The sequence below is a fragment of the Eulemur rufifrons genome, chromosome 16 (genome assembly GCF_041146395.1).
Source record: "Eulemur rufifrons isolate Redbay chromosome 16, OSU_ERuf_1, whole genome shotgun sequence".
NCBI lineage: Eukaryota > Metazoa > Chordata > Mammalia > Primates > Lemuridae > Eulemur > Eulemur rufifrons.
In genome coordinates, this window is record NC_090998.1 from 24,965,940 (window position 1) to 25,028,309 (window position 62,370).

At 38.9% G+C, this 62,370-nt stretch overlaps 1 protein-coding gene across 1 annotated transcript; it reads left to right on the forward strand.

The window, feature by feature from the left end:
- Positions 1-27,086: 27,086 nt before the first annotated feature.
- SMCO2 (single-pass membrane protein with coiled-coil domains 2) lies at positions 27,087-51,944 on the forward strand. The gene is made up of 9 exons (XM_069491208.1): positions 27,087-27,220; positions 29,212-29,311; positions 31,279-31,424; positions 32,769-32,918; positions 39,533-39,620; positions 42,535-42,591; positions 44,416-44,472; positions 45,524-45,732; positions 51,746-51,944. Exons 1-9 carry the CDS (start codon positions 27,087-27,089, stop codon positions 51,942-51,944), a joined length of 1,140 nt encoding a protein of 379 aa, XP_069347309.1.
- Positions 51,945-62,370: the final 10,426 nt, after the last annotated feature.

The following is a 62,370-nucleotide window of genomic DNA, read 5'->3' on the forward strand; positions in this document are numbered from 1 at the left end:
TCTCCCTCTCACTGCATGTATCTGATCAACCACATTACTCATTCAACAAATATTCTTCTATCTACAGTAATAGATGGTTAGGGTGGCAGTTTAGCAAATAAAAATACAGGACACCGAGTTGAATTTGAATTTCAGGTAAACAATGAATCATTTTTTTAGTATAAGTATATTCCATGCACGATTCGGCACATACTTATACTAAAAAAGTGTTTGCTGTTTATTTGAAATTCAAATTTAACTGAGTGTTCTGTCGTTTACCTGGCAACCCTATTTATAAGTTTTAAGTGTCCATTACCAGTATCACTGCCTTAGATTAGGATACTAAAAAATAAAACAAAAGCCGCAATTTCCAAACTGGTAACTTGCAACACAAGCTACCTAAGCTCAGTTTGTTACAGCTGCAACTCATTCAGACTCAGGTGTTCCAAGACAAGACCACAGACAAATTAACTTAACAGTAACTCCACAGAGAACCATGTGTCCCACCAAGACCACTTACCGTTCCAGAGTGCCTTAGCTCAGGCTGCCATTTCAAAGTACCGGGGACTGCGTGGCTTAAACAACAGCAATTTATCTTCTCACAGTTCTAGAGGCTAGAAGTCCAGTAAGGTTCCAGCATGGTCTGTTCCTGGTGAGGGCTCTCTTCGCGGCCTGCAGATGGTAGCAGTTGGAGGTAGGGGAGGGAGAGAAAGAGGTAGAGGCAGGAGGAGAGGGGCAGAAAGAGAGAGAGCGCTCTGGTGTCTCTTCTTATAAGGGCTCCACCCCCATGCCCTCATCTAAACCTAATTCCCTCCCAAAGGCCTGATCGCCAAATACCATCACGTGGGGGGTTAGGTCTTCAACATACGAATTTGGGAGGAAAAAATTCAATCCATAATATAGAAACTTACCTACTTTATAAATTAGACCAATTTCTGCCAAAATGTCACTAACTCCCACCCTGAAGGTGCCCCATGACTAACCAGCATTCTGACCTCCCCACTTTGAGACACTACGGGAATTCTATCAAGGTGATGTTCTCTCTTGATCACTGAGGTTAATGAAACTTGATGTGTGCTCTGCGCCCACATCATCATCTCTCTGCTTCCTGATTAGTAAAGTAGTGCCTCCCTCTCCCCTTCTCTCTCTAATCCAACGGTTCTCAAACATTAGCTGCATCCGCGCCACCTGGGGAGCTTGTTAAGCCTCAGCCTGCTGGGCCCACTCCCAGAGTTCCTGCTTCAGTGAGACTGGGATGAGGCCTGGGGATTTGCATTTCTAACAAGTTGCCAGATGATGCTGGTGCTTCAATCCAGGGCCCATGCTTACAGAACCTCTGCCTTCGAGATCGTCCCCTAATTGCCTGGGAGGGGGGGTGACCACTGGTACTTTTCAAAGCGCCCCAGGTGATGCTGACATGCAGACAGGGCTGAAACACTCTCTGATGCGTTTCCACACTGTAGTCCCTGTGCTTCTTGGAAAGCACAGATGGGATAAAAGAACTCATTAGCTTAAAACAGTTAATGGCATCTCACGGCCCTCAGTTAAGGGGAGACACAGCCCCTCAGCAAAGCTCAGGGCCCTGCCTGAGGGGCTTCCCACTCGCTTGTTCACTGTCGCTGCCAGCCCTTCCCGGGCTACCCCACCCGCCGCGCGCTACAGTCCAGGCCTGCTGGGTTAACAGCAGTGCCCTCACGTTGACCTTGATCCTTTTCTCCCCAAGTCTTTGCCCATTCTGCATCCTCACTGGGAAAATGCTCACTGGCACACCTCTTTGCCTGGCTCCCCGCTTCTTGCCCTTTAGAGCCCCTGACTACTAAAAAGTGTGACCCATGAACCAGCAGCAGCAGCCTCTTGTGGAAGCTCGTTAGAAATGCAGAATCTAGGGCCTCCCCCCAGACCTGCTGAATCGGAGTCTACATTTTAACAGTTCGTATTTAACAGTAAATACGAACAGCGATTCGTATTTACAGTGAAATTTGAGAAGTGCTGTTTTCAAGCTCTTGTAGATTTACTTTCTCTGGATTGATGCCTCCGAGCCCAAAAGACTCAGCCAGGTGCCCCTCATCTGTGTCCCCACGGTGATCGTCCCTCACACTTAACACATGCCACCTGCCCAGCACCTATTAGCCTGCGAGCTCCATGGGGCAGGGAGTGTGTTTATTCATGGTCGTGTTCTCCACCTCACACGGTACCTGGCACGCAGCAGAGGCTCAAAAATAGGTGTTGATTAAATAAATGTTTTTGGAAACAAGGAAAGAATCACCTTTCCAGTTAGAGAAATTGGGACTCTAATACCTACTAGCTGTCAGACCTTGGACAAGTCACCCTCCTCTCAGAAGGTGTTATTCATTGCTCAGGTGAGAATGGTATCAGCTACCCTACAGGGTTGTTGTCGGGATTCGTGATGTAGCAGATATAAACCCGGAACACAATGCGTGCCAGGTCACAGCTGCACGATAAATATGAATGGCCCTTCTCCTAGTTCTCCCAGCGGCAAGACTCCCCTGAGTCTACCAGAGCACTACTACTTGATGTAGAAAGCATGGCCATGCTTAAACTTAATACCATTTTTCTTGCTGTTTTCCCCCCATTGCATAAAAGTAAAAAAAAAAACAAAAAAAACTTGAGAATTGACCTGAAATCCATGTTTTCTCTGCTTTGTGTCAGAATAACACAATTCCAACTTGGGCCACCAGACCCTTGGGCTCCTTTCAGGGCCTAAGTAAGAGTTCCAGCCAGGCTATCTCTGAGATTAAATGTTTTTTTTGTTTGTTTGTTTGTTTGTTTTTTTTTGAGACAGAGTCTCACTCTGTTGCCCAGGCTAGAGTGCCATGGCATCAGCCTAGCTCACAGCAACCTCAAACTCCTGGGCTCAAGCAATCCTCCTGCCTCAGCCTCCCGAGTAGCTGGGACTACAGGCATGCGCCACCATGCCCGGCTAATTTTTTCTATATATATTTTAGTTGTCCATATAATTTCTTTTTATTTTTAGTAGAGATGGGGTCTCCCTCTTGCTCAGGCTGGTCTCAAACTCCTGACCTCGAGCGAACCACCCACCTTGGCCTCCCAGAGTGCTAGGATTACAGGAGTGAGCCACCGCACCCGGCCTAAATGTTTTTTAAATGCTCTCTGTAGTCCCAAACAAAAGTAAACGAGGAAACCTTTTATAATGTGATTCAAGGTGAGGCAGTAAATAAAATGACCTTTAAATAGAATGATCTGCCTACTGTGTACTAGCTGAGAGTTAAAATTTGCATGGAGAAAGGGCTTACATCTTTTTGACAGTTCGCTCTGAAGTCCCTCTAACAGCCTCTACCTTCATTCTCCAACCACGTGATTTTAAACCCCTCCATCTCCAGCTCCCACAGCTAGTCTACCAGTTGACCAAACAATGAGGGGTGAGGTCATCAACCCCAGAGTCAAAGGAGTAAAAGGACCCAGGGGCTTTGAAGAGGAGAAAGAGAAGGCAAAGGAGGGAAATTTTCCGTCCACTGCAGACTTGACCGCATTGCATGTTGGCTCAAAAAGTTGAGGACTAAGGCCACCCCAGGTCTCAGCCACCCTGTGGGCTTTGTATGCATCAGAAAACTGTCTTGCTTGACCTGAAGGTACATTGTCCTAAAGCATTGTGCTAGACTGGCTATGCTGAAGGCTGTTTTATTGTAAATCATGCCACCTCCACTGCCCCCACTTCCACGATCAGAAGCAGGGGATTGTGCTGGAGTCATTAGTTAAGCCATGGAGATCATAAAGAGGTTTCTTTGAACTGCTCTACCCAAACCAAATACTTCACTCTGGTCTTTGCGTAAACAACATTTGGATAAACAAACATTTCATGCTTTAGTTATCTTAATCTGTGTAAGGGACAAAGTAATCCACCTGTTGCATACTTTTGAAAAAACAGTGGATAGGAACAAGTTGACATGCTTTCTCAATTATCAAGAATTTCTGTGCAAAAAGTAAGCTATTAAAATTAATTGCATATAATACAGAAAACTGCTTTTGGAGGGTTTGGAGTAAGAGGCTGACAGAAGGGAGCGATGAGGCTCTTCTCCCCCTGTTTCCTTCTTGGAAACTTTTTCTGCATGGAGAAAATGTGGTTTAAAATCTATTGTGTCTTGTACTGAGTTAAATATAATCCCTGAGGATTTGTGCCGATTTAGTTCTCATCTGGTCCCTTGAAAGGAGGAAAAGTTAAAATATCTGATATAAATCCGTGGAGTAATCCACTGGTAACACGAATCTGTCTCTCTCTTCTCTTTGTACATTATAATTCTATTTCTCTGGCTGGGTATTTCTATTTGCCCTACAGTAGAACAACAGATTCTTAAAAAGCCAGACTTACACCCTTGAGAACCAAAAGAAGGAGATGAACCCATTTCTTGGGTTTCAATGCCTGACTCCCTGGGTCTGAAATCTCCAGGCAGGACACTTCTGGGGGATTTTTCAAAGACCCGGCAGTTGGCTCCCTGCGGTTGCCGCCTCCCTCCTCTCTTTCTCACCTTGGTCTGTCCATCCCACGGCCAGTTTTAGCTCATGACCTCTACTCCAATCACAACAGCCTCCTCTTAAGCCGGTCTTATCAAATGCTGTGAGCAATTAATTCTGTGGGCCACGTGCAGGAACTCCGTGTTCTCCAGGGCTCAGTTCCCCTCCTCTTGGGAGAGAGGTCTGTGAGGTTACTGTCCCCTGGCAGCCTCAGCCTGTCCTGTCCTGTCCTAGGTGTCATACCTGGTCACCTAAACACTGTCCTCATGGCTGTTGGTACTCTCCTCTTGATTCGATCCTTCCTGTTCCTTCCCTGGGTATGGAGCGAGCACCCTGTTTGTTCAGCACCCCTGCCTCCCACGCCACCCCCGCAGACTGGGCTGAGCCGCCTGACAAGCACCTCTTGACCTGACCTGTTTCTTCTGACGCCCAGTTTTCACCGAACCACCTGTGTACTCGTCACAGATGAACTTTATCAATGGGTTGAGGCTTCTTCTTACCTAGATAGTGCGTTAGAATCCGTCGCTAGTAAGTCTAAGACTACTACTTCCGTGCAAACGGTGTGATGAATCTGTGTGTAAGTTACCATTCATCCACACCCCAGGGTCTCTTGGGAAGTCACACTTCGGTCTGGTCACTCAGCAGGAGCAGGACCCGAACCCAGAGTCCACACAGACAGAGCAGCTCTTCAGATCTTCATCTAAATCAGGAACAGGAAATTCCTTCATTGCCTAGGAGATGTTCGAAATTACACTCATTGGTGAATGGCTTTCCCATAGTTATTTAGAAACTGCACTTCAGGAAAATTAGCCTGTCATGTAAAAAAGTATGAAAATTATAGGTGACTATGAAGGTATCATAAAACAGGCTCAATTCTGTTAGGAGGCGGTTTCTTGGCTTTTTGTATTGCGGATTTCGCACAGTGAGTGCTGCAAAGGTATGTCTGGGAATGAGGTCACCCTCTCAGGGAAAGAATTGCTGTCCTCAGTAATTCCTTGGGGGAAGTGAGAGAGAAATTTTAGAGTCTTTATGAGACATTGATATATTCCAAGGAATTCTAAGACTTTGATAAACTTTACAAATTGCCAAGCTGAGGCTCTCATTTATCTTTTCTCGTGTAAATAATAGAAACATACAAATACATGTGTCATTTATTTTACTACCAAATATAGTTTATTTACCATTTGCCATTTGTTCTCCTTCCGAAATTTCAGATGACACTTGGTTCCCATTACTCGTGGTAGTTATGTGCTATAAAGTCACTGTGGACATTGCATTAGCAAATATCTGCTGCTCCCGGGGGAAATCCAGGCCTGGGTTCCTGCGAGCCTCTGGTCATATTTGCATCAATACAACTGATCAATACAGAGCCTTGTTTTATGTGTGTTTCTGTTTGAAGACTCTGTATTTAACATTTATTGTTAATTCATTAACATTGAATTATGGGCCAACAGAATTATAACACATTCGTACCTGAATGAAGTTTATCTAATACATATATTTTCTCCACAAGACACCCCAGAGTCCTCCTGTGCTTAGGAACACCAGACAGCACTTCAGTGCTATCCTTAGAAGCCACTTTAAACAGATATGTGAGTTTGATGACTCAAATTTTTTTCCACCCTGTGCATGTCTATAAATTACCTTGAAAACACCAAGAGTATTTATTTTGAAGTTACAAATAAATTTTACCGAGTAGGTGAATTTGAAAATATGGAATCTGTGAATAATGAGAAATAATGAAGATTATATATATTCTTGGTCCTATGGTCACACCTTTCTGATATACTCTCATTCTTGGCTTTTTTTCTAGAATCCTCCTGGGCCTGTCTTCCTGAGACAGAGTCTATGATAGGAACCTTTCCTTGCCCACTCTTAGAGTCCCTTAATATCTGTCCCTCTCTTCAGGGAATATTTGTGAACTAGTGGGAACTGAATGCAATAAATTCAGTCACATTTAAGAGGCCATAGCTGATAGGATACTTGCTCCAGGGATATTTGCAATTTCATAGGGATATATTATTTAACCATATAGAGGAATGAAACTTTAATAGAAGGATCACAGAGTGGTAGGGTGGGTACCTGAGGAAATGCGGTAAGGAAGGCTCATTTCTGATATCACATAATGTAAGGGGCCACTTGCTCTGAGAATTGAAGCTTTCTTCCTAGGCCCTGTGGTTGTAAAATATGTCCTGTAAAGTCTGGTTCTGGAGTTCCATTTGATGCCAACAATCTCAGAGCATTAGAGCCCACCCCTCCTCCTGGGGTCTTCCTGAGCATTTCAAGCTGCCATCTCAATGTCCAAGCAGAGACATGCCTATAGATTGGCCCCAAGTTTTTAACCAGGTGATCGTGGAGTTGAGCATCCATCCTGTCATACCAGATCCCTGGCCCCAGGGATGCCTCCTCCAGGAACGGGCTGGATGGGAAAACATGTTCCATGACAGTGCTCCAGATGTGGTCAAGATTCCTTTGCGTGGTTTGGGTATGCTGCCTATTGTTCAAAGGTTCATCATCATGAAAAGACTATTCTAACCAGAGCCTGCCGAGATAAAAGCCGCTGGCCCATCCTGTGCTGGGGAATATGAGTGTTATTTCAGTGGCTGTGTACACAGCTCTGAAAATCTATACCTTGGATGAAAGCCCAGCTAGAAAATGGAACATTCCCCTATATATATTCTTTGAAAAACAGTCACATATGCTCAGACATGAAAGAACACAAAGGCAGACCCTGGCAGCTCCCCATGCTGCAGAATTTCAAAAATGCTGCGGCCTCACCAAAACGAACTGCCTGAACAAAAGGAAGTAGAAAGAGTGAGAGGAGACTGAATGTTGGCTGATTCTTAGCCTCTCCTCCCTTCCACCCCCAGCCTCCCCCTACAGATGTTTTCGATGAGCTTCTGTTAGTCCTCTTGGCTTACCCCAGGCAGCTGCATTCAAGCAAGTATGGCAAATGTTGCACGAATCAAGACAAAAAAGGTGGCTTTTTTCTTGTTAATTAACTTTAGTTTTAGTTTATTTTAAAAACAACATTTTTCTTTTCCTAATTATGTTTGTCAAACTCATTGTAAAAAAAGTTGAAAAAGACAGATAAGCAACAAAACAAAGAACAAAAATCAGATATGATCCCATCATCCAGATATCCCCACTGTTGACATTTTTGTTTCTTCTAGCCTGTTTCTATGAATCAATATGAATAAACATGTTTTCAGTAGGATTATATTGGAAATATTGTTTTGTATACTTCTCCCCCACTCACTTGGTAATATATTCTAATCTTATCTTCAGACCACCATTTTTAATAGCTGCATGGTCTTCCATTATCGTAATTCTCTTAACCATTCATAATTCCTATTGTTGAACTTTTACATTATTTCCAAGGATTATGTTGAAAATACATGGAAAGCATTTAACAGCCAGAAGGACAGGGACCAGCCAATCAGAATGACCAGCCTGTCAGACCAGAGCTGGGTTCTGGAGGCCCCAGACCGTTCCAGTTATCAATCTTAGTTTGGTGTTTGAATGATAGAAACTAACTCCAAGGGGAGGACCCCGGAGGCAGGTGTGTGGTGGTACTTGGGGTGGGGGAGAGGGCTTCAAGCAGCATCTATTTATCAATCACAACAAAAGATTTTCAATATTTTAACAATCTATGGTCATATTGGTGCAAGCCTTATGAATATGCAAATATTTATCACTATTACAAATAGAATAGGTATGGACATCTTTATAGAAAGGTATCTTCACAAAGATCCCTGGTTACTCCTAGAGGCACATTTGCTGGGTCAAAAAATACGATAGATTTGTAGGGCTTTTAGTATATAATTCCAAGTCATTTTTAAAAAGTGAAAACAATTTATAATTTTACCAAGCTTATTAACTTTTTAACCAACTTTACCATTAAAATCTGTGTGCCATGGAGTAGGATTTTTGCATCTCAGTTCCCCTTAATCCAGCAAATCTGTTTATAGGTAGCTATCAAAAAAAAAAAAAACTCTTGTATGTGCAAAAAGAGGCACAAACAAGAGCATTCATTGGGTACAATGCACACTCTCTGGGTGATGGACATACTTATAACTTCTACTCAAACCATACAAAAGCAAATTATGTAACCAAAACATCTGTACCCCTGTAATATTCTGAAAATTTTTTTAAATTAACAAAAATAACACTAACTAAAAGCATTTATCAAAGTTTCAGAACTCAAATAATGACTATGATTATCAATTATAATCCAAACTGTAAACTAGAAGATGCTAATTATGAAAACCCAGTGTAGGCAAAATCCTACAAAGAATAGTATAAGAAAATTTATGATATTATGCATGTAATGTGTGTCCTGAGAAAACCGTTTGTATCTTTGACTCTCCTAACTCATATAATACAGTTTTAGTGACAAAATTAAATTATAATAAAATATATATGTGTGCATATATATATCACATCTTCCACCAAAATTTACCTGATAAAACATAAGTGATAAAAAGAGCATTCATTGTAGCATTGTTTGTAATAACAATAACAACCCCCTAAAATTGAAAACAAATTAAATATTCACAAATAGGAGGAATCAATAGCTTATATACTTTATGGTAATTCACATTATGAAATATTATGTAATGACTAACAATAATGAGGAAGGTAGATAAGACTCACATGGAATGTTCTAAGACAAATTAAGAAAGAAAAGCAAAGAATATGCAGCATGATCACAGAAATGTATATAAAAATGTATATAAAGATGTTGAATATATAAAGATGTATATGTATAAATACATGAATAAATGTCTGGAAGAACACACATCAAGATATTGATACTTCTGGGGTAAGAAGCGGGACTATAAGGCAAGTAAAAGGCTTTTTTTTTTTTTTAGGCTGTGTATTTTTATGTTGTTTGAATTCTTATAATGAAAAACTTTTCTTATTGTGTGATTATATTTTTTTAGAGACAGGGTATCTCTATCTTGCCCAGACTAGACTCAAAATACTCCTGGGCTCAAGCGATCCTCCCATCTCAGCCTCCCAAGTAGCTGGGACTACAGGCACATGGCTAATGTGTGATTTTTTTTTTTTTTTTTTTTTTTTTTTTTTTGTTGAGACAGAGTCTCACTTTGTTGCCCAGGCTAGAGTGAGTGCCGTGGCGTCAGCTTAGCTCACAGCAACCTCAGACTCCTCGGCTTAAGCGATCCTACTGCCTCAGCCTCCCAAGTAGCTGGGACTACAGGCATCGCCACCATGCCCGGCTAATTTTTTCTATATATATTTTTAGTTGTCCATATAATGTCTTTCTATTTTTAGTAGAGACGGGGTCTCGCTCAGGCTGGTATCGAACTCCTGACCTTGAGCAATCCACCCGCCTCGGCCTCCCAGAGTGCTAGGATTACAGGCGTGAGCCACCGCGCCCGGCCCTAATGTGTGATTTTTAATAACATTCTTTAAGGTATAAAATTAAAAGATTGAAATCAGTTGTTTTCCTTTTGCCTTTTGTTTTTTTCTTTTTTCCTAGTAGAAGAATCCTTTTTTCCCAAAGTTTGAAGTGAAATTCCCACATACATAAAACCTAAAATCAGTGCTGGTCTAGAAGGCAGTAGTTGGCCACCCTAATCAGTTTCTCTGCCCTCTTAGAGTGGCAATCCTAACAACCCTGTCCTCAAACCCTGGTTCTCCAGGCAATACAAAGTACAAACGAGCTTCGAAGGCCTGAGACGTATGCCCACCCAGGAGCCCCACCCTTGACTTAATGGTTCTGCTGTCACTGTCTTGATATTCTTAATAAGTTTTAAACAAGGGACCCCATATTTTCACTTTGCGTTGGGCCCTGCAAATTCTGTAGCTGGTCATGGCACTAGACTGGACTTTCTCTGAGTTCCCAGAGTCTTTTGTGAGCTTTCACAGCATCAGAACCACTCACTTGCCAACCAGAGGATGGAATCTTGGATATCTCAGCCTCCCAAGAAGCATTCTGAGCAGCAATGAAGGTCTTGAAATCATAGCTTTAAATGACTGAGGGTTTCAGGCAATATATGGGCTCAAGTCTTTGCAGTCAAAAGCATGTCAATGCTAGGCACATCTGTAACACCTTCATTGTACAGCGTTTCTTTCCAAATGTCTTCCTGATTTCTGTAGAAAGTCCCTAAGAGTGTATAGCTTAAGTCAAAATCTGCATATGACATAATAATTGAAAACTTTGTAACCAGTACTTCCGGTTAAAAATGAAATGTAATATCTTCTTGTTTTCTCTTCTTAGGGGCAGCAGGATGGTTGATGTTTTAGCTAGAGGAAGAATGCGAGAAAACCTGTATTCTACCTCACTGGGTTTTTTCTGCTTGTGGTTTCCATAATGATTCCATTTTTCTCATCCGCTGTCAATTGTACTGTGAAATGTCTGAGAAAAGATTTTGTCTTCAGAAAAGACTATTTGCATCTGCTTGTGCTTCAGTTAATATGCAACTTACTTAAATTATATATTTAAAAACCTAGTTTTTTATATATAGAAAAAATTAGCTGGGCATGGTGGCGCATGCCTGTAGTCCCAGCTACTCGGGAGGCTGAGGCAGGAGGATCGCTTGAGCTCAGGAGTTTGAGGTTGCTGTGAGCTAGGCTGACGCCACGGCACTCACTCTAGCCTGGGCAACAGAGTGAGACTCTGTCTCAAAAAAAATAAATAAATAAAAAAAAAATAAAAACCTAGTTTTTATCTAAATTCAACTTAAGCACATGCATATTCTATTTATAAATTGAATAATTTTTATTAAAAATAAATTAACTGTTATTTTCACACATTGTGTGATTAATGAATGTTCAGTTAATGGCTAAATGAAACAGATTAAATTCCTCAAACAATTAACCCCATTTACCAACTCGTTAATTAAATTTCCTGAAAGAGTTTAAATTAAGTTCATAAATTTTACATATTTTCCTCTCAAACACTTAAAGTGCCTGAAGGACTGAGTGACAAGCATAAGTAAAAGTTTCCCAAGCACCTATGCACCTCTTATAAATGTATTAAGTCAACTTCTAAATATGGTAAATGAAGGTTTTTTGAAAAGTTTAAATAATGTTACCAATAATTGAATTTAATATTATCTACGTTTAATTTTTATGAGTGGATTAATAACCCCTAATTAACAGTGGCTTGAAGATAGAGTTTTATTCTTATATATAAAAATTCCTGAGTTGGGCAGGGACCATGATCCTTTCAGCTGTCTGATCCACTAACCCACTGGGAGTCTCACTGATCGTATGGGACTTGTTATTGCCCCAAATAGCTGCTCAAGCCATCACACACACATCCCCATCGACAAGGAGGAGAAGGGGAACAAAGGACATACCTACTCCTCACTTTAAATGCACACAAAACTTCCACCTACATCATATTGCACAGAATTTAGTCACCTGTAGATGAAAAAGAGGGAGGAAAATGTCGTTTCTATTCTGTGCGGGTCAAAAAACTTAAGGTTCTATTATGACAGAAAAAGGGGAGGATAGATATTGGGAAATAAGTAGCATAAGCCTATCACAAATTCTCTTCTGGCTTTAAAGATCACAAATCTAAAATTATTTTTTTTAGGTGAGTAGTTTTTATGTTCTGAGTATTGAATTGGAACTAGTGCTGTCCAATGGAAGAAGAGCATAACATCAAGGTAGAATTTTGCAATGGTCAGTTTTTGTGACCCTGTACCATCTATGTAATTTCTGACTTCCAACATTAGGGTATTACAATATAGATCAAATGCCTATATTTTAAGAATGTTATTGGTAGCTTTTTTTTTTTTCAGAATATTATGGGGATACAAACATTTTGATTACATAAATTGCTTTTGTACCATTTGAGTCAAAGTTATAAGTGTGCCCATCCCGCAGATAGTGTGCATTGTACCCGTTACGTGTGAATTTACCCTTCCCCTCCTCCCCCCTCCCACCTGCTTGATTTCTGATGAATGGTATTTCCATATGTGCACATAAGTGTTGATCATTAGTTCCAATTTAATGGTGAGTGCGATTTTAACTAATTTTAAAATCCTAGTTAAATCATATTTAATATATATTACCACTTCCCAGCTATGTGACTTTTTGTGAGATACTCCTTATCTGTAAAATGAAGATAGTAATACTAATCTTGTGAGACTGTTTTGAGGATTAAATGAGTTAATACATGCAAGGTGTTTAGGACAGTGATTGGCTCTAATAAATAGAGTTGACCTTTGAACAACTCGGGAGTTAAGGGCACCAACACCTGCCTCCGAGCTGCACAGTCAAAAATCCATGTATAACTTTTGACTCCCCAAAACTTAACTACTAATAGCCTACTGTTGACCGGGAAGCCTTACTGATAACATAAATGGTAGATTCACACATAATTTGTATGTTATAAGTATTATATACTGTATTCTTACAATAAAGTAAGCTAGAGAAAATAAAATGTTAAGAAAAATTATAAGGAAGAGAAAATGTATTTCCTATTCATTAAGTGGAAGTGGATCATCATAAAGATCTTCATTCTTGTTGTCTTCACATTAAGTGGGCTGAGGAAGAGGAGGAAGAGGAGGGGTTGGTCTTGCTGTCTCAGGGGTGGCAGAGGTGGAGGAGGTGGAGGGGGAGGCGGGAGAGGTAGGCACACTTGGGGTAACTTTGACTGAAAAAATTCCCCAGATAAGTGGACCCTCAAACTTCAAACCCATGTTATTCAAGGGTCAAATAGTCTACAAAGGCTTTAGCTCTGTTATGCAAATGGAAAGGAAATCAGACTCACAGGTCTTGTCTTGGAAAACCCATATCAGTGCCCAGAAACCACTGCCTCCTTTTGTCACAGCCCAGAATTGTGTCTTCCCATCAATTTCAGGCAAGGTTTTAGACAGGAAGACGTGGCTTCTGTGCAAGGGCGTGACACGACCCAAGTCAGTCCTGGCACAGAATCCTCACTAACTCCCCATTGCTGGAGGGGGGAGGGAGAGGGTCGTCTGCCTTCCTACCTTTTTTCCTTTCTTTCCTTGCTTCCAAAATCTGTATGAAAAATCACAAAAATTTCTAGTACCCCCAAATAGCCACTTTTAACTTTTAGGTGAACATCCTATAAATTATCTCACCATGTAAAGAAAAAAACACAAGTGTCCCTCGGTATCCTCGAGGAACTGGTTCTAGGAAGCACTGCCCCATGTTCGAGTTCCTGATATAAAATGATGTGGTGGTATGTGCATAGAATCTATGCACGTCCTCCTGTATACTTTAAACTGTCTCTAGATTAGTTATAATACCTAATACAATGTAAATGCTATGTAAATAGTTGTTGTATTGGGTTTTTTTTTTTTTGGTACCCAACAGAAATTTACTTCTCATCATTCTGAAGACTGGAAAGTCCACAATCAACGTGTCAGCGGATTTGGTGTCCGGTGAGGTAGTCGGTGAGGTTCACAGATGCCTTCGCTCTGTGTCCTCATATGGTGGAAGGGGCAATACACTGTCCTGTTTTTAATTTCTATTATTTTTATCGTTGTATTGTTATTTTTATTTTTTAAAAATATTTTTGTCCCATGGTTGGCTGAATCCACAGATTCAAAAGCCACCGATGCAGACGGTTGGCTGTATAGTTCTGGATGTGAATGTATATTTATATAAATGTATCTTCCACCATTGCCTTCTTCTCTGTTTAATTGGTTAAAACAGAATTAAATTATAATGAATTTTATACAATGAAATTTATCAGAAAAACCATTTTCTCATCAAATAAATTCAAGTTTCTTACCTTGGCATTTAAAACAGTTCCCATTCCCTGGAAAACTTTTTTCCCTATTCTTCATTCATCAAACAATATTTGAATCAGGTCCCACTTACTGCGTGAAAGTCTTAAAAAGCGTGAGAAAAGCCACCCTACTCCCATGTAGGCATTTTTCCTGTAACCCTTTCTCTACAATCCTGTAGCACTTATACCTGCCGCTCCTTTGCACTCAACATATGCTAACTGCTGTCGTTATTTATCTTTCTCCAGGCTCAAGGCAGAGACTGTATTGGGCATCCTTTCATCCCTGCCTTACTTAGCACAGTGCTCTAGATTCAATAAGCAACTGATGAATATTTGATAACGGAGATGAGGTCGCTGTTACCACCACGTAAGGAGACTTCATGCTGACGTTTTGTGCCTAAATATCTGTGCAGCTGTAGACACCACGTCCCCTAACCTTTCTCATTCAATGCACTAACAATTTCTATATTTCCAACTCTGACATCACTCTTCCTTAGCGTCTAATGCGAGAGTTTGAGCTTCTAAGATCTTTCCTTAATATTGTAGGACACGACACTTTCCTTCCCTCCCCGTACTCCTTCATACTCCTTTTCTTTCTTTTTCTTTGAACTCCATTTCCTTAAAAACAATGACTTTCTCATTTTACTAAAGGGCTAGAAGCCAGGGACTTCCCAGATGTAGAATGAATAATGTTCTCCATCTGTTAGTGGTCAAAATCTTCGCCACCTGAGGTTTTACGTATTTTACTCCTCCAGATCCGTCACTTCTCTTTTTAGTGCCTGCTGTATTCCAGGTACTCTATGCACAATGAACCCACTTCATAGCCACAAGGAGCCTGCAAGGTAGACATGCTCTGCCTGTTGTTGATGAGAAAAGGAAAACTCAGAGACATTAACAGTGTGCAGATATCTCTGTATCTTGGCACCGTTTAAAAAGAGGCGAATTCAAACCAGATCAGCCTACCTAACGACTGGTTTCTCAACCATAATTGAGAGTAAATTAAAATATTACAAATGCCTCCAAGGAAAGGTGCTCATTAAAAGGTTCAGATTCCTGGGAGAACAGAAATAAATACATATTTACTCCTTTCTAAATGTAATCCCTGAACTCTCCGGGCCCTCAGTGAGGCCTTTTGCTAACGTATTCAAGGCTTGGGAAAGTTTTTTCGGGGATCCAATGTCCTTCTTGATAGTGTCACATCTCAGGACTCGCTGGGCTGGGGGTGGCCTGGTGACGGGCAGGTAGGACGAGCTGGTACCACAAGCAGGCCCTCCTGCTGGGGTGGGGCAGGTGCTGGGGTTAGGCCCCGCGGCCGGCCTGGGAGGAAGTCTGTTTCCGCAGCACCGAGAAATGACAACACTGCACGAGAAGAGAAGAGGTGGTTCGGGAAGAGCTGTCAAGGTCACGAAATCCAAGATGCGACAACAGCGATGCCCTGTGACTGTGGTTGCTGCTGCCACATGTGCTTCCTGTGTGCCTGGAGCTTCACTTACATTATCTATAAATCTTTAAAAACAGCTTTTTAAAAGTACAATCCATGAAACACAGTGCCTTGAGCACAGAATAGTCTCTGGGGTCAAATAAATAAATGTGAGAAATGAAATACACTATTCCCACCCCACCAAAGAGATCAGATTATTACAGGCTCTAAAAATACAAAAATAAGTAAAAACAAAACAAAACAAACTTTGCAATCAAGAAGCCATACCCCAAGCAGTTAAAATATGAATGCATAGTGAGCAGTAGAGATGGCAACTAGAGTCTGAAATTTTGAGAAATTCTTCTTAAAAGGAAGAGAGAGATGAGACGGCAGCTCAAACACACTGAGTGAAGGACTTTTTTTTTCCTAAAAGAGAGGAAACAGGAGCAGGTTTGCATATAGAAGCAAAGCAACGATGCAGAGGCAGAGCTTGAAGATGTGAGAAATACATTTATACATCTGTGGGCCTCAAAGACATTAGGAGCCCCCAGTGGGATATTAGAAGAGGCACTCAAAAAAAGTTTTTGAAACTGCAAAGAGAATTAATAATTAATGGAGTACAATCCCCAAGAACCAACAAGGGTATGGATGAAGGGAGCCTAGAGAAAGAAAGTGGACTAGCGCTTTCTGAGATGGAAGGGGAGTGGGCAGCGGTGAGGGAAACACGGGTGTTTGAGTGGAGAAGAGGCTGCACAAACAGTTGCCGGGCAGCGGAGAAGACTCACATCAGCTGGCCTCGATCAGGGCAGTAACGCGGAGGCGAGGTCCCTGCTCACAGAGGAAGCCACCAGCATCCGGGAGCTGGGCGGGGTGGGAAGGACAGAGCAAGACAGACACCAGCTGTTGGGGCCCATGTGTTTTGGAGTCAATAAGAGATGCAGAAAAGTTCTGCTGAGTGAGAACTCAATGTGAACAGTGGTTGTATGCAGTGGTGCTTAAGGGCATGGTCCCTGGAGCCAGACTAATTGGCCTGGGTTTGAATCCAAGATCCCTTCCTTTTCAAAAGGTGGTAAGAATTCAATTAGACACATTCATTAGAGTGCCTGGAACATTAGTGAGCACTCAGTAAGTATTAGCTATTACTGTTATACTGTGGTGGAGCTAGTCATAAGAATTTTGTGATTTTTCTTAAAGAAACATGAGGTCACCTGGGACAACCAAGGTAGGAGCATAGTCACAATGTGAGGCTGAAGATGGGCCCAGCAGGCACTGGGAGGGCAAGTGATGGAGTCCGGGGTCCTAACTAGATAGGGGGCACAGTAAAGCCCATATGGAGAAAGGTAACACATCTGAACTTGAGCTTTCGGGTGAGGAAATTCTCAGGGTGTTGACAAGATCTTAAATGTTGCCATAAAAATCATGGCAACCATATATGCATTCACTCCATTCGTTTGACAACATTGTTTTGAGCACCTACTGTGCGTCAGCCACTCTGCGTGAAACTCTCCGTACATTATTGCCTTAATCTTCTCAACAAACCAATTAGGTAGGTATCACTAAACCAATTTTTTTCAGACAAAGAAATTAAAATTTGCCCCAAACCAAAAAGCTAATAAATGGCAAAACCAGGTTTCAAACACTGCTGTGATTCTAAAGTTCACGCCTATAAGAACTATTCTTTATTTTATCTCCATGCTGCTGAATAATTTTGGTCGGTGATGCGGAAAGTCTTAAGAGTGGAGGGGCTTAGGACTTGTAAGGTCAGAATGTTAGGCCATTCCCATGGGTACCGAGTTCTCCAGGAATGATAGGAGAGGATGAGGTACGGAGGGACATGTGAACTTGGCACTGAAGTCCTGGAAGAAGGTGAAGGTGTGCGGTCAAAGTGTGAGAAGAGGACATGTGGACTTTGAAGGAGATGAGGTGACAGGGTCATAAAGTATGAACATCCCTGGTTTGGAAGACGATCAACTGCTTGCTGGTTCCTGCTGGGTGGGGAAGGAATGGGAGAAGTCCTGTCCTGCATCGGAGAGGTCTTCCAGCCTCTGGGAGAGAGCCGGATGCCTGCTCCGGCAAGAGACGACAGGGTTAGCATGGTGGCAGAGGCTGAGGTTGGCAGAGGCTGAGGTTGGTAGAGCATCCCAGAACACCATGTCAGAGGCCAGTGGGTGGGTGGACAGAGGGCTGGGGCAGGAGAAAAGTTTAGTTTCCAAAGAGTTGGCAGGAAAAGCAAAGGTGCTGGGAGGCAGGCTGGAGGCCCAAGGTAGAAGACAGGCAGGAGAGCACTCATGAGGGGGGGTTGATGGGTTGCATGAGCCACATTCCAAGTGGAATGTCAGAGAGGGAAAGTCCAACTGCAAACTTACCTGCCTACGTATATACCACTCTTAAATGTCCTTGCTCTGCCTTTGGCGCTAGGGAAAGGAATCACCAGAATTTTCCAAGGAAACTTAACTGTTCCTTGTCTGCCCCACTGAATTCAGAGGTGTTCGTGATTACCAATTGGGAACAGCAAGGCTGTCACCAGGTATACACAGTTTCACAGCCATGCCATCTCATTATGACCTTACCGGTCTATGGTGACATCAAATCCCTGATTATTAGAACCAAAGCTTTGGTAAATTTCTGAGATCCCAAACTGTCCAGCTAGCAGGGACTAAAGAGGGTAACCTGGGAGGTCAGGCCTGGAGAGAAAATTCCCCTGAAAAGGTAAGTTAGTGATTTCATTAGCTTTTTTTTTTCCTCAGAATATTATGGGGGTACAAACATTTTGATTACATATAATATCTTTGCCTGGCCTAAGCCAGGGCTACAAGCATGCCCTTTTCCATCTAGTGCACTCCGCATCCATTAGTTGAGAGTTTACCCACCCCCACCTTCCCCCCCACCTGACCGGCACCCAGTGAATATTACTACCATGTGAGTACCTGAGTGTTGATCAGTTAGTACCAGTTTGATGGCGAGTCCACGTGGTGCTTGTTTTTCCATTCTCGTGATACCTCACTTTGAAGGGTGGGCTCAAGCTCTATCCAGGATAATATAAGAGGTGCTAGTTCACCATTGTTTTTTGTAGTTGAGTAGAACTCCATGGTGTGTATATATATATATATATATACATATATATATATCATATTTTATTAATCCACTCATGGGTTGATGGGCACTTGGGTTGTTTCCACATCTTTGCAATTGTGAATTGTGCTGCCATAAATATTCGAGTGCAGATGTCTTTATTGTAGAATGTCTTTTTTTCCTTTGGGTAGATGCCTAGTAATGGGACTGCTGGATCAAATGATATTTCTATTTTTAGCTCTTTGAGATATCTCCAAGTTACTTTCCACAGGAGTTATACTAATTTGCAGTCCCAAGAGCAGTGTACATCAGCTGTCTTTTAAAATAGTTGATCTGTTCCTTTAGACTCAAAATTATGCTTCTCCAGATTTGTAACTTTAAAGGTCTTTATGGGGTATGGGGGAAGGAGGAGGGATTCGCTGCAGTTGTACCAAACAATCCTAGAGGCCAGTGGTGTAACATATAGGAATAAAGAAATGGGGTGTATGTAGGGAGGAGAAGAGGGATTCTATTTGAAAAGGCCTATTAGCTGGGCATGGTGGCACATGCCTGTAGTGCCAGCAATTCAAAGGAGGCTGAAGCAGGAGGGTCACTTGAGCCCAGGAGTTTGAGACTGCAGTAAGCTGTGATGATGCCACTGCACTCTAGCCTGGGTGACAGAGTGAGACCCTGTTGCAAAATAAATAAATAAATGTATGAATGAATTAATGAATTAATAAATAAAAAGTCTAGAGTATGAGAACCTCCAAACTTTCATATGTGTATGAACTACCTGAAATCTTGTTAAAATGCAGAATGCTGATTCAGTGAGTCTGCTTGTTTAGCAAGCTCCCAGGGATGCTGCCACTGCTGGTCTGCAGACCATACATTGAGCAGTAAGGACCTACGCTATATAACTAGTCAAAAGTTAGCTTCAAAAGATGGATTGTTTTTGAGGTAAGAAGGCTGTTAACCAGCCCATTAAAACACATCAGGCTTTGATTTTATGTACAATACTAGAATGATTATGAAACTTGTCAGAATTTATAAGTTTAAATCCTGATTCTACCATTTTCTAGCAATAAAACTTTGGACAAATCATGGGCCATCTCTGAGTCTCAGTTTCTTCATCTAAAAAATAGAGATAATGAGATCTGGCTTGGCTGACTGACCACAGGGGGGTTGTGAGGAGCAAACGAAACGGCTCAGTGAAAGTGCTTTATTAACTGAAAGTGCTGCCTGTGCGTAAGCATTATTATTATTCTTACTGTGTTATTTGAAATTAAGAAACCTTACTAACGGCTCCCATTTCCACTGCTTTTACTTTAATAGATAGATAACATTGGCAAGTGTTTGCTATTTACCTGACACCATGTTAAGCGCAATAAGGATAATTTGGTTTATTCCTCGCCACTCTCATAACATTAGTAGTACTCAGGTTAGCTCCATTCTACAGATGAAAAAAAAAAATGAGGCCCAGAACAGTAATATTATGCCCAGCAGCTAGGTGGTGATGCTAAGATATGAACTAAGATTGACTCTCCAAAATCCAAACTCTTATTCACTGTATTCAACTCTTTAATTGTAGCAAACACCTAGCATCATAGAAAAGGTGATAATCTAGAACAGGAGTTGGCAAACTTCCTTTGTAAAAGGCGAGATAGTAAGTATTTTAGCATTTGTATGCCAAATGGTCTCTGTTGTAACCATTCAGCTCTGTCATTGCAGTGCAAAAGCAGTCATAGACAATACGTAAAAAATGGGGTGTCTATGTTCCAATAAAATGTTATTGACAGAAACAGGTGGCAGACTGGATTGGGCCTGTGGGCCCTAGTTTGCTGACCCCTGCTCTAGAAAACTCTGAGTTGTATAATATGGTAGTCACTAGGCACATGTAGCTATAAATTCATTTCCTCAGTTGCATTAGCCACATTTCAAGTGCTTAGTAGACACATGTGGCTAGTGGCTACTATATTGAACAATGTAGAAAACATTTTCATCATCACAAGAAGTTCTAGTGGAGAGTAAATCACACCATCTCCCAGAGGCTCAGTTAATGAACACATAAAGTGGGGATAATACCTTTCTAATTGTGTCATTGTAGGGACTAAATGAGAAAATATGTGTAATTCATTAGGGGCTGCACAAACATAAGCCATCATTAGGATTCTAATTGTTATTTGACATGTGATGAATGTATGGAGGCAGAACTTTTGTAAGTGCCTGAATTGAGAGAACCAGGTTTTCTTTTAGATCACTCTTGGGGAAGCTATTGAGATGTCAGAGAGTTACCAAAACAAGGCAGTCTCATTATTTGTACAGACGTCTAATTTTTGGGACTAGAAAGACACTAAACAAGGCAGATCTCAGTGTCTGTTCATCTTTCAGAGCTTGGAATTGCCTTAGTAATGCGTAACACTTCAGGAAACAACAGAACTGTCCAGACAGGAGCTGTGACATGCAGGCAGGCCACTGTGACCTTCCTGAGGGAGATCAAAGGTTTATCCTTCTTTATCACATTCAAAGTTAAAAAGGATGGCGCCATCACACATCAAAGGTTCTAGCCCTTTCCTGATGCTTCCCTTTCACAGGGGCCCCCTTTGCACCACACCCACTGTAGATCACCACACAGGTCAAAAAATGAAGCTCAATTTTGCCACAGAAAGATTGACCAGGCCCTTGGTTGCCCAAATGGTTCTAATATCTCTGTGGTTCCCAGAGCTTCCATCCTCCTGCATTCTTCCTTCCTGTTTCTAATCACCCTTCAAGGAAAATCCCTCTATCATTTCTCTTCCCATTAGTCTTCTGTCCCCTCTGTCCTCAAGGGAGTCTGTCCCTCAGGGTCCTGGGAGCCAGGCCACCCTTTCCTTCTAGGCCCATCTACTGCTATCACTCCCTTGACTATACAGACGAGAAAGTTTCCTCCTGTTTTGTGCTGGGTACAATCTTTCTGATTTCTGCCAGTATCTAGGAGTTATGTTTTTCATCTATCCTTTCCCTATTGCTTTTTATCTGAGCTTCCTAGAACCTATCTCAGACCTCTCCACCTTGTTCCTATTTCCTTTCCCCTTTATTTTTCTCACTACTTATGTACTGTACCAATTTACTTCTCTGCTCTCCAGCTAAACCTTGCCAACCATGCTGGAATGAAGGTGTCTGTTCTCACACCCAGCTGGTGATGGTGTATATTGGTTAAACATTTAGAAAAGGAATTTGGCAATATTATTCTAAATAATTAAAAATCTGTATCAAAAAGATATCCCAAAAGAGGAACACCAGCTCTCTAGCAGTGGATATCAACCAAAACGAAAATACTGAAATGACAGATAAAGAAATCCAAATATGGATTGTAAGGAAGCTCAGTGAAATCTAAGCAAATGGAAAACCAACTCAAAGAAACCAGAAAAACAATTTAGGAAATGGATGAAAAATTCACTGAAGAGATTGACATATTTAAAAAAAATCAAATAGAACTTCCAGAAATGAAAAATTCATTTAAGGAAATACAAAACACAGTGGAAAGTTTTAAGAATAGACTAGACCAGGCAGAAGAAAGAATCTCAGAACTTGAAGACAATTCTTTCAAATTAGCTCAGTCAGTCAAAAATAAAGAAGAAAGAATTAAGGGGAATGAACAAAACCTTCAAGAAATATGGGATTATGTAAAATGGCCAAATATAAGAACCATAGGCATCCCTAAGGGTGAAGAAAAAAATTCACAAGGGCTGGAAATCCTATTTGAGGAAATAATTGAGGAAAACTTCCCTGGTCTTGGTAGAGATTTAGACTTCCAGGGACAAGAAGCTCAATGAACACCTGGGAGATTCATTGCAAAGAGGCAAGCACCAAGACACGTAGTCATCAGACTGGCCAAAGTCAACATGAAGGAGGAACTCCCGTGAGCTGTGAGGCAAACCCATCAAGCGACTTACAAGGGAAAACCCATCAGGCTAACTGCAGACTTCTCAACAGAGACCTAACAAGCCAGAAGGGATTGGGGCTCCATCTTCAGTCTTCTTAAACAGAACAACTGCCAGCCTAGAATTTTGTATCCTGCAAAATTAAGTTTCATATATGAAGGAGAAATAAAGGCTTTTCCAGACATGCAAATACTAAGGGAATTTGTCAAAACCAGACCTGTCCTGCAGGAAATACTCAAAACTGCATTCTGCATGGATCAGCACAATAGACACCCGCCAGTGTAAAACCACCCAAAAGCTAAAGCTCAGAGCTCATATAAAACAATAATACAAGAGGTAAAACACAGCAATAAGTTACTACCCAACAGGATAAACAGAACAGCATTCCACGTATCAATTCTATCAATCAATGTGAATGGTCTGAATCACATCAAGAGATGTAGGCTGGCTGAATGGATGAAAAAATACAACCCAAGTGTTTGCTGTCTCCAGGAAACACATCGAATACAAAAAGACTCATACAGACTCAAGGTGAAGGGATGGAAAAAAATATCCCATGCAAACAGAAACCAAAAGAAAGCAGGTATGGCCATTCTTATATCTGATAAAGTTGACTTTAAATCAACAATAGTAAAGAAAAACAAAGATGGTCATTATATAATGGTAAAGGGAGCAATAAATCAAGAAGACATAACATTCCTAAATATTTATGTACCTAACACAGGAGCACTCAGATTCATAAAGCAAATTCTATTAGATCTAAGCAAAGAGATAAACAGCAGCATCATAATTGCCAGGGACTTCAATATCCCACTGACAGATCTCCTAAGCATAAAATAAATAAAGAAACACTGGACTTAAACAAAACCCTAGAACAAATGGCCCTAACAGACATTTACGGAACATTTTACCCGAAAACACTAAATATACATTCTTCTCATCAGCACATGGAACATTCTCCAAGATTGATCTTATCTTAGGCCACAAAAAAATAGAAATTATGCCATGTATCTTCTCAGACCACAGTGAAATAAAAACTAGAAATCAGCTCCAAGAGAAACACTCAATTCTACATAAAGTCATGAAAATTAAACAACCTGATGCTGAACATTTATTGAATAAATAATGAAATTAAGATAGATACCAAAAGATTCCTTTGAACCGAATGACAAAAGGGACACAAACTTTCAAAATCTATGGAATTCAGCAAAAGCAGTGGGGAAAAATTCATAGCCTTAAAAGCCTACATCAAAGAGACCAAAATATTACAAATTAACAATCTAATGACACATCTCAAGGAACTAGAAAAGGAAAAGCAAACCAAACACAAAGCCAGCAGAAGAAAAGAAATAACTAAGGTCAGAGCAGAACTAAACAAAATGGAAGACAAAAAAACAATACAAAGAATCAATGAAACAGAAAGTTGGTTCTTGAAATGATAAACAAAATTGATAGACCTCTTGCTAGATTAACCAGCAATAAAAGAGAAAGGACCCAAATTAGCTCAATCAGAAATGAAAAAGGAGATATTACAACTAATACCATAGAAATACAAAGTACCATCTATGAATATTATGAAAATTTCTACACACATATACTCAAAAACATAGAGGAAATGGACAAATTCTTGGAAACACACAATCTCCCAAGACTCAGTCAGGAAGAAACAGACCTCCTGAACAGACTAATAATGAGCAGTGAGATTGAAGCAGTAACAAAAAAATCTTCCAACAAAAAAGGCCCTGGACCAGATGGATTCATAGCTGAATTTTACCAGACCTATAAAGAAAAGCTGGTACCCATACTGCAGAAATTATCCCATAACATCAAGAAGGAGGGAATCCTCCCCAGTTCATTGTATGAAGCCAGTATCACTTTGATACCAAAGCCAGGAAAGGACACAACAACAACAATGAAAGCTACAAGCCAATATCCCTCGTGAATATAGATGCAAAATTCCTCAATAAAATACTAGCAAACTGAATTCAACAGCACATCAAAAAAGAAATAATAATAATAATCCACCATGGCCACCTGGGCTTCATCCCAGGGATGCAGGGATAGTTCAACAAACATAAATCAATAAATGCAATTCACCACATAAAAGCAAAAACAAAGACCATACGATCATCTCAATAGATGCAGAAAAAGCATTCAACAAAATTTAGCCCCCTTTCATGATAAAAACCCTCAACAAACTGGGCATAGAAGGAACATATCTCAAACTTATAAAAGCCATATATGACAAACCCATAGCCAATATCATCCTGAATGGGGAAACATTGAAAGCATTCCCACGAACAATTGGATCAAGACAAGGGTACCCATTGTTACCACTTCTATTCAACATAGTGCTAGAAGCCCTAGCCAGAGCAATCAGTCAAGAGAAAGAAAAAAAGGTTATCCAAATCAGTAAAGAGGAGGTCAAACTATCACTTTTTGCTTATGATATGATCTTATATCTAGAAAATCCCAAAGATTCCACCAAGAGACTCCTGGAATTGATAAATAAATTCAGCAATGTCTCAGTTTACAAAATCAATGTATACAAATCAGTAGCATTCCTATACACCAATAACAGTCAAGCTGAGAGTCAAATCAAAGACTCAGTACCTTTCACAATAGCTACAAAGAAAATAAAATACCTGGGAATATACTTAACCAAAGAGGTGAAAGATCTGTACAAAGAGAACTATGAAACACTGAGGAAAGAAATTGCAGATGACACAAACAAGTGGAAAAACATATCATGCTCATGGATCGGTACAATAACATTGTTAAAATGTTCATAATACTCAAAGTGACTTACAGATTCAGTGCAATCCCCATCAAAATACCAACATATTTCACAGACTTAGGAAAAATAATTCTATGCTTTGTTTGGAACCAGAAAAGAGTCTGAAAAGCCAAAGCAATCTTAAGCAAAAACATACATGTATATATATTTAAAAACAAGACAAATGTTCACAGTATTCATCTGAAAGGGTTTTCATGTTCATGTGATATAAGAAGATCTGACCTCATTAAGAATCCAGAATTATGCATACTGTGCATGTATAAAAAAAGAAATATTATCCAAAGCACTGCATTGAATAAACAACCCTAGATGATTTCTTCCTTATGAAAGGAGCAAGCTGGCCTCATGTGACATATAGGCCACATTATTACTTCTGAGGGTAGTATTAATGTGCTGAAGGCAAGGGATGTGATCTGTTGAATGACCTCTAGAATTCAGTATGATGATCTTAAGCACTGACAATTTTTTTGACTAATCTAATGGCTTTTCTAATATCCCATCTTTTATACTTTCAAAATGTATACATCAATTATTGATAGCATTATCAGAATGACAAAATGTCATATAATTTCATTACATAGATGCCACATAAAAAAGATACACAACTTACTTATTCAAAAATTACCACTAGAATAAGCAGGCATTAGTTTGAGCCTGAAGAATAGAAACATGAACCTAGGGACAAATGAAGGGGTAATTTCTATCTAATTCAATCTCTAGTATAAAACAATGAGAGGTCAACTGGGTATCTCAGATAGGAGGAACCTTAAATGAGCTTATGATTTTGGATTGGAATTATTTAATAAATTCTATGATTTTGTTATTGCTAATGTTTATATGGAGTCAAGCACTTAGTATTAAGTAGCCAGGAAGCTTACATAATAGTAATACCTTAAAAATTACCATTTATTTTCTAGAACATTAATGAATGAATACTTCTTTATTTGAGAACATTTTACATACAGAAGTGATTCCAAATTTTCTTATCTTAGTTGATAAAGAAATCTGCCTGCAGAACAAAAAATCTGTATACACTTTGATCCACTAATTCCACTTCTAAGGAAGTATCCTAAGAAATTAGAGATGCACTGAAAATTATTGAACAAGGATATCCATTACTGTTTATACTAGTGAACAATTAGAAATAACCTACTTGTCAATAATGGGAAAAGAGTAAAACAAATATCAAATTTAGAAACAGAAATAAAATATACAAAATATTAAGAGTGGTTAAGTCTGGACATCTCTGGGTTTGTCTCTGATTATTCCTAGAGTACCAGTGATTTTATTTTTCTTTCATCTTTTAAATTTTTACCATATGAGTGTTATTATATAATCAGAAAGAGGTTACAAAAATGAATGTTTCTATCCCCTGCCCCAGGCTGGCTCTTGTGTATTCCTCTATAGTATTCCTACTCAAGGATTTAAAACGCACATGTACAGGCTCAGATACCCTCAAGTGAGGTATGTCCTTGGGGACAGACACACAAGACTTTCCCATATATGTCTGAGTAGGAAACCAAGAGCTTGCTTTGTGGTCCTTTAAAAGGGACAGCTAGTTTGGAAGGGGAGGGGTTAAGGCCAAACTCTCCTGAAGAAGAAATCAGCCTGCTATCAGCAGAGAGGATGTAGTTGCCAATCCTGCCATAAAACCCTTCTTGTCATCATTGTCCTTGCAGTGCTGAAGAAATGGCTCTTTCACCCACAAATCTAAATGATGAGATGTCTCTGCAGATGAAGACAGACTGGAAGGAACAACAGTTGACTGAGAAAAATAATGGCTTTCTCCAAAACCTCAATGTGGCTGAAGGTGCAATGCAGAAGTAAGTCGGCCTGGAGTTTGCAGTAGTGGTTTTGGATTTTGCAGGAGTGGTTTCTGGAGAGTCCCTACTAGGGACTTCCTCGGGCCAGGGGATACAAATGATGGGATTTCGAAGTTCAGGGTGTGGGTTGACATTCTTCCCTACAATTGATCTACCTTTAGTCTCATGAATATTTACTGCGGTGGGTCTTCTGAGACCCTAAAGGGGGACACTACAGTCACAAACTAGGCAGATACCAGTTAAAAAGAAATTGTCGAGACTCATCAGTTGGGAAAATATGTTGTTTTGTGGCCTCATTATCTTTACCTGCTAAAGATATAATCCATTTTAAATACTTGCTGGAGTAGAGGGAGTACAAACAGTCATATAAATACATATATACAATTGTTAGTATGTGATAAAAGTATGTACTAATATAGACCAATACTCTTTTTGAATAGGAAAAACATTTTTAAGAATTTTCCAAGAACCCCTCATATGTCAAGAAAGCTATCATGATATCAGAGATGTTCTTAAATGTATCTATAATTTGTTGAAGACAGTAGCATATGCATTTGGAAACTTTGGGCAGTGTTTACTCATACAAGCAATATTTATTCGGTCTATAGAAATGTATATAGATTCCAGGATCCCTTCTTTTGCAGGATAGATGTGGAGTGACTGCCCCCACTACCACCTCCAACCTCAGGGTTCAAGGCCCACAGACTGGGAGCTACTGCTATAGACCTACATCGCACACTTACTGTGGTTCATCCAAAAGTATATGAGAGAGAGAGAGAGAGAGAGAGAGAGAGAGAAAGTGCGCATGTGTGTATACATATATGCACTCCAGCAAAATTACACCTGTCAAATAGGGAATGAGTGAAGGACATCAACACAATTATCACAGAAAAGGAAATACAAATGAATTTTATACACATAGGCAAAGATACTCAACCTTACACATGATATGAGACTAAAACTAAAATGAGATATCAGTTTAAATGTACCAGATCGTCAAAGATCAAAAACTTTAATAATACTTGGTTCTACAAAAGGAGTGGGAAAACAGGCACTCTCACCATTTTTACTGGGAATGTAAATTGATTCAACCTCTGGAAAGCGTACTTTGGAAAAAAATCTATCAGAATTTAGAATACACATATCTATTGAGCTAACAATTCTACTTTTAGGGTTATCTAATAGATATACTTGTGCACATACACAACAATAACATGTGGATGCATAAGGATATTCACTCCAGCATTGTTTGCAGTAACAAATGATTAGAAATGTTCTACACATCTGCTAATAAAAAACTGGTTAGAAAATTATCATGCAGCCCCACAATGGAATACCACGTAGCCATTGTAAAAACGAGGCAGCTCTGCATTTACTAATGTGAAAGGGACTCCAAGATATGTTGCTAAAAAATAAATCCAAAGTGCAGAATAGAGTGTATAACTATCCTCCCATTTATGTTTTAAAAGGTACATACTGTATACATACACATATGTACATATATAAACATATCTGCTTATTTATGCATAGAATCTCTGTGGAAAAATAAAGAAACTAGTAAACGTTGTGGAAAGGACAGTGTAGGCTAGAGATCAAGAAGGCACTGTAGACTTACTCTGCCCAGTACTTTGCCCAGAATCATGTGACATTTTAAACTCTACTTTTTAAAACAGGATGTTAATTTATTTATTTATTTTGCACACACATTTATACATACATATGCACACGGCTGTAATGACTTTGGAATTTGCAGTCTCGCTGTTAAATAATAGATGGATTCAGCAAAAACTTATTTCTCCAGCCCCCTCTATTCCTATTTCGTGCCATACACTATGTGAGGCGTCATTCACACAGAATGAACTCAGTACGTGGATAGCAGGTGCTCCCTGGGGCTGGGAAATATCTCAGCGTTCTCTCCTTAGAAACATGTAAGGCAGGCCTATGTGCTGGCCCTGTAATAACAGGCTCTGTTTGGATTGTGTGGCTTGCAGTTTGCTAAAGGAAATTACCATACTGGAAGACGTCTTGGACAGATCAGATGATGAGGACGATGTTTTCTCTGAAAACCCTCAAAATGACTTCCTTCCCAAGGTGGACACTAAAACATGGGTAAGGGAGACACTCAAATGTCACAGTGGGTGAAGAGAGAAACTTCACATTCCATATCTCAAAGTGGTGAGAAAATGTCTGAGGGTTTCCTCCTAACAGGCACAGAACTTCAGAGCTTAAAACCAGGAGGGAGGCGGAGGGTGGCATTGTTTCCACTGGATGCTGCTATTACAACATGAGGGACTTACTAGTCTTCCTATGCAAAAAAAAAAAAAAAAAAATAGTGCCTTATATGTTATTTTTTGTCTTTGGGGATTTCTAAAATAACTGTGACATTTTTTCACCTTAGAGCAAATTACCACATGTAAAATCACCCCCTGCTAGCACATTGTCTTCCAGTAGAATTCATCTGTTTACCCTTAATCCGTCTCCAGGGGAGAATCCTTCCTCTTCCAGCTCCTGGAACTCCAGGCTTCACTGGCTTGTGGCTGCCTAACTCCAGCCTCCGCCTCTGTCTTCACACAGTCTTCTTCTGTGTCTGTCTTTTCCTCTTCTGTCTCTCATTAGGATATTTGTCATTGGATTAAGAACCCATCCAAATAACCTAAGATGATCGTAACTCAAGATTCTTAACTTAATTACATTTGCAAAGACTCTTTTTTTTTCAAATAACATAACGTACACAGGGACCTAGTACTGTATTAAGACACAGACGTATCTTTTTGGAGGCCACCAATTAACCCTCTACACTCTATGGACCTTGGGCAAATCACTAAAAACGAATGGCCTAGAGATTTCATTATCTGCCTTTCTCCTACTCAGGTCTATGATGAGAATGAAAAGAAATAATGCACATGAAAGCAATTTGTAAAGAGTTATGCGAATGTTAGTTACGCCTATTGTCTTGGCCAGTAGGTTATGCAGACATTTCAAAAAGAGACCGATCCTGTTCTCCCTACTCCAACTTTTTCTCCTTCTAGTTTAAAAATAGTTCTGCTGAAACACAGGAATTTCAGATCAAACTTCTTCAAAGGACAGAAGAAATAGTTCACAATGTAGTTACTAGAGAAGAGAAATGTTTGAAGATAAATCATTGTCAATTTTTGCATGTATAGAATTGAAATACTGGAAAATGCCTTGAATGTTTTTCTAGAACAAGGCAAAGAATAAACAAACAGATAAATTTTGTTGATCAAACTCATGGAGAAAGCTTTTCTCCCAAACTCTTTGATATGAAAAAATAGAAATAAAAAGAGAATGTAATAGAATTATCCAATGATCAACCATATTCCCACATCTAGATTTAAAAATCTTTAACATTTGTCACATTGGCTTTATCTCTATGTATATAAATAGATGGAATTTTCTGAACCATTTAAAAGTAGGTCAAAGACACTTCATCCCTGTTTGCTTCAGAAAGCGTCTCTAAAAATAAAGAGACGCTTTATTCTATATAACCAAAATACTTTTACATTTAGGAAAATTAGCAATAATTACATAATATGATCTAATGTCCTCAATTCTCTAAATATTCTAATTTCTTCAATTGTCCCCCCAATGTCTTTTATAATCATAGTTTTAAACCAGCATCCAAATAAGATCTATACAATTTATTCAGTTGTTATGGCTCTTTGAACTCTATTAATATAGAACAGTCCCACCAACTTTTCTTTCCCATGACACTGATTTTTTTTTTTTTTTGAAGAGACCAGTCATCTTATTTGGGTGGAGTTTGAGAGTCCACGGTCAGGTGGATTTCTGTCACTTATCGGCAATGGAAAGAGCTCTGCATGTGGATACTGAGGTTCCACATGTCCCTGCCCGGCCTTCCCCAGTCAACAGAGCAGAAGGGCATGTGTGCTCCTCTTACAAACGCATTAGAAAGCTCCAGTCAAAGAGACGGCTATGCACTTGCCCCCAGAGAAGGGGGACTGGGTGGGGCTAGACGAACTCCCACCTCTTGTGATAACCCCTTTGTTCTGCTTTGCTTCCTTCATCATCCTTATCAGGATACATCGGAGGTGGAGTCTGAGTATGGCCAGGACCCGCAGAGCAATGAGCAGGATGAGCAGGCTGAGCAGGAAGCAGATACCATTCATGAGGACGCTCAGGAGTCCACATCTTTGCAGTTTGCAGAGAAGAACAGCCCTGAATTGTAAGCCTTGACACATGCAAGAGAGAGCATTTAATAATGTTGTGTGGAGGGAAAAATGAAATTTAAGCAGTGAACTTAGGGAAAGCCTGGAATATTTAAAATCCATATGTCTTGAACCGTAAAGCACCTATGTGCACAGGTGTGCACATGTTCCAGCCAGAAAGCAAAGTAGGGATGTTTCTAAGGATATAGACAGAGCATGGAGTTCTCTTTGCAAAGTTTTATTTGGAGCTTAGAATTAATACATATATTAACATGCAGATAATTTTCTAGATATGAAAATCATAATTATCATTAGAAGTATATTGTTGGCCGGGCACGGTGGCTCACGCCTGTAATCCTAACACTCTGGGAGGCCGAGGCAGGAGGATCGCTCGAGGTCAGGAGGTCGAGACCAGCCTGAGCAAGAGCGAGACCCTGTCTCTACTAAAAAATAGAAAGAAATGATCTGGACAACTAAAAATATATAGAAAAAAATTAGCCAGGCATGATGGCGCATGCCTGTAGTCCCAGCTACTCGGGAGGCTGAGGCAGGAGGATCGCTTGAACCCAGGAGTTTGAGGTTGCTGTGAGCTAGGCTGACGCCACGGCACACTAGCCTGGGCAACAGAGTGAGACTCTGTCTCAAAAAAAAAAAAAAAAAAAAAAGTATATTGTAAGTCCAGGCGTGGTGGCTCACACTTGTAATCCTAGCACTTTGGGAGGCCGAGGCAGGAGGATTGCTTGATCCCAGGAGTTCAAGACCAGCCTGGGCAAGAGCAAGACCCCGTCTCTACAAAAAAATAGAAAAATTAGCCAGCCATAGTGGCGTGTCCCTGTAGCCCCAGCTGATCGGGAGGCTGAGGCAGGAGGAGTGCTTGAGCTTAGGAGTTTTAGGGTTGCTGTGAGCTATAATGATGTCACTGCACTCTAGCTCTCTAGCACAAGTGACAGAGTGAGGCCCTGTCTCAAAAAAAAAAAAAAAAGTATATATATTGTCAAGCCTTTGTGGATCCTTTCCCTACTGTCTACCTCTCCTCCCCAACCATGATGTAACCACTATCCTGATATCAATATTTAACATTCATTCCATGCAGGGAAATTAAAAATATATCTTTTTTTTTTTTTTTACCAAATATATATAAAAAAATATATGCTTTGTTTTAGTCAGCCTTTTAAAGATCTGTTAAAGTAGATATCAGATAAATGCCCAATCCTTTCTCCTCGGGGCCTAAGTGCCCACTGGCCCATTTTGGTGATAAGAAATGACTAAACAGGCCAACTGGCTATTCAAAGAAGAAAGCTTCCGGCTATGTGACATGTTTCCCATTGTCTACCTTGAAACTGATCCTAACGTTTCTGCAGGTGTCAGGAGAGCATGTTCTTCAATGTAAACTACTGGAATACGAAGATGGACTTGCAACTGCAAGAACTCGGAGCTGATGACATAGGTTGGATGGACAAAATTAACAATATTATACAAAAAATAAACGTAACAGAAACCACAGTGAAGAGGTAATTGTAGAGTGTTGGGGTTGGTCAGAAAATAGTGGAAAGTTTCATAGCTTCAAAAACTCAAGAAACTCTGGGATTAGGAAGATAAAGTCTTTAGAATAAGGAGTATAAAGTCTTATGATTAGAAGTCAAATGTCACAAAATCTCAATGCTTAAAATTACTTGCATCTTTGCTCTCTCTTAAGGATTTCTCTCATACACTCCTTTTTTGAATCTGTGTTAGTAGTTATCAAAGGGAGGTCTTTGGGTCACCAATAACTTGAGGGTTATTCATTGTTGTCCAAACCAACCAGCAGGGCATGGGAAAAAAATGTGCAGTATGTTTGCTAATGTGTCTCTCAATTTAAGTGGAAAGTTTTAAGATGAAACAAAAAAGATAAAATTAATTGTTAGTTACCTAGTCACTGGTATAAAGAGAGTGGACTTCGGAATCAGAGGGACCCAGGTTTGATTCTTGACACTGACATGGCTTGGATACATTAATTAACCATTTTTAAGCCTTGGCTTTTCTCTCCTATAAAGAGAAAATAACAACAGCCACTTCATTGGTTTATTGTGGGGATTCAATAAAATTCTGTATGAAAAGACACTAACACAGGGCCTAGTACATAACAATTAATAAATGGAAGCTATTCTTAGAAATAAATACCTCTGGCCTTCTGAACCTTCCTGCCACATTCCAAACTCTTTTTTTTTGTTGTTGTTGTTTTTTTGAGACAGAGTCTCACTCTGTTGCCCAGGCTAGAGTGAGTGCCGTGGCATCAGCTTAGCTCACAGCAACCTCAAACTCCTGAGCTCAAGTGATCCTCCTGTCTCAGCCTCCCGAGTAGCTGGGACTACAGGCATGTGCCACCATGCCTGGCTAATTTTTTTCTATATATATATTTTAGTTGGCCAGATAATTTCTTTCTATTTTTAGTAGAGACAGGGTCTCGCTCTTGCTCAGGCTGGTCTCGAACTCCTGAGCTCAAACAATCCACCCGCCTCAGCCTCCCAGAGTGCTAGGATTACAGGCGTGAGCCACCGCGCCCGGCCTGCAGAACACTTTTGTCACTCCCCAAGTCCCTCATGCCCTCGAGCTGCAGCAACCACTGATCTGTTCTCTATTTCTATCATTTTGCCTTTTCCAGAATGTCACAAAAACGGAATCACAGAGTACGTAGTCATTTGAGTCCACCTTCTTTCTCTCAGTGTAATGCATTTGAGAGTCATCCATGTTCTTGCATGCATCATCAATAGTTTTTTCCTTTTTGTTGCTGGATAGTATATAAATAAACCACATTTTATCATTTCACCAACTGAAGAACATTTAGGAATTTTGGCAATTATGAATAAAGACTCCATAAACATTCATGTGTAGGTTTTTGTTTTTTATTTTCCTTGGGTAAACAACCAGGAATAGGAATGCTGGGTCGTACAGTAAATGTATGTTTATATTTATAAGAAACTGCCAAATGGTTTCAAAGTGGCTGTGCCATTTTGTTGCATGTCTTCCTACAGTGTATGAGGGTTCCAGTTGCTCTACATCCTCACCAGCACTTGGTATTATCAACTTTTTTTTTTTTCTTTTTTCACTGTAACCATTCTAATAGGTCTGGTGGATATATCTCATTGTGCTTTCTCATTTTCATGTAGCTAATAACTAATGATGTTGAGTATCTTTTCATGTGCTTATTTTCCATATGTATACCTTCTTTGGTGAAATGTCTTGTTTATATCTTTTGCACATTTAAAGAATTGGGTTGCTGATCTATTTATTATTGAGTTTTAAGGGTTCTTTATATATTCTGGATAAAAGTCCAGATACTCAGTGTGTGATTTGCAAGTATTTTCTCCCAGTTTGTGACTTGTCTTTTCATACACTTAACAGTGTCTTTGGAAGAGCAGTTCTTAATTTTATAAAGTTCTAGTTATCACCTTTTTTCTCTTATGGATCATGATTTGGTGTGTGTGTGTAAGAAATCTTTGCCTAATCCAAGGTCAAAATGATTTTCTCTTCTGTTTATAGTTTTAGATTTTATATTTTTATAGTTTTAGATTTTATATTTTGAGCTATAATTCATTTTAAGTTTTGTATATGGGATGAGGTAGAGATTGAGATTCTTTTTTGACATATGTATATTCTTTCTTTCCTAGTTTTTTTTTTTTTTTTTGCATATGTGTATCCAATGGTTACAGCAATATTTGTTGAAAGAGTTTACTTTCTGTACGGAGTTTCTTTATACCATTGTTGAAAATTAATAGACTGACTCTATTTTTCGATTCTTTATTTTTTGTTCCATTTATCTATATGTCTGTACTTTCACCAGTACCACCGTGTCTTGATTAGGGTAGCTCTATGTTACATTGTTAGGTGCTAAGAGTTGTTCAACTTTTTTCTACCTTTTAAAAATTGTTTTGGTCATTCTATTTTTTTTTTTTTTTTTTTTTTGGCTTTTTCAGATTTTAGATTTTAGAATAAGGTTGTCAGTTCTGCTGGGATTTTGACTGGAACTACAGTGAATTTATAGATAAATTTGGGAAGAATTAATACATTAACAATATTGAATCTTCCAATCCATGAACACAGTATATCTCTTTATTTATTTAGGTTGCCTTGATTCCTTTCATCAGTGTTGTATAGTTTTCAGTGTACAGATACTTCACATATTTTGTTAGATTTATGTCTAAGTATTTCATGGTTTTGGTGCTATTATAAATAGTTCTTTAAAAATTTCCATGTTCAATTGTTAATTGCTAGTATATAGAAATACAATTGATGTTTTGTATATTGATCTTGGGTCCTGTGACATTGCTAAACTCATTTATTAGGTCCAATAGTTTTTGTAGGTTATTTGGGGTTTTCTACATATATAATCACGTACTCTGCAAATAGAGACAGCTTTATATCTTCATTTCCAATCTGTAAGCCTTTCACTTCTTTTTTTTTGCTCTATTGTATTGCCTAGAACCTCCAGTAGGATGTTGAATGGGAAGGGTGACAGTGGGGAGCAAACATATTTGCCTTCTTTCCAACCTTACAGGAAAAGTGTTAAGTATGATGTTAGCTGTTTGTTATTTTAAAAATAGATGCTCTTTATTCAGATTGAGAAAATTTCTTCTATTCATATATTCCTAGTTTACTGAGTTTTTTTTTTTTTTTTTTTTTTTAGAGACAGGGTCTTGCTTTGTCACCCAGGCTGGTGTGCAGTGGTGCTGTCATAGCTCTCTCTGCAACCTCAAACTCCTGGGCTCAAGCGATCCTCCTGCCTCAGCCTGAGTAGCTGGGGCTACAGATGTGCACCACCATGCCCAGCTAATTTTGCAAAAAATTTGTGTAGAGACAGGGTTCTTGAAGTCCTGGCTTCAAGCCATGCTCCTGCCTAGGCCTCCCAAAGTGCTGGGGTTATAGGCATGAACCAATGAGCTCAGCCAGAGATATTTTTAAAATTAGGAATGACACTGAATAGCTATTGCTGCCTCTATGAATAATGATTCTTTTTTTATGTTTGTTTATAGTCTCTTGGTATGGTACGTTAAAATGACTAATTTTTGAATGCTGAGCCACCCTTGAATTTCCTGGAAAAACCCTACTTATTCACGACATATTATCCTTTTGTTATATCATTGGATTCAGTTTGCTAAATTTGAATTTTTGCATGCTTGTTCATGAGGGATTTTTATTATTTATTGATACATAATTATATATATTTATGAGGTACATGTGATATTTTGATACATGCAAACAATGTATGATAATCAGATCAGGGTATTTAGGATATCTATCACTTCAAACATTTATTGTTTCTTTGTGTTGGGAACATTTCAAATCTTCTTTTCTAGCTATTTTGAAAGACAATAACTTATTATTAACTACAGCCACCCTACTGTGCTATCAAACACTAGAACTTATTTCTTCTAACTAACTGTATGTTTGTACCCATTAGCCAATTTCTCTTCAACCCTTCCCTCCACTTTTGGTAGTTATCATTCTACTCTCTATTTCCATGAGATTGACATTTTTTTTTAGCTCCTGCATATGAGTGAGAACATGAGATATTTGTCTTTCTGTGCCTGGTTATTTCACTTAACATAGTGACCTCCAGTTCTATCCATGTTGCAGAAAATGTATTTCATTCTTTGTTCTGGATAATGTTTCATTATATAAATACACCCCCCCCCACACACACACCACATTTTCTTTATCCATTCATCTATCCATGGAAACATAGGTTGATTTCATATCTTGGTTATTGTGAATAATGCTGCCATGGACAAGGCGGTGCAGGTATTCCTTTGATATGCTGATTTTCTTTACTGTGGAGAAATACTCAGTAGTGGGATTGCTGGATTGTATAGTAGTTCTGTTTTTAGTTTTTTTGAGAAACCTCCATACTGTTTTCCATAATGGCTGTATTAATTTACATTCCCACCAACAGTGTATAATAGTTCCGTCTTCTCCACATCCTCACCAGCATCTGTCATTTTTTGTCTTTTTGGTAAAGCCATTCTAATGGCTGGGATCTGTTACCAGAGAATTATTGTGCTAATTTCTATGTTTCATATCCCTCCTAATGTACTCATGTTTCCCTCTACCTCCTTGGACAACAAAATATAGGTATAATAACTGTTAAAGTAACTTTATCTACTAATTCTATCAGATCTTTTATAAAACTGTCTCTATTGATTTTTTTTTTTTTACTTTCTGCTAGATCGTAGCTTCCTGTTTCTTTGTATGCCTAGTAATTTTTTATTAAATACCAGACATTGTGAATTGTATCTTATTTGGTTTTGAATACTTTGAGAGGGGTGTGTGTGTGTGTGTGTGTACTCTTAAATCTTGAGCTTTGTTCTGGACACAATTAAGCTACTTAGAAGTGGTTTTATCCTCTTGAGGCTTGCTTTTAATTGTTGTAAGGCAGGACCAAAGCAGTGTTTAGTATAGGACTGACTAATATGGCTCCACTACTGAAGCAATGCCTTCTGAGTATTCTATCTTGTGTAATATCTTGTGTATTATAAAATTTTCCCACTTTTGCTGGTAGGAACATTAATTATCCTCTGCACTGCATGATCTTTAAAGATTGTTCTCCCTACTCCAATCTGTTGGGATTCTCCCCACCCCCCATCTCAAATAGTTGCACATGTGTGAGTCAGTTTAAGACTCAAGTGGGACTTTCTCAAGTGGGAAGGTCTCTGGAGCTCTTTCTCTGTGCAGCTCTCTCCCCTCTGGCACTGTGCTATGCGACCATAACCTCTGTGGCCTCCCTGAACATCTAACTCCATCTTCTCAACTCATGGAAAACCCCAAGCTTCTCCTGAATCCCCCTTCTCTGACTTGAGTCTGAAAATTCTTTCCAGTAAATAAACTAAAGTAATTGTAAAGCTCATCTTATTTGTTTCCCTCTCTGAGGGATTATTGCCCTGCACTGACTGTTGTTCAATACCTGAAAACCATTGTTTCATATATTCTTTCAATTTTTTAAATTGTTTAAGGTGGGAGGCTAAATCCAATTCCTGTTACTCCATCTTGGTTGGAACCCAAAACATTAATAACATTCTAATTTTTTATAGATTTGTTTGTCTGCCTGCCACATTATGTTTAATCTCCAAAAGGACAAAGGCCTTGCCTGCATTGTTCTCTATTGTAATAATTAGCACTCAGCATAATACCTAGCACATAGTAAATGCTGAATAAATATTTTCTGAACTAATTTTATAAAGAATTTGGACCAGAGGTCTTTACGTTTGGCAAAGACCTGTAGAACAAAAACTTAGAGGATAAGACTCTTTTTAGTTTGCACAGGAACTGCCAAACTATTTTCCAGAGTAGCTAGCTATAAATTTTATATTCCTACCACCAATGTGTAACCACCAATGTGTAAGTGATCCAGTTTCTCCACACCCTCATTAGCACTTGGTGTTATCACTATTTTTCATTTTAGCCATTCTGATTAAGTATATACAGATTTCTCATTTTAGTTTTAATTTGCATTTCTCTAAAGGCTGATGGTGTTGACCATCCTTTTGTGTGTTTATTTGTCATTTATATTGCCTCTTGGTGAAATATTAATGCATGTCTTTTGCTTTTTCTAATTAGATAGTTTGTCTTTTAATGCTGAGTTTTGAGAGATGTTTATATATTCTAGATATAAGGCCTTTGCCGGAAAGGTGATATGCAAATATTTTTCCCTGTGTGTAATTTATCTTTGTATCCATTTAACAGTCTTTGGCCAAATAAAAATTTTTAATTTAGATAAGTTCCAATTATCAATTTTCCCTCGTACAGATTGTGATTGGTGTCAAGTCTAAGAACTCTTTGCCTAGTCCTAGGTCCCATAGATTTTCTGTGTGTGTTTTTTTCTAGAAATTTTAGAAACTTATAATTTAATCATTTTAATTTTCAGTTCCTGTATCCAGTTAGGCCTCAAATCTCTTTAGTATTATCTAGATTACTTAGAGCGTTTTTTTCTTTCTTGAATTTCATTTCTAACTTCCCATTCCAATACAATCACTACCCAGGTGTCCTTTTATATAGGGTTAGCATTTCATTTTTGAAAGAAGAAAAATATCTCTTCTATTGAGTGATTTTTCTTGATCCACAGGACTTACTCTATCTCATTGTCTGTTTGCAGTTTATTAAATGAGGTGATAACCCTGGAGGAACAAACCGAGATGCTGGCGGACCAGGACCTTGACCCCAATCAGGGGATATACATCGAGGTGAGCTGGAGGCTTGGAAGAGACAGTCTGGGAGGCTGGAGATTTCTGCCACCCCTTCCCACCCCTTCTACTGTTCAACAGGCTATAACAACAAGTAAGACCATCTCTGTCACAAGGAAGAGTGCTCTCTGGTGGTCAGTTCTGAGCACCTTTCTCCTGGGTAACATCACATGAGTGGTCATACAAAAAGCCTAGGCTTGACTTCTACCCTAGAAACTCGGTGAGACAAATATGGTAGGTTTCTATCTGTTGCCATCTTAAGATAAGATTGAGTACCTTAAGGGAGAACTTCTTTTTTTAATCTTTATATCTCAGCACCTACCAGTACAGAGAAAACATTCAGGAAATAAATATTTGCTGAGAACTACATCCTTGGAACATAAGAGATCTACCTGTGTTTCTTTTCATGTCTTCACGAAGAGTTCTTGTGTTGTTTTCACAATCCCCAAAGTTTTCTTGATGGTTTGTCTCCTTGTATTTCTTAGAGACTCTTTGCAGAGAAAGGCTTAATTCTCCATCTTTCTTTAAAGGCGTAGAATACTAGTGCTAAAAGGTAGAGATCAACTTGGGACACAAATTAGACTTCAGAGTCCTGGCTGATAGTTTTTCTGCTATACGGTAAGTCAGGCCTTTGAAGTGAAGTCCTTAAAAAAAGAAAAAATTCTGTGTCTAACTACCTCTTTTTGTTGAAAATTGCCAGCCTCTGCTTTAACTCATCCCAAATTTTAAATTAAGAGTTTAAGTGAATTTTGGAAGAAGTAAAGGAGAAATGTCTCCTTTATTGTAGAAAAGTATCATTTATTTAGACCCCTTGTATATTCAAAGTCATCTGCAGATCAGCACAGATTTATTGCCTGGGGAAAAAATTACTTTTAACCATGAGATAGTCCAACATGTTGAGTCACAATTTCATTTTGTGTGAGTTGAAAAGAAAAGGTTTTTTTCACTATCCTTGGGCTTTGGAAATTGCAAACTGTAAAAAAGGGAAGAAGTCAAAGTCCGCTGTATTACAGAATGGTGGATTTCAACAGGGGGTGGGGGTGGGAGTAGGGAGGGATGAATATCAAAAGACTGAGGAGAAAGAAGAGCACATGGATGGATAAATGACAGTGGGATTTTTTAAAAAGGAGAGGTTTAGGATAATATGAAAGGGGAGGGCATCACGCATAGGGAAATCCTCTATGCTGGAGATATGCAGTTTTCTATACACATTAAAAACAACCAAAAACCAGGCATGGGCTTAGAAACAACCCAAATATTCACCAGTTGCCACGTGGATAAGATGCAGTACATGTATGTGACGGAATGCTATACTACTCAGCAATAAAAAGGAACACACTTCTGATTGACCCGACCACATGAATGAATCTCAAATGCGTTATGCTAAGAGAAAGAAGCCAGACCCAGAAGGCTACATATGTATTTTATGATTCTACTTATGTAACACTCTGAAAAAGGCAAAACTATAGGAACAAGGTGGAGTGGAGAAAGGGAGGAAGGCATTAACAAAGGGCTACAAGGAAATTTGCAGGGCAATGGAAATATTTTGTATCTTATTGCGGTGGTAATTACACAACAGTACGCATTTGGCAAAATTCACAGAACAGTACACTTTAAAAAGGTGAGTTTAACTGTATGTAAATTATACCTCAGTAAATGTGGCTTCAAAAGAAATTGCACAAGTTCTGTCCTCAGCCTACAGGCTGATGGAAAAGGCTAAAGAAAATGAATGTAGTAATATACGTAAAACTTTAAATATAATTGTTCCAGAAGCAAAGTTAGTAGGAATGGCTGTAGGTTTTCTCTGGTGAAGGGAAAAGTGAAGACTGTTAGAAATAGATAAGGAACAGCAAGTAAAATATGAGAAAATTAAAGGAGAAATAAGTTAATAAACTTAAAATAATATCACATGTATTGGCTTACTTATTCCTCATGAAGAAATGGAGTGACTAAGAAAGGGATGAAAGGAGAAGGAGGGAAAATTGGTAAAATTACTGTTTTAAAAAAGCAAAACAGAAATAAATGTATCTATTTGTTTTGTTCTTTGAGACAGAGTCTCGCTCTGTTGTCCTGGCTAGAGTGCAATAGTGTGATCATAGCTCACTGCAACCTCCAACTCCTGGGCTCAAGGGATCCTCCTGCCTCAGCCTCCCGAGTAGGTGGGACTACAGGCGCACACCCGGCTAATTTTTTCTATTTTTGGTAAATATAGGGTCTTGCTCTTGCTCAGGCTGATCTCAAACTCCTGACCTCAAGCAAATCTCCCTCCTTGGCTTCCCAGAATGCTAAGATTACAGGCACGAGCCACAGCACTCGGCCCAGAAACAAATGCATTTAGAACTTTAAGCTACAGAAAGGACTTTGAGGTGGACTTTGGGTGTTTCCTGATATTGAGCCCCCAAGTTCCCAAAGCTTTCTGAAATCTCCATGTGAACATCTAGACTTTGATTTTGAGACTAAACCCATCCTAGTTATCTTTGATAAGTTTTATATAAAGATGTTTACAAATAAACTAGGACACTAAATAAAATGTGATTATCATTGCATTATTATCTCTAAATGATTAAATGATTCAGGGGATGGTGATGAATAAACTCGGCAAAAAATGAGGGTAGAGTATACATTTCCCAATTCATGTATAGGCTTTTTGAGGGTAAACACTCCTATTACTTGTATCCAACGAGCACAATGTCTGGCTCAATGGCCACCTACATAGGGTGTGGCCAGTAATATTTTGTTGATTTGATTTAATGTTGGACACTGGGGGAGGAAAAAAAAAAACCAGCTTCTATTAAATCCCAAACTGTTTTTTTTTTTAATGATAAATATGCTTTCTCCTAAAACTCAGTTGTTTTGTTTCAATTCCACTCATCATTCATTACAACTTTTGTTTTATACTCCCTTTTTTTAATAGGAGAAGATCGTGGAAATTAGAAAGCAATTAGGAGAAATGGATAACAAATTTAACCAGGTAATGACAAAATGGTTTTATCACTAAGGAAAAAAACAGTTCTTCAAAGATATCTCACATCTAGAGAATTTCAGGGCATGGAATCTGAAATTCGATGAAAGATATACTCAGAATTTTAGACCTGGAAAGGAATTTACTGTCATTTAGACTGTATCCTCATTTTCAGAAAAAAAAAAATTGTGAACTCCAAAAGACGAAGTGATAAAGTGATTTGCCCATATTTCCAGATGTAAAGAACCAGTCTCACTCTTGCTCTCACATACATTTCTATATTTTTTCTTCTAATGAAAGTAATGCATGCTTGTTTTAATAATTAAGATATTATGGAACTATTAAACAATGAAAAATAATCCCACTCCCTCAAAGACAAACACAATGAATATTTTCATATATGTATATTCTTTCAAATTTTTTCTATACATATTTTTACACATTGTTGTTACTGTTTTAATGGGATCATATTATACATATTGTTTTACAACTTGCTTTTGCACTTAGCATTTTTTCTTCAACAATTTTCTATGCTAGCAGATGTCATTTTACCTTTTTTCCCCTGCTGCTATATAATGCATGTTTAAATTTATTAAAGTTATTTTGTTAGATATTTGGGCCTTAATAATCAATGTTTGCCATTACAAACCATGTCTCAAAAAGCCATGCCTTTGCTCGCTCTTGCAAGTACTTTTTTTAAGAATCAATTTCTGGAAATGTGATTTCTAAAACTCATCTTTCGGCCGGGCGCGGTGGCTCACGCCTGTAATCCTAGCACTCTGGGAGGCCGAGGCGGGTGGATCGCTTGAGGTCAGGAGTTCGAGACCAGCCTGAGCAAGAGCGAGACCCCGTCTCTACTAAAAATAGAAACAAATTATATGGACAACTAAAAATCTATATAGAAAAAATTAGCCGGGCATGGTGGCGCATGCCTGTAGTCCCAGCTACTCGGGAGGCTGAGGCAGGAGGATCGCTTAAGCCCAGGAGTTTGAGGTTGCTGTGAGCTAGGCTGATGCCACGGCACTCACTCTAGCCCAGGCAACAGAGCGAGACTCTGTCTCAAAAAAAAATTAAAAAAAAATAAATAAATAAAGTAAAACTCATCTTTCTTAAATCCCGGGAACACTGTTCTTTCTTCTATAGCTCTGCTTTTCAAAGCATTCTGTAAGTCTATTATGGGATCATTAATTTAAAACCTTTAAAAGCGTTCTTTACTTGTGGCATATGTGCAATTGGCATTCATGTCTTAGAAGGTGATGGTTTGCTTTCAGCCTGTATCTTGTTCTTACTGAAAGAAACGGCCAAAATCATCTGTTATCTCTACCTGACAACCCATAGGGGACTTGGGAGGAAAAGATGAAGCAGAACTTTTTGTGGACAGCTCTTTTGCTCAACCATAGGGCCTGAATATTCAATCTGACATAATGAAGACTTACATTTATAACTTATGAAATTTTAAATATTTAAAAGAAATCTTATTTTCTCAGAAACGTAGTATGTTTCTCCCAGTAGTGTCCTGGTAGAAGTTTTTTTTTAAAGGAGGAAAGACAGAGTAATGAATAGAGAGAAGGATGATTTCTAATATGCTGCTATTGTGTAAATGTGTGCTCCTAAAGTCTTGAAAATAATCTTGTTAATCTTTTGGTTATTCCTCTTACAATTTGCAATTCATGATTACACTATGAATTTGCTCTAAGAGGAAAGATTTTATGGAGTAAAAGTAAATTTCAATGAAGCCACTTCATAAGTGGTGTCCAAAATAAGTAAGATTGTATTGTAGAAACTACAAAAATATAATTTTCATTTTACCTGGAACTGTGGATTTCTCTTTAGGCAGGTGTTTGTAATGAAGCTCACGAATTAAAGGAGAAATTCATTGAAAGAATAGAGGTAAGATTTCACAATGATAAACAATGATAAACTCAGGTGATCTAAATACAGGGGTAATTCTTTCCCTAGAATTTGAGGGTGCACCACATCCTGGTCTCTTTCTAGTCTTACTGCCCTTTTCTTCCCCTCCTGGCATCCTGCTTGGGGCCAACAGAGCAGCTCACGATTTTGGTATCCTCCCAGGCTCTCACACCCCTGTGCTACATCTGGTTCTCATCCTGTCCTCTGGAGCTTATCCTCCATGTCTGCGTATTCCCATTCTTCAAGGCTCAGTTCAAACGTCATCTCTTCTTCCAGACCTCTCCTAATCTCCCTAGCCCAAAAAGTGACATCATCTCTGAACTCATCCCACATGATCTTAGACATTGAGGTGAATGTGAATAGGTCAATGAAACAATGAATGAATCAATCAATCAACCTGTCACCTGCTCAGAAGTGCCTGCTCATCCCACCTATCTAGAGTAGATGTCCCCACCACAAATTACTCTGTTTTATCACCTTGTTTTCTCTTTAGCACATACCTTCATCTATAATATCTAACGTATGTATGTGTTTAGATGTTTATTACTTGCCCCCCTGCTCCTATAAATACACGTGTAATAGATTGCACATTCTTTGTCTATTTTGTTAACCACTGTATCCTAGAATAATGCCTGGTAGGCAGTAGTCTCTCAATAAATATGTTTTGCATAGATGAACAAATTGAATAGATGCATTTAGTACAAGGATATCATCCTACATGAACAATCCAGTGGCTAAAGATTAGTATGTGGGTTTTGTTTCATTTTCTACCATGGTGCTACCTTATACTGTGAATGTGTAAGTCCCCTGCTATGTACCTGCCAGTGATCTCCTTATGTCCTCATGTGACTTACATATGATGTCTAACGTGCGTCCCTGAGGTATTCCAGAGGAAAAGCACTCTGCATTGTCTATAGTAAGACTTGGAGACATCTAGAATCTTCTTCTTCTTCCTCTTCCTCTTCTTCTTCTTCTTCTTCTTCTTCTTTTTTTTAAGATAATTGATTGATCTTTTTTTTTTTTTCCCCAGGACTTTTGCAAGGACATGGCTCTGCTGAATAGAAAACTGAGGATGTACCAAATGCAAGACGGGAACACAGATTCTGAGTACAGTCCTGACGAAATGGACACTGAAGAAATGGACACTGAAGAAATGGACACTGAAGAAATGGAGCCGCAGCTTCTTCAGGCTCCACCACCTGCGTTAGGGCAGAACGCTCCTCCCCGTGTCACTGCGTGGTAAGCCAGAGAAAGGGGCCAGTGTGAGCTGGACAAAAGCTCCAAAATGTATGAACTATAGGAAGATTGCATTTTGTTCAAGGGTTGACTAAAATTTGGGGGTTTTTTTAGTAAATTATTTATGTTCTTTAAAAGTCTTTATGTTTATTGGACTCATAGTATTTTTCCTGTTGTTTTTGAGATAGATATATTGCATTAGGTATATAGATATAGGTTGCTTTCTTATCACTTTGGATAAATATATCTATTTCTTTAGAAAGATATATAGAGATAGACAAATTTATCTCTATATATCTATATCTATCTAAGCTTAAGGGATGGTATCTACAGACTATGTTGCAACCACCTCCACCAAAGGAACAAAACTGAGAAGCACATTTGAAAACCTTTGCTGGATAGGATGCCTCTGTCTCGTACTGTATTAGAGACATATTAATATAAACCAGCAAATTCTGACTCTTTGGATTTCTTTTGGGAGATGCCACACCATCATATACACCCTGAGTAGTACCCTCCTCTGTGAAAACTTTTCTGATTCTTTATCTCCAACCACCAACCCAGGTAGAATCTTCAGGTCTCTCTTTTGTCAAGCTCTTTGCCCGTTTTCTAAATTGGGTTGTTTGTCTTTTTGTTGTTAAGTTGTAAAGCTGTGTGCACACTCCACCTTGCAAATAATCTCATCATAAAGCTCATAGTATAGTATTGCAATTAAATTACTTCAGACTCATCTTCTCCTAATACTCCATGGAATACACGAAGGCAGGGATCTTGTCTTCTTCATTTTGGGACATGACATGTAAAATATGCTCATAAAGCTCAACAGATGTTAAATTAATAAGTAAATGAGGAGTGATATCAGTGAAAATGGTAAAGACCTCAGAAAACTTTCTCCTACATAAAATCAAAGAGAAACCTAGAAAAAAATTTTCAGAATCAACTTTTTCAGCTCTCAAAAATTTAAGGATTTACTGTCCAAAATATATAAAGAACTCTTACAACTCAACAACAAAAAAACCTAAACAACTCAGTTTAAAAACAGGCAAAAGACTTAGACATTTCTCCAAAGAATTAACACAAATGGTCAACAAGCACAAGAAAAGTTGATCAACATCACTGGTTGTTAAGAAAATGCAAATCAAAACCACAATGAGATACCTCTTTTCACCCACTAAGATGACTATAAGAAAAAAGACAACCAATAATAAGCATTGAAGAGGATGTGGAAAAATTGGAACCCTCAAATATTGTTGATGGAATTGTAAAATGGTACAGCCAATTTGGAAAACAGTTTTGCAGTTTCTGAAAATGTGAAACATAGAGTTATCACATGACCCATCAATTCCACTCCTCAGTATATACCCAAAAGAATTGAAGACATATGTCCACACAAAAACCTGTGCATGGATGTTCAGAGCAGCATGATTCATAGCAGCCAAAAAATAGAAACAATTCAAACGTCTATTTATTGATGATAGACAAAATGTAGTTAGCCACACAGTGAAGTATTATTCAGCCGCAAAAAAGAATGAAGTACTAATACCTAATACAACATAAATGATCTTAGAAAACACTATGCTAAGCGAAGTAAGCCAGACACAAAAGGATATGTATTGTATGGTTCCATTTATATGAAATATTCAAAATAGGAAAATCCATATAGATAGAAAGTAGGTTAGTGCTTGCCAGGCCTGGAGGTATTGGGGAATAGGGAGAGAGTGATTGCTCATGGGTATGGGGTTTCTTTTTGGGGTGATAAAAATTTCCTGGAATTAGATAGTGGTGATGTACAAACTTGTAAATAAACTAAAAGCCTCTGAATTGTACACTTTAAAGGGTAAGTTGTATGGTATGTGAATTATATCTCAAAAACAAATAAGCGAATACCTTTCAATTATCACTTTGTGTTATTTGGGAGGATTTTAATCCAGTTGAACTGGCCATCATTTTTTCAAATCATTACATCCTAATTAAGATTGCCTAAAATTTGGCCCAGTCTCTAGGTAGACTGGGTTTAATTCCATTAAACCATATTTGTACACTAACATTTTGAGGAGGTATAATAAATAGTGATTTATTCATTCACAAAGTATCAATTTTTCTGTTTTTAGCTTCAGAAGGTGGCCTCTTCTTGGTATTGTCCCCCAGTCCTTTTGTACCTACTACAAATAATGTGAAAATTTTGGAAAAGATTAAAGGTTTTATACATGGCAAGGTTTGAAAATTAAATAGTATTCAAAAGTTAAAAGAATATGTCTATTCTTTTATGTTTAAAATTTTTTTTTAATTTCAAAATATTATGGGGGAAGGGGATGCTGGGGGTGGGTTAACTCACAACTTATGGGTACGGAGCACACTGTATGGGGGAAGGGCATGCTTGTAGCTCTGCAAAGGCATTATATGTAACCAAAATGTTTGTACCCCTCTAATATTCTGAAATTAAAAATACATAAATAAATAAAAGAAAAAATATTATAGGGGTACAAACATTTTTGGTTACATGTATCAATTTTTTTATGCTTCAGTCAGGGTTATAAGTGTGTCCATCACACAGATAGTGTTCACTGTACCCTTTAGGTGGGTTTTTGTCCATCCCCTCCTCCCCCCTCCCCCCTGCTTGATTTCTTCTGAGTTTTGCTTCCCTCTGTGCACATGTGTGCTCATCAGTTAGTTCCAGCTTAATAGCGAGTACATGTGGTGTTTGTTTTTACATTCTTTATATACTTCACTTAGGATAATGGTCTCCAGTTCCATCCAAATTGTTGCAAAAGGCCTTAGTTCATCCTTCCCCATGGCTGAGTAGTATTCCATAGTATACATATACTGCATTTTGTTACTTTGCGCATGAATTGGTGGGCCCTTGTGTTGATTCCACATCTTTGGGATTATGAATTGTGTTGCAATAAACATTAGAGTACAGGTGTCTTTTTCATAAAATGATTCTTTTCCTTTGGGTAAATACCCAGTTGTGGGATTGCTGGATCAAATAGTAAGTCTACTTTTAGTTCCTTGAAGAATCTCCATACTGTTTTCCATAGAGGTTGTACTAATTTACAGTCTCATCGACAGTGTATAAGCATTCCTTTCTCTCTGCATCCATGCCAGCATCAATTCTGTCTGGACTTTTAAATAAAATCCATTCTAACTGGGGTAAGGTGATATCTCATTGTGGTATTAATTTGCATTTCCCTGATAATTAGTGATGTTGAGCATTTTTTCATATGTTTATTGGCCATTTGTCTACCTTCTTTTGAAAAGTTTCTGTTCATGTCTGTTGCCCACTTTTTAATGGGGCTGTTTGTTTTTTCCTTGCTGATTTGTTTTAGTTCTTTGTGATTCTGGTTATTAGCCCTTTATGGGATGTATAGCTTAAGAATATTCTCTCCCATTCTGTAGGTTATTTGCTCTGTTGATTATTTCATTGGCTCTGCAGAAGCCTTTTAATTTAATCAAGGCCCATTTATTTTTGTTGTTGCTGTGATTACTGTTGGAGTCTTATTCATAAATTCTTTGCCTAGGCCAATATCCAGAAGAGTTTTTCCAACATTTTCTTCTAGAATTATTATGATTTCATGTCTTACGTTTAAGTTTTTTATCCATCTTGAATTAATTTTTGTGAGTGGTGAGAGATATGGATCCTGTTTCATTCTTCTGCATGTGACTATCCAATTTTCCCAGCACCATTATGGAATAGGGCTTCTTTTTCCCAGTGTATATTGTTGTCTACTTTGTCAAAGATCAGTTGGCTATATGTGGATGGTTTTATATCTGGGTTCTCTGTTCTGTTCCATTGGCCTGTTTCTTTATTTTTGCACCAATAGCATGCTGTTTGGGTTACTATAACCTTGTAGTATAGTTTGAAGTCTGGTAATGTGATGGCTCCAAATTTGTTCTTTTTGCTTAAGATTGCTTTGCCTATTCAGGCTTTTTTCTGGTTCCAAACGAAGCATAGAATTATTTTTCTTAGATCTGTGAAATATGATGTTGGTATTTTGAGGGGGATTACATTGAATCTGTTAATCACTTTAGGTAGTATGGACATTTTAACAATGTTGATTCTGCCAGTCGATCCATGAGCATGATATGTTTTTCCATTTGTTCATGTCATCTGAGATTTCTTTCTTCAGTGTTTTGTAGTTCTCTTTGTAGAGATCTTTCACCTTCTTGGTTAAGTATATTCCTAGGTATCTTATTTCCTTTGTAGCTATTGTGAATGGTATTGAACCTTTGATTTTACTCTCAGCTTAATTGTTATTGGTGTATAGGAATGCTACTGATTTGTGTACGTTGAGTTTGTAACCTAAGACTTTGCTGAATTTATTTATCAATTCCAGAGTCTCTTGGTGGAGTCTTTGGGGTTTTCTAGATATAAGCTAATACTATCAGGAGAATATTTCTATTCTTTACAGAAGATAAGTTCAAAATGAATAAAATTATTAATGACACTAATTTTTGGTTCTGTACATGTAATATGATGAAAAAACATTTTAATTTAATAGCTTGGATGTTTTCCAAAGAAAATTATGTCTGAATCTTTTAAACTAAATATTTTACATGTTATTTGCTTAATAATAGAAAATTTAAACATTTTTGAAAAGTTAAATGATATTGATTTATAAATAAAAATCAAATGATTCAGTAGTGTTAAGCAATAAATATGAATGCAACTATACCTCGAATATTCAGTGCAGAACAGAAAAAACTGGAAGACCATACTCTAAACAAAAGGAAAAATGAAATTAAACAAAAAACTAAAACAAAATAGAAAGAAGGGATGAAAGGAAGAAAGAAAGGAAAGATTAACAATTTAGCTGGTTATGTTAGGATGATGAGATTATTGTTTATTCATTTCTCTGTTTTCCAAATAATCTGTGATTTATAAAAATTGTTTTTCACTTAAAAAACTTAATGTTAAAATGTATTTCTTTGAAAATGTTGTAGTTTGATATTTCCAAAAATGACTATTTCTTTTTTTACTTTAAGAAGAATAGTGTTTATTTATTAGATATGTTTTTGTAGTGAGTTGTTTTTCTTTTCATAAGAAAGAACAAACCTAGATTTAGTGCTCCTTGAGGGCAAGACACCTCTACTTCATGTCGGCAGTCCTCTAAGCCCCTTCCTAATAGAATATCTTAAGAACATTGGCTCTTTGATAAATGTGTAAATTAAAAGCAATTATTTGTGTAACTGCCAAGAGCTAGCCAGTGGGATAATGGCAAGAAACGTGGTTCAGGTTTATAGAATCCACTGAGTTACGTCACAAAATAGATCCACAGCTAACTTTAGCTATGCTGTAGAGTTTCTCTTCCGAAATGTATTATAAATGGTAATTATCTGGGTTAACTGGATTATCTGTGACATTTCTTTTCTTTTCTTCTTTGTGTTTTTCAAAATTTTCCAGATTTTCTACCCTAATCATATATGGCATTTATAATTAGAAAATAATAGGGCAGCGGTGGGAAGGAAAAAAAAAAAGAAAAGAATAATGCAAGCACTTAGAAGCAAGTAAATAAAACATACCATAGGTACAGCCCAGGAGGAGTCTTCAAGGATTTGAAAAAGCTTACTTTACTTTATAAAAAAAAAAAAAAAAAGTCTGGTGCCAAAACAAAAGCTAGCTGAATTCCATTTATCACATTATATTTTGTATCCAGGGAAAATCTAACTGTCTGTGCCTTTATTTGCCCCAAAACAGGCATCATATACTTCACAAGTGAGGTAAAGATTGCACTAACCTGCTAGAATGTGAGAAGGGCATTTCAAAGGAAAAAGGGCCCCACGTTCTCCAGGGGTTTCATTGTTTCATAAATGTAGAATCTTGGAATTCCTATGCCAGCCCTAGCATGGACTTAACCTGCACCTCTACTCCAAGCTTCTTGCTTCACAGACGCAAACTGAAGTCAAGACAAACTCAATTACTTAGTTTAAGTTTTCGGGCTACCTGGGTGGAAGAGCCGGGGTACTATCCATGTTATCTTGAGAATTTTCTCAACACAGATGTTTTCTTTCCTTGCAGGAAATGTGCACTGAGGATTTTTGTCATGTTTTACGTCCTCATGTTCACTGGACTTTCATGCTACATACTATTTTTTGATGCTACATTTGTCTTTGAAAGGGTGCTCCCCAGAATGCTTGGGCGCCGCACGATGTGGGAGCTACGGGAGATCATTGCACCTTTCTTGAATTTGGAAGTGGAAGACTTGTTACCCTCCTAAAGTTACAGAAGTTGCCGTTAACCCTACTGACTTTCTCCCCAATAAAATTCTGGCTGTTCCTGTATTATGGTGGTTAACTTATTTTTCAAAAAATACTATACAATGTTCTGTAAAGTAAGTTCTGTAAAGAACTGAAAATAAGTTCTGTAAAGAACATTGTAATTATGTGGCAATTGGTTGATTACAGAAAAAATGAAAACAGGTGATCTTTATCCTTATTACTCACAGTAACTTCTGGAATCATTCCACACATTGTTTAAAACATTTACTTCAAACCACTAGCCTTCTCCCCCAGCACTGAGTACATCGACATGATCAAGTATTAGGTCCCTTGGTTATTTTCCCCATTTTGACCTCAGATGTCTCAGAAAAGCACGCACAGAATTCCTCTCCACTGTACCCAATTTTACTTCAATTGGACTGGGGCTCTATTTGGATGAAGTGGGCATTTCTTGGTTTTCCTCCTTAACATTCGTTTCCCCTTTTGGTAACAGCACCCCAAATTTGTTTTGAAAGAACTCTCTTTCCCCAGTGAGCATAATTATAGATGGTCTTTCAGTCAATGTCTTGGGTCTTCCTATTGACAAGAGTTGGAAAATTGTTGCATCAGACACACTCTAAAAATGAGAATTTTAAGAAGAATCATACAAAAAATGGAAATGACTGAACTTTGATTTTGTGAACTAGTGCAAATCTTTTTCTGCTTAAATTAGCCAGAATTGGTTCAGTTGCTTACAATTGAAGGAAGCCTAACTGATAACAGTGGAGAATTTTGAATGCCAAACTGGGGCATTCTATCCCTAACTTTGTAGGTAATGGGGAAATACCAGCATTTATTTTCAACGTCAAAAATAGTTGTAATTGAAATGTGCAAAATTAACAGAACCATAAAGAATATATTGAAGTAGGGAGGCAGAGGGAGCATAAGAGATTGGTTAAAAGGGTGGGCTAAAGAGGTGGATGTGGGAATGCAAAGGGGACCATTTAGAAGCCAGGAATATAAGGTAGAGCCAGGAAACCTGGTACAGCATACAGCTCCCATGCCGGTTTGTGTATTCCTTAAAAACAAACACTATGCCTCCCTCATTTTCGTGGTCTCTGAAATAGTGATTCCCAAATACTGGCCCATTGACTGGGTGTAGAATCTACTTGGAGAGCTTTACACATTAGAGATTTCCACCCCCAGATATTTAGATTCAGTAGAGCTAATGTAGGGTCCAGGAAAACTATTTTTTAAAATATCCCTAGCTAAGTCTGATATAAATCCAAATTTGGGAACCATGTCTTGGTTACACTGTAGGAAAACGCTGGGCACATAGTAAGTACATACTCGATAAATATCTGCGAAGTAAATTTAACTACGTGTTCTTACCTTTGTTGCCTATCACTGCACCCAGTGCTATAATCAATATTTATTTATTCAATAATTTCTGCCATAGCCATTTTTGCAATACCCTTATCTTCTCAGACCCTTGAAGTAATTTCCAACTCCTTTACTATTTTTTTGTTTTTACATTCTGGAAATCACTGGGTCAGGGCAATTCTTCTATAGCAAGTTTTCTTAGATCAGTCCCTATCCTTTGCATTTGTATTGTTACCATTCCAATAGGCCTTGTCATACAAATGGATCTCTGTTGGCAAAATCCGGCCTGCTGTTTCCACTTCCACAGTACAGCACTACGCACACAGCTTTAGAAAAGAATGGACTCCAAATGTCACTTTCATCCTGATATTCCATTGCCAGAAAACTACATATATTGGTTGATAGAAATGTGCAATTTGTTTGCAAGTGGTTTCCAAGCTGTGATATTTAGCAGAATTCCAAAAAGAGGCATTTAATTATACATTTGTCTAAGCATCACCACCAGAAGTTCTGACTCTTTAGAACTGGCTTGAATCTCTGATATCCTCTATTTTATTTATTATTATTATTTGAGATGTGCTCTGTTGCCCTGGCTAGAGTGCAGTGGTGTCATCATAGCTCACTGCGACCTCCAACTCCTGGCCTCAAGAGATCCTCCTGCCTCAGCCTCCCGAGTAGATGGGACTACAGGTGCATGCCAACACGCCAGGTAATTTTTCTATTTTTAGTAGAGATGGTGCCTCAGTCTTGCTCAGGCTAGTCTTGAACTCCTGAGCTCAAGAAATCCCCCTGCCTCGGCCTCCCAGAGTGCTAGGATTACAGGCATTAGCCACTGTGCCTGGCTTGATATCCTCTATTTTAATAGATTCCCTTAATGATTGTTATGACCCAAAGTTTAAGAACTACTGATATTATGTTATTGGCAAAAGGTACCTGGGATTACAAATTAGCTCAAATCCCATACAAGTTTAGTCAAGAGGTGACAAACCTTCCTCAGGGTGAGTGTGAGGGAATTTCCAGGACATACAGGAAAAAAAAGCCAAAAGCTCTGGGAACAATGACTAATATATTTAAAAGGTCATGTGATGGTGAGAGAATATGCTGACAGATTAAAAAAAAGTCACAGTTACCGACTTGTTTACAGATAAAGGAAATATTCAGATCCAATTTGCAGATAGAACTTGGTGTATGTTTTTCATAATCTTCAGCTATGTTCCTGTTATTAGGTAAAGTATCAGCTGATTTACTTGTAAAACCAAAAAAAAAAAAAAGTATTGAGTTTAAGTAGCTCCAATAAAACTAAAAATCTTGCAATAATCATGTAACACTAGTGACAAAGTAAGGTAGAGAGCTAGAGTGTTTTAAAAGAATAAATTAATATTTTACTAACTTCCAAGATATATTTAACCAGGATGTTGACTAACATGGAATAATTTTACCCAGGGGATGAATATCCTTGAAGTGGGAATGATACTATTTTCACATCCATTTATTTTTAAATTGTCAGCATCTCAAGCTGGGAAGCTGGTGTCACGATGCTCCACTCTACTGAGAGAGGGAAACATTTGTAAAAAACTGTATTAAGATGGTATGAATGTCTGTCTACATGTGGTAATTCAGCTAACTGCTTTTGGTTGGTCCGGTTGGGACTTATTTCAGATCTTTTAATGCCACATTCAATTGAGCCAACTGCTCTCCTCTGAATCAGGGGTCCCCAACCTATGGTGAGTTGTATAATTATTTTATTATATATTACAATGTAATAATAATAAAGTGCACAATAAATGTAATGTGCTTGAATCATCCTGAAAGCATCACTCCCTCCCCGTCTGTGGAAAAATTATCTTCCATGAAAACAATCCCTGGTGCCAAAAGGTTGGGGACCGCTGCTCTAAATCATTTGCTAAAAATGTCTGAGTCACTGTCCAAATATGGTCTTGGTTTTGGACTAAGAGGAAGGAACATGAGTGTTCACAAAATTTCCATTTGTCATGTTTTTTGAGTGGAGACAGCTACGCTGTAGTGAAAAGGGCTTTGAACCTGGATTCAAAGTTAGGTTCAAGTGACGATCTGCTGTCAGCTGTGTGTTGGCTGGGACGACCTAATCTCTTCCCTGGAGGGGGATCCGAGTACTTGTTCCCCAGCTGCCTAAGTGTTGGTTGCTGAGGGTTCATAGCTGAGACCCTACTAGGACTTGCACTTGACCAAAGAGAACTGCCTCACCTCAGGTTCCTCTCCTTCCCTAAGGGCAGCCTGCATGCAATTACTAATCCAGAGTATTTTTCTGAAGGGCCATCCCAGCCCTAGAGCTCCCCATGGGGGTCAGCTGGGGCCTCTAGTGCAATTGTGTCACAGTTCAACTTCTCCATCTGCCCCATTCTGCTCCCATCCTCCCCGTCACAGGGGGCCATCCTGAGAGTGTTCCGCAATAAAGCTACATGCAAGTCTTCACCCCTGAGTCCTTTTCCTGGAGAACCTGACCTAAGACACCTGTGGAAATAAACAAAAATCAGCCAAATGAGAACAAGCAGAGGCTATTTATGCAGAGCTTGCTACAGCAAGGGAGTCCAGCACTTGTGTTTTGGCACAGACTCCAAGGCAGCCAGAGGAGTAGAAGCTTAAGAGTGGAAAAAAGGGAAGCTTCCAGATCCACCCCAGTTGGGTGCTGTTGGCACGGGGAGCTGTAGGCAGGCCAGCTAGAAGCAAGGCAGCCTAGGGGATTGGTTAGGGGTGCATATTTGGCTTTCTCTGGTTGGCCTTAATTGGAAGCAGGGTCAAAAATTAGGGAAGCTGTCACACCTTTGTTTACAAATCTACAAATTGAGGAAAATAATATATGCCGATGAGACAGTTGGATTAAAGGACCTGATGTTTAATAAATTGTAGCATATTATTATTAGTAGTATTAATACCATGGACAATATTTTTAAACATGTGAGCTTGCCTTAATTGAGGACCTTGGGTCTAACCTAATAGCAAAGAATGAATTTGAATATACTTCCTGATATACTATATTTTGAAGTAAAAATAAGTGAACCACAAATCTTGAAGTCATGCTGGACTCCTATCTTTTCTCATATTCCACTCTCTGTCAGGAAGTCTTGTTGCTTCTATCTTAAAACATATACTCCTAACTGCCTCCCTGACACCAACCACCCCTGCATACTACCATTATTGCAAAAATCTACCAATTTTCTCTCCATTCTCCCTTATTCCACCCTGGCCCACATGTAATTCAGCAGTCAGAGTGATGCCGCTATATTGCAGGTCAAATCATGTCACCCTTCTGCTCCAAAACCTTTCACTGGCTTTCCATTTCTTTTAAAGTAAAAGCCGAAGTCCTTACAATGGTTTTCAACTACCCATGTTTGGCCACTGTCTTCTCCAACTTCTAAGCTCTCTGGCCTCATCCTATTCTACTTGCCCTCTCAGTCACACGTCTCCAGTTCCACTGTCCATCTTGCTGCCCTTGGGACACATCAGGCACACTCTCATCTCAAGGGCTTTGCCCTGGCGGGTCCCTCTGCCTGCAAGTCCCTTCTCTTGGCTATCTACATGGCTCACTCCCACCATGCCTTCAGATCTGGCTCAAATGTTATCTTCTTGGCTATAATAAAAAAGAAAGATAATAACAAGTGTTGGTGAGGATGTGGTGAAATTGGAATGCTGATACATTGCTGGGGGAATGTAAAATGATATTGCTACTCTGGAAAACAGTTCCTCAAGAAGTTAAACATAGGGTCATCATATGACCCAGCAATTCCACTCCTAGGTATTTACCCAAAAGAATGGAAAACCTATGTCCACATAAAAACCTGTATATGAATGTTCCTAGCAGCATTATTCATAATAGTCAAAAAGTAGAAACAACCCAAATGTCCATCAACTGATGAATAAAACAAATGTGGTGCGTCCATACAATTGGAGTATTATTCAACCACAAAAAGGAACAAAGTAGTGATACATGCTACTACATGGATGACCTTTGGGTTTTTTTGTTTGTTTGTTTGGTTTTTTTTTTTTTTTTTTTTTTTTGAGACAGAGTCTAGCTCTGTTGCCAGGGCTAGAGTGTCGTGGAGTCAGCCTAGCTCGCAGCAACCTCAAACTCCTGGACTCAAGCGATCCTTCTGCCTCAGCCTCTTGAGTAGCTGGGTCATGCGCCACTACGCCTGGCTAATTTTTCTTTCTTTCTTTTTTTTTTTTTTTTTGAGACAGAGTCTTGCTCTGTTGCCCGGGCTAGAGTGAGTGCCGTGGCGTCAGCCTAGCTCACAGCAACCTCAAACTCCTGGGCTCAAGGGATCCTCCTGCCTCAGCCTCCCAAGTAGCTGGGACTACAGGCATGCGCCACAACGCCCAGCTAATTTTTTCTATATATATTTTTAGTTGGCCAGATAATTTCTTTCTATTTTTAGTAGAGACGAGGTCTCGCTCTTGCTCAGGCTGGTCTCCAACTCCTGACCTCGAGCGATCCACCCGCCTCGGCCTTCCAGAGTGCTAGGATTACAGGTGTGAGCCACCTCGCCTGGCCGTGACCTTTGAAACATGTTAAGTGCAAGAAGCCAGACACAAAAGGCTATATATTCAGCTGGGCACAGTGGCTCATGCCTGTAATCCTAGCACTCTGGGAGGCTAAGGTGGAAGGATCACCTGAGATCAGGAGTTCGAGACCAGCCTGAACAAGAGAGAGACCCCATCTCTACCAAAAATGGAAAAAAAATTAGCCAGATGTTAGGTGGTGTGCCCCTGAAGTCCCAGCTACTCGAGAGGCTGAGGCAGGAGGCTCACTCAAGCCCAGGAGTTGGAGGTTGCTGTGAGCTAGGATCACGCCGTTGCACTCTAACCAGGGTGACAGAGCAAGACACTGTCTCAAAAATAAAAAAAAAAATAAATAAATAAATAAAAAGGCTACTTATTGTGTGATTCCATTTATATGAGTTGTCTAGAACAGGCAAACCAATAAAGACAAGGTAGATTAATGCCTGTCAGAGCTGGGGGGCAGTGACTTCAAATGGTTATTGAGTTTTGTTTTGGATCCATGAAAGTATCAAAGTATCCTGAAATTTCATGGTATTGATGGTGACACAACCTTGTGAAGATATTAAAAACCACTGAATTGTATACTTTAAAATAGTAAATTTTAAAGTGTCATCTTCTTAATAAGGCCTGTGTCACCATCATGTTTAAAATTGCATTCCTCCTATCCCCACCCCCGTCCCTCCCAATCCTTCGTCCCTGTTCTATTTTTTGTCATGACTTCTAATGTAATATATAATTTACTTATTTACTAGGTTTATTGTTTATCTGTCTCTTTCCATTAAAATGTAAGCTCCCCAAGAGCATAGACTAAACTGGGACTATATAGACATCACATCATATGTGATATAACATCAGAAAATATATCTACTTGAAAGTGGGGATAATATTAATAGCATCACAATTAACAAGAAAAATTTCCTGAGAGCGATTGTTTTGCTCTGAAGGCTAAAAGGCTAAAGACGAAGAGGAATAAGCTATATCCAGGATGAGTAAGTCAAGGTTTAAAAGGGGTAGATATACATATAACATATGTATAAACAATATGTCTAATAACAATATACAACTAACGACAGTCATGCTGTTTTTCTAAATGATTACTATGTGTCAAGCACTGTGTTAAGCACTTCATATACATTTTATTATGTAATCCTCACAATTATTTTATAAGTCAAGTATTATCATTATCCCCGTTTCTATACACGAGGTAATTAAGACACAGAGAGGATAGTAGCTTGTTCAGGGTCCCACTGTAAATGGTGGAGTCAGGGTTTGAATCCAGGTCTATCTGGCTGCAATACCTGTGTCCTTTTCAGGTGACACAGAGCCTCCCCAAAGTGGACGGTAAGCTCTATGAGAGCGGGAACAATGTCACGTCAAGCCTTGTATATTTAACATATAGCACTTACTTAGAGGATAGCAAGTGTCCAAAAATATTTATTAACGAGTCAATGAACTAATATTTACTAAATATCAGGTGCAGCTTCCACCAGTGCTTTGGCCTTCAGCAACCACCCGCAGCACTGGCCTTCTCTGGCATCATCTCTGCCATTGGCCACTACTCCCAGAAGCCCTGTTTATTGAATCAAAAGTCACTGACATAGGCTAGGAATGGCCAGTGGCCCCACTCTCTAACCAGCCTGGGCAGGAGGCACAGGTACAGCCTGTATGTGAGACACTCCAGGGGCCACAACCTTTTCTGCTTGCTCCACTTTCTCTACCCCAGGACTGAATCCCCTTTTGGAAGGCAAAGTGAGTCTCAAGCCCACTTACTTTTTCCAGCACTTAGTGCCTCTCCACACCAGAGAGTGACGTTGGCCTCCTCTCTCACTTTCTGGGCAGGAGCTCACACTGTCTGTCCCAAAGTGGAAACTTGTGTTCCTTTTAGCTTTGGCTGGCGAGATTGCCACATGCTCATAAATCAGAGTTGGTCTCATGACTTTTTTCCTTTGGAAGGGCTTTTGCTACGTGTCTTGATAAACAAGCAAAGTAAGCAGTTGCATTATCTTGTTTAAGAGTAGAGGTTTAACAGTTGGGATGCTTTTGTCTGTAACAGAATACCTAAATTATATTAGCTTAAAGAATATGGACATTTATTATCTCGTGTGGCAAAATTTCCACAGCCAGGGTGGTTCTGGGGTTGGTAAATTGAGCAGCTCAGTGATGTCATTGCTCTGAATCATTATATTGTCCATTTTCCTTGGCTTTTCCCTCTTGGTCCCAAGGTGGCGACCACAGCTCCAAACATCTTTACATGACACAACACACAACTAAATAAAAGAATGGGAGAAAATCTTTCCCAGAGCTCCCAGCAGACATCCTCTTGGGAATCACTGATCAGACTCGATTATATCCCCAATAAACCAGTTACTGGTTCTCATCTGCCACCCTTCCCACCACCCTGGACTTGTGAGCCAAAGCCCAACAAATGCTCACGCTGCCCAGTTGTCACCAAAGCATTCTTTTCTTCTAAAGTCATCAGGTATACACAAAAAGCTAACAGTTATCTCTGGGTGGTAGGATTGCAAGTGATCTTTCTTCTTCAGAAAATTTTATGCGGTGAACATGTTTTTACTTTTTAAAAACCTTTTTATTTAAAAATAATCTCAAACCTGACAGAAAATTTGCAAGAATAGAATGAGGAATTCCCATATACCCCTTTATCTGGATTCACCACTGTTGAACATTTTGCCATATTTGCTTTATTAATTTTTCTTTGTCTATATTTTTTTCTGAATCATTTGAAAGTGGCATGTATCATTCTCTTTTCTCCATAATATTTGAATGTATACATCTAAGAACAAAGATATTCTCTTACAGATCAACAGCATGGTTATAAAATTTAGGAAATTTAACATTGATACATTACTTTAACCTGGTACTCATATTCTAATTTTGTCAATTGTACTAATACTGTCCTTTATAGAAATTCTTTCTATATAGGATCTTTTCTAGGATTGTGTATTACAAGTCTTGTGAAGTCTTTATAATCTCCTTTTATCCAGATGACTTCCTCAACCATTCTTTGTCTTTCACGCCCCTGACATTTTTTAAGAACAGACCAATTATTTTGTAGAATTTCTCTCATTTTGGGTTTGCTTGATGTTTCTTCATGATTAGATTCAGATTATGCATTTCTGGCCAGAATATTACCTAAGTAGTATCGTATCCTTTTCAGGGTATCATCTCTGGAGGTGTACAAAATCCATCTGTCCCTCAGTGGGGTGATGTTAATTTTGATTACCTGATCAAGGTGTTGTCTGGTTTCCCCACGAATGTACAATTTTTTTAGTCATAAAGGAAAATTATTTTAAAACAAGAGATTATAAAACATCACATTACAACAACTGAGAACTGAATTTAAACGGAAAACTGCATCATGCTCTCGTGTTTGTGCAAAGAATACTTACTCCACCCCATCAATGATACTGAATATGAGAGACAGAATAAGACTTGAAAGCATCATGTTGCAGAAAAGAAACTAAGGTCTAAAGAAGTAAAGGGTTAGTGTCAGAGCCAAGACTAGGACCAGTGTACTCTGTCCCTGATCTGCCATCCTTTCCACTCCGCTGTACTCATGAGCCAAAGCACAAAAAAATGCTTTCTCTGCTCAGCTGTCAGCAAAGAACTCTTCGAAAGAAGAAATCCCATCCCTCCTCTCCTTGTCACTTGGCATGACTGGATAACAAACACTCCAAGTCTTCAGTCCAGACTCCAGATCTGGTCACATTAAAACACTATCCATGTTCAAACTGGAAATGAGTTTCCTGTTTTATCATTTAAATGAGTTACCTTAATCCCTGGTTATCTCAGCAAACTTATTTCTCACTGCTCACCGCAGCTTGGAGCCAGCCAAGAATGAGATAAAGAGGCTAGACGACAGTAGGCTGGATTCACTCCACAGAGGTGCCTTTGTATGACTTGTGAGCAGAAGAGTAATGATGTTTTTTTTCCTGGCTCAAAACAGAATCGACTGTGCTATTTTGAAATCTACCAAAGGCAGACAGCCCAAGAACCTATAATTGTGGAGAGACACAGTCTTTTCTGGCAGCGGTGTCTGTGTGTGTAGGCTGTGAAACGCAGTACTGGCCCAGCAGCAGACGCGGTGCCAGGCAAGCTGAGATTTGGACCCGGTACTATCATTCTACTAACATATTTCCTGTATCACCATTTTGTTCATGATAGCAAGTGGTGACCTTTCTGTGCTTCTGTTTCTCCAGCTAGTGACAGTGAGAGCGTCTCTTACATGGTACACGGGTATTTTATGAGGACAAATAGAGCAGAGTGAATGGAACAAATCTTAGTGGTTCTTCCACTTACTGGCTGTGGGATGGTTAGGGGCCGAACTGTGTCCCTCCCAAATTCATATGTGGAAGTCCGAGCCCCCAGTACATGATTGTATTTGCAGATGGGGGTCTTTAAAGCGGTAATTAATTTAAAATGAGGTCATTAGGGTGGGCCTTCATCCTAAAGACCATGTGAAGAGACAGTGAGAAAGAAGGTAGCCATCTACAAGACAAGAAGAGAAGC

What these genes read in the sequence shown, in the direction of transcription:
- SMCO2 (XM_069491208.1), top strand. Translation starts at nt 27,087, where the DNA reads ATGGCTCTTTCACCCACAAATCTAAATGATGAGATGTCTCTGCAGATG. An exon ending in ACAGAAACCACAGTGAAGAG is followed by an intron (nt 32,919 to 39,532) that starts GTAATTGTAGAG and finishes GTCTGTTTGCAG; the next exon opens with TTTATTAAATGAGGTGATAA. An exon ending in AATTCATTGAAAGAATAGAG is followed by an intron (nt 44,473 to 45,523) that starts GTAAGATTTCAC and finishes TTTTTTCCCCAG; the next exon opens with GACTTTTGCAAGGACATGGC.